This window comes from Chlorocebus sabaeus, chromosome 18, assembly GCF_047675955.1.
Source record: "Chlorocebus sabaeus isolate Y175 chromosome 18, mChlSab1.0.hap1, whole genome shotgun sequence".
In the NCBI taxonomy this organism is placed as follows: Eukaryota; Metazoa; Chordata; class Mammalia; order Primates; family Cercopithecidae; genus Chlorocebus; species Chlorocebus sabaeus.
In genome coordinates this window covers 16,827,703-16,899,791 of record NC_132921.1, presented here as the reverse complement: position 1 = coordinate 16,899,791, position 72,089 = coordinate 16,827,703, and the positions used below count along the sequence as shown (strand labels likewise).

The following is a 72,089-nucleotide window of genomic DNA, read 5'->3' as shown; positions in this document are numbered from 1 at the left end:
CATCCCTTACCAATCTCTAGTGTCCTCTGTACAAATTTTTAAGTTATGTATGGAATAATTACAGGTTTTTTGTGAAGTCTTCATCAGTTGGATTTTAGAAGTGTTAGAATCTTTGAAAAACTATATTATGAATCAAGTCATGTCCCATCTTAGTATTAAAGTTTTGTTGTTGCTTTTAGTAAACAAATAATTTACCTTTTCATTGCATTTCCCCTGCAAAATCAGTTAGAAGTGTCTACACAAAGCATTTATAAAACAGAGCATAAGAAAACCTCAGCTTTTGCTGCTTTTAGCTAATTAAAAGTATCAAAAACAAAATCTGCGGACATGATGCCATATAAATTAATTACCAAAAAAAGAAAGAGGGAGCTGAACAAATTTAAGAATAAGAGTTCGAATGTGTGTGATGTTCAATTTTGAAATTCTATAATTGCATTTTGGAATATTTCAACTCCTGGGAGGGATGTTTTGATAGGATTTGTACTTTTAATTAAACAACTTCATATTTTTTTTTTTTTACCAGTACAGAATGAAACCAAGGTCCTCAATTTTGTACTTTCCAAACTTGGTGAAATGTTCAAAATAATCATAAATAGATAACTTATTTGACAAGTTCTGGCTTGTTGAAAACATTTTCTCTGAATAGAGGCAAAGAAACTGTGGCTGTGACAATATTGGAGCTGTATTATTTAAGAATTGAATTACGGAAAAGTTTCAACCAAGAACATCCCCCATGTAGAATTTGCTCTGAGCTTAGCAGGTATTTCAGCATCTACAGAAAGACTATCTTCTAACAACCCCAATTTCATTAATCATAAAATGCACTTTGAAGAAGATTTCTGGCAATTTTATGAAGGAACTAAAAATAATACAGCCCATTGAAAAACCAAATTCTTTGGAAAAATAGTAGTAACAGCTTTAGAGAGCAGGATTTCTAAAATACCTGAGATTATACAAGAATAATGATTTTGTTTATGTTTGTGTTCTTTTAACACTGAGACAACAAACTTAAAAAGTTTTTTTCACATTTTGTTTAGTGTGTACAGATACATGCTATTTTATTTTGTTTTTAATTTATTTATTATTATTGTTTTTTGAGATGGGGCTGGAGTGCCATGGGCGATCTCGGCTCACTGCAACCTTCTTCTCCCGGGTTCAGATGATTCTCCTATCTCAGCCTGCCGAGTAGCTGGGATTACAGGTGCACGCCACCATGCCCGGCTAATTTTTGTATTTTTAGTAGAGACAGGAGTTTACCATGTTGGCCAGGCTGGTCTCGAACTGCTGACCTCAGATGATCCACCTGCCTCAGGCTCCCAAAGTGCTGGGATTACAGGCGTGAATCAGCGCGCCTGGCCAGACACATGCTATTTTAAAAGAGAATTTTATTAGGGCCAGACGCTGTGGCTCACGCCTGTAATCCCAGTACTTTGGGAGGCCTAGGTGGGCAGATAACCTGAGGTCAGGAGTCTGAGACCAGCCTGGCCAACATGGAGAAACCGCGTCTCTACTAAAAATACAAAAAGTAGCCAGGCATTGTGGCGCACACCCGTAACCCCAGCTACTTGAGAGGCCGAGGCAGGAGAATTGCTTAAACCCAGGAGGTGAAGGTTGAAGTGAGCTGAGATTGCACCACTGCACTCCAGCCTGGGCAACAGAGTGAGACTCTTAAAAAAAAAAAAAAAAAAGAGAGAGAGAGAGATTTTTATTTTTGAAAACAATTTTTTTTTTGTATAGAATGATTTTAAAGGTCTGCCAGTAAAATAAAACCAAGTGTCAATTAAGATTTCATCTATCTATGTAGCTTTATCTGTATCTCTATCTCTATAACTATTTTTGATGCCCTTTTCACTTTCAGAATTGTCCTGGTGTGGAAGACTCATTATATGGTCGCGCTCTCTATGTACCAGAGCGGAATAGTAAAAATGCTCTCCAGAAAGGAGCTTTTCAGGTTTCCTTCATCTCCATTGGCCCCAGGCGAGGTGTTAATTTTGCTAGGTGTGAGGTTGTTTCCGGTTGTTGTCTGGATCCTGACATCATAGTTTGCTTCCATGTCTGGGTGAATGTCAGGGCTGAGAAAGAAAAAGCTCTGTAACTTGCGAACTGGCTTAACCTGTGGGGAAATCAAACTTAGATTTTTATGTCTCCTCTGTAAAATAGTAACTGTTAAGATGCATTCCAACTCAAATAATGTTATTATCAACCATTAAGAGAATCGGTCACTTCGTTCATTTTTTCTTCCACTAGATGGCGCTGTCCGTCACATTATAACAGTGCTGCCCAGTGTCTGGAACCGTCAGTTGCTACAGCTTTTCTTTAAGATCTGTGAGCTCCCGCCCTGCCTTAGACCTCCTGCCCCCGGCCACTATGGGGACGTTGTTGAAGTGCTTTCTTCTTCCTGCCGCCAAGACACTCTGCAACATTCCTTAACGTGTCATTCTAGGCTACCTCCCCGAGCTTAAAAAATTTGTTTATGGTAAGAACGCTTAATATGAGATGTAACTTCTTAACTAATTTTCAGTGTAAAGCAGTATATTATTATCAGCTATAGGTACAGTGTTGTATAGCAGATCTCTAGAATCTATTCATCTTGCTTAATTGAAACTTTACTTTCAGTCTTTCTAGAACTCGTGTTGCACCCTGTGTGACTGTGATTTACCATGCACAGTTCAGGGTGGGAACACTGAAATACATAGCTCATAGAGGCTGGTGGTACTGGGTCTGGATGAGTAGGAACAAACAAGGCACTGCCCAAGGGCACTCCTACCTGCTTGAGCCTCCGTCCACAGGTGAGACCCGGGGACTCAGCCCCGACTTTGCTGATATGGCTTTGTGAGCACCAGGTGTGTGGGGCTGGGAGACAGGGCCCATTCTAGTTTAGCTTCCTTAAAACCTTCAACAACGGCTCCACAAAGTGCATATAAAAGGAAAAATCAGTGGAATGAATCCCAGGGCAGTTGAGATCTGTTGTGGATCTACTCTGTACCAGCCATGTGCTAGATGCTTGATATACACAACCACGTTTATGTGTAGCACAAAAACCCTGTGAGGCAGGGACTGGTACTTTGATCCTCACTTAGTTTCTTGAGTGTTTGCTAATTGTTCTTTGCTTCTGCCTCAACTCCACCCCTTCTGTCCCTTTCAGTCTGACATACCAGTGGACTGCCCTCCTAGCTTGGTTTCCTAGATTCCAGTACCATTTGGTGCATTATTGCAATTAACTGATGAAAATCATGAGCCTCTTTCCTGTTAGGGAACTAGGTCTTCTGGGTGGAATCCAGCCCTGAAGGCTGGGAGTTGATGACTTTGCTTTGTGTTTCTTCTTGTCAGGAGATGCCTCATCCCTCATTGTAGGAGTCCTAAAAGTTTCATATGTCTCAGCATCTCCTGAGAATTTTGTTAAAATGCAGATTCCAAGGTCCCATCTCTACAGGTTCTGACTTATTATCTAAGGTAGGCCTAAGAATGAATATTTTGAAATAAGCATCACGGTGATTCTGAGGCAGTTTCCAAGGATCCCGTGTTGGGAAACTCACCCCATGGGTCTGGCTTATTGTCATGGATGCCCCATCTGGGTGCCTGCTTCTTAGCTCCCTATCTCTAGAACAGGTACCCCGTGTGAAATGTGCTCATCAGGGATCCGTCCCTTCGCCCCTGGGAACCTTCTGTAGTCCAAACCAATGCCTTCACCCTCAGCTCTGTTTTCAAGTGTGAGGCTCTTGCTCTTCCTCAGAGACAGGTTCCATGAGTAACCTTTTCCTTTCGGTTGGGCCTACTCCCTATAAGCAGGGCGCGGCCTCACACCCAGTGCGGGCTTGGAAATCCCTTAATTGTGGAGCACGCAGAGAACAAGCGTTACCGGGATAGGACAATGGTGGCAGGAGCCATGCTTCTGCCCAGCCTGTTGGGCAGGATGATGATGATTTCTCAGGCAGGATGAGGGTGGGGTGGAAGCTATTTCTAGAAAAAGAAAAGCAAGAACAGTGAAAGGGCCAGGTGTGTTTGGGAGCCTAGAAGAGGCTGTGTGACTGAAATGCACGTGTTTGGGAAAAGTGGAGAATGAGTCACAGATGCAGGGTGTGGAAAGGCTGGACATCCACCCTCAGGAGATTGTCCTTCATGCTGGCTAGGGAGTGAGCAGGTGTCCTTTTGCAAGGGGGAGACAGATTGAATGAAATAGGGGGACTCAGTGGGAGAAAGAAAAGTTGATCAGAGGCGGTTGACTCTGATACAGAATAAAAGTAATGAAGGCATAAACCAGGGCAGTGGTAGAAAAACCAGACCACAGAGGAGAAAATGTAGAGAAGTTTGATAGGTAGAAGCTAAGCACCTTGAAGCCCAATTGAGGGTAGGGGTGGGTAAAACAGGAGAAATCAACAACTAACATTTTAAGCTGAAGTGAATAAACAGATGGTGAAGCCATTCTACAAGACAAATAGAAGGTGTCAAACTAAGTAACACACAGGGAAACTCTCTAAAAGAAAATGATATTTATTGGGAGTAGCACTGCAATGGGAATATGTGTATCATAGTAAACTAACTATGTGTGTATTCAAAGAGGTTGAGGCAAGGAGAAATTTTTAAAGGTAAAATAAGGAGGATTACATAAGTTGTTTTGAATTAATTATCCTTGGCTGCAAGAATCAATAACAAGGGTGGCATCAGTCCAATGTTAAACAGGCAGTTGGTGGACAGATGTCCTTGTATAAGGAATTTTTTTGTGTGAGGTTGTGCTGCCCTTTGTGCAAATTTATGACTTTTGCAGAGTCTTTTATGATAGTTCTGGTTATCAGGCATATGCATATGAAAAAAAATCCCCTCTTGCCTTCTCTGGCTCCATTTTGTCAGGGCTTGACGTAAATGACTCCATTTGATTCTGACAATGTTCACATTTCCCCCTATTGATCAAGATTTTTCTTTGAAAGCATCGGTGATCAGTCATCTTGATAAGTTTTGGTTATCCCTCAATATTGGTGTGGCCCTGTCCCAGGTTGCTAATCTGATCCCCTGTTGGAGAGAAGTGACTGGTGACTAGGAGTCCGGGTCAAAATCCTTTAGCAACATTTGAGCAACAAGGGAGGTTTGGAAGGAGTGGCTCTTGACTAAGTCTACCTGGAGTCCATTGTCAAGTTCAGTTTTTGTCTATTCTGTAGGTCTTGGCTATCATCTCAAAGCTAGAATTGTACTTACTATTATCTTGTCGAAGAAAAAGGTAGGCACAAGCAAGGGAAAATGAAGAGGGGCAAGAATCTCATTATGATGAGCAGTTTTGTTCTGTCACTGTGAGAAAAACTGTCCACAGCGGTCACCTACCTATCCCTCGTTCTGGTTTGGAGTCTGAACACCTCCAGTAATGGAATTAGGTGGTTTAGTGAACTTTTCGTGTGACCCATATATCAGGCATGAGACTTGTCCCTTAAAATTCATTTAGTTTCAGCTGTAGGGCTTCAGGAACAGAACAGTTATTGTTCTTATTTGGAGCATTGTAGTTAGATATTGGAGGAAAGTAAGATAATTCAGAACCTAGTTCAGTCTACAGGTAGATAACCAGAACTCAAAAACAATGTATAGGGCTATAATCTAATGAAAAATGTATTATAGCTATAGAGAAACATAGTTTTGTCTCTATAATAATCCTGATTTTTATCAGAGATATTCAAAGTAAGACTAATTTGTTTGTAAAATAAGTTTAGTTTTCACCAAATTTTACTTGATCATTTACATAGTGTGACAAGAACAATGACTGACCATGTGGTAATTTTAGATTTAAAAACCTCTTAAGGCTAGAAAGACGAACCAAGCCATACTTCAGACTTTGTCTGCAGGATGTATAAACAACTTAGAACTAAAATCTAAGTCAAAACTTTGGTAATATAACCAGTACTTGCAATTGTATCCTGTTATAAAAAGAGCAGATTCTTATTGCTAGAAAAAGAATATTCACAAATAGTTTCCAAATTTTGGAGAGATCAATCAGCAAAAGAAAAGTAAATGTTTCTACTTTTGTTCACAAGAGTATATTTTACCAAATTGCAAGCTGTAGATAAAGAGAAAAATGATAAAGAGAACATTTCTTTAAATCTGGGAAACAAAACGTTTAAATAAAGAACCAATAGTTTTCAAATAAAAGCTATAAAACATAATCTTTATCAGTTATTCAATTTCTTGTAATTAAGTTTTTGTTTTGCTTGATCTTGATTAGCAGTTTCACAGATTTAACAGTTTCTCCTTTAAAGTTAAGGAAACTTCTTATTTAGTCCATTGTCTAAACATTATTAGAAATCTACATTCAAGAGTACTGGTTAGAATCTTTGCCACGAATCTGATGGCAGATGCCTTTAGAGAAGAATGAAAACAGTAACTGTGGATGACAAAAACTTAAAATAACCATGGTTAAAATTCTGGAAATTGATAAGAAAATTTGTTTTTTTTTGGTGGCATACAACAAGATAGCCAGAATTATAACTGATGACAGATTAGATTTTAAGGAATTTTGTATCACTTAGAACATTCATATCAATAACATAGTCATAAATATAACTGAGACAAAAATCTAGATATGATTTGATAATGTTTCTCATATAATTCAACATATTAATTAATCCTGATTTAGTTTAATATGTCATTTTCATAAAACTTTGAGATGTTCCAGGGTCCTCTGGAACATCTCAAAGTTAGTTTGAGATAAAAAAAAGATTTAATCTAGAACTTGATTGTGGAGAAGCCTGCCAAAAATGTCAAAAGGTTCAAAACACTTTATCAAAATAGGATAACGTGTCACTGTGAAATAATAGTCATTCATTTAAACAAAGTGATATTCAAAAGACTTTCGAAGCAAATATAGACAGTCACATGGTTGTAAGAAGAAAATCCTTAACCCTTTCAAAGTTCAGTTTTTCCTAAGTATTTTTTACTAAACAAATGAAGACAACGTGAAGCACAAGAAATGACAAAATATTTGTTTCCTAGGCCAATTACTAAAAGGTAAAGATAAAAACCTCCTTTGGTGTGATTGCTTCTGCCTATGGGAAGCTTGTTTAGATAATCTGGAAGTCAAACCTGATGAAAATGTCCTTGAATTCAGTCAAGCACAGGATGAGCCTGTGCCCAAGTTGTGAATGTACACCATATGACAGAAGAAATAAACGAGTAAAAAGCCGGTACCTCAAACAGGGGAATGTATGGCTTTTAGAAAAACTAAAGGCACCTGAAATTGCCTGGATGCAAGCACAATTCAGACAGATCAAGAAAGCCAAGAGTACAGAATCAAGTTATACTGGAAGAAAACATTGCTTTTCTAAGCCTTCAGGACAAACATTTCAGCATCAGGTCACAACAGCAGATTAATAAATGGAAAAAAAAAGTTAAAGGAACTGATGAGAAGGTTGAAGGAGAGAATTACCGTCCAGCCAAGCAAAAAGCTGTACTTTCTCAAGGACGCAAAGAGCAGGAGGCAATGATGCATGACTTGCAAATCACGAGCTGTGGACATAGCAGAAGTCGAACTTCAGAGATATCGAATCTGAAAAGCTTCAAGAGGAAAATTCTACCTTGAGAAATAAAATTGCCATTCTAAGTGAAGAAGACAGCATTCTCAACTTTAAATGGGGAAATTACATGGATCTCAGGAAGAAATATAGCAGAAATAAAAACTGTAAAATAAGAAGTTGCAGTTCAGAAAATGGTTGAAAAAATTCAGAATTAGAAAAACTTTTTTTTTGCTAGAAAAGATCAACACTTTAAGTAAATTTTGTTATTCCAACATACGGGGACCAACATATTCTAGTTTTGTATTAGTATATTATTGCTCGATTTTTGGAAAAACTTCTGAATAATTCCCTTTTAATTATAGCCAAATTGATTATACACACATTTTCTCTTTCTTTTTTTCTTTCTTTCTTTCTTCCTTCCTTCCTTCCTTCCTTCCTTCCTTCCTTCCTTCCTTCCTTCCTTCCTTCCTCTCTTTCTTTCTTTCTTTCTTTCTTTCTTTCTTTCTTTCTTTCTTCTTCTTTCTTTCTTTCTTTCTTTCTTTCTTTCTTTCTTTCTTTCTTCTTTCTCTCCTTCCTTCCTTCCTTCCTTCCTTCCTTCCTTCCTTCCTTCCTTCCTTCCTTCCTTCCTTCCTTCCTTCCCTCTCTCTTTCCTTCCTTCCTTCCTCCTTCCTTCCTTCCTTCTTTCTTTCTTCTTTCTTTCTTTCTTTCTTTCTTTCTTTCTTTCTGTCTGTCTTTCCTTTTTTGAGACAGTTTCGCTCTGTTGCCCAGGCTGGAGTGCAGTGGCATGATCTTGGTTCACTGCAACTTCTGCCTCCTGGATTCAAGTTTCTCCTGCCTCAGCTTCCTGAGTAGCTGGGATTACAGGTGCACACCATCATGCCTGGCTATCTTTGATTTTTCATAGACATGGGGTTTCACCACATTGGCCAGGCTGATCTTGAACTCCTGACCTCAAGTGATCTACCTGCTTTGGCCTCCTAAAATTGCTGGAATTACTGGCATGAGCCACTGTGCCTGGCCAAAATTTCTTTTATAAATTTATTATTTATAAAAACGTTTACAACATGCTCAGAACTTCTACAACATGCTTGGACCTTTAGTTTTGTAGTTTTGTGCTATACTTCCTTTTACCAGTCATTTTATTTTAGGACTAAAAATTTACTTTCTTTTTTTCCCTTTCCATTTTTGTTTTTTGAGATGGAGTCTTGCTCTGTCACCCAGGCTGGAGTGCAGTGGCATGATCTTGGCTCACTGCACCCTCAGCCTTCTGGATTCAAGTGATTCTCCTGTCTCAGCCACCCCAGTAGCTGGGACTACAGGCATGTGCCACCATGCCTAGCTGATTTTTGTATTTTTAGTAGAGACAGGGTTTTGCCATGTTGGCCAGGCTGGTCTTGAACTCCTGACCTCAGGTGATCCACCAGCCTTGGCCTCCCAAAGTGCTGGATTACAGGCATGAGCTACTGTGCCTCGCCCCCTTCCCATTTTGAAAAGTTCTTTGGTTTTTAACCTTCCTTACCAAAAATGTATTTTCATACCTATAATTCTTTTTAATTTCTTTCTCACATGCTTACTGGTTTCATTCTATGTTGTTTCTATTTCCTTTCTAAGTCTGTATTTCAAAACAATCATTAAATGACCTCCGACTTAGACAATAAAGAACTCATTTTCTATGCCTTTCTTATAATTTTTTCCATCAAAAATACATCTTAGTTTTCTGATATACTTTGAGTACAGATTTATATATACTAATTAGGAATTTTACTCATAGTAATCTTAATTTCTAGTGAAACCTTAGAAGTGAGCAGTTTTGAATTCTTATTCTTATACCAACAGCTTATAAATACCTATTTTATAATTTTTAGAAACATAGCTTCTCATAGAACAATTTTTAATAGTTAACAATTTTATTAATAGAGTCAAATATATTTAGTTGTTCTATAAAATTTAAGAAGTCAAGAACAAACTTATACTTGTGTTTAGCAATTTATTTTTCATAGTGGAAATGACCCAGACACTTAACAAGTATTTATTACTTAATTCAGCATAATATTACTCTAACATTTCAAATTACATGAAAAGTTCATTTATAAATATTTATCCAACTTATATTTACCAAATTTATTTATTTTTTAAACAATTATACCTAGATTACTTATGAAAACTGCAATATTCAACAGGTCTAGTCATTATTTCAAGTGATTTCTTTGTTAACTGCTTTTATAGCCTGTAAATATTACACATTTATTGCCCAAGTAAGAACTTTAAAGTAAATATGTATTTTGCTAATAATTCAGAAGGTATAGCTATTTTCATTAAATTAACAATATTAAACTAGTCTTATTCATCAAAGACTTACACAAAGATCATTTTATTTTTAAGCTAGATTTATACTGTCATGACTTTAAAACATCTAGGGAAGACAAATATAATCCTGTCTGACCAATAAACCCAGGCAAAATGTATGCTGATAATTCTGAAGACATTTCTATTTTTATATTATCAATAATTTAAAAATCATGGGAACTTAAAAACGATTGAGTTAGTTGCTATATTTTTGATAACGTATTTGATTTAAACACTTATTTTTTTCCTTTAAGTTAGTTAATTAACTAGTGCTCTTTCATGAATTTTGGTTGAAAGGTTTTACATACACACAACATGAAAACATACAAACAACGTAAATACAGAAGCAGATTCCCTAGCTTCAATTTTATTTATTTATTTACTAATACTTGTTTACTTATTTTTAGAGATGGGGTCTTGCTCTGTTGCCCAGGCTGGAGTGCAGTGGTGTGATCACAGTTGACTGCAGCCTTGAATTACTGGACTCTACGACTCTACTGATCCTCCCACCTCAGCAGCCTGAGCAGTTGGAATTACAGATGTGAGTCATGGTGCCCACCTTCCCTAGCTTTCATTTTAGGATTTTAGTTGTGAAACAGTGAAATATAGTAAAACAAACTCATGACATTAACTGTTTTATATTTTTATCCAAATTGTGTTTCTGACAAAATGGGACAAATCTATCCTGTTTGATAGCTTAGCTTTATGATTTTTGTTTGCCTGATAATCTTATGAAGACTGTGGAATACACTTGGGATAAAACAGTTTGGTGTAAAAAAGTATTTTACCATGTTTTCCCCTCTCTTTTCAATTTTAAGTGAGTTGAGGGATTATTTCAATGTTTACATTTTACAGTCATGTGTTGTTTAATGATGGAGATACATTCTGACAAATATGTCATTAGATGACTTCCTCATTGTGGGAACATCACAGAGTGTACTTACATGAACCTAGATGGAATAGCCTACTACACACCTAGGCCATATCATATCGCCTATTGCTACAAACCTGTGCCACATGTAACTGTACTGAACATTGTAGGCAACTGTAACACAATGGCATATTTTTGTGTATCTAACATATCTAAGCATAGAAAAAGTACAGTAAAAATACAGTATTATAATCATATGAGACCTCAGTCCTGTATGTGGTCAGTTGTTGACTGAAATGTTGTTATGGAGTATATGAATATAGCTAGAATTGGCTGAATTGTGCAAGACCATCTCCAAGTGGTCTTACATTTTAGTAACAAATTTTCCTTTGTTTGCTGATCTGGTTTGCTTGACTAGTCAATGCAAGCAGGGAAGCATTTTAGAAAAATTTATTCGCAGTTTTTTCTTTTTTTTTATGGCAGACCCAGTAAGTTTTATGCTGGACAGAGATATATTATAGCTCTGAGCTCAAGATATTGACCTGTTTGACCCGGAAGCCTTTTATAAGAACATTTATCTAGTTCTTTCCTTTCAGACTATCAATCCTTCAAGTAACAGTTCCATTACTCTAAGTGATTATTAGACAGTCAAATCCAAATTTACATTAAAAGGGATGACTCCTTAAGAGGCTGTCATTGAGAATAGTCTTCTGGTGGGGGAAGTGGAAATTGAGAGAAAGATTGCATGGACCTTTTTCTTTTGTGGCAATATTTTTTTTCCAGTCAGCTGCTTTTTTATACTAGTTTTTATACAGGGAACTTCTATCTGTTATAATTGAAGTTTAAGGGTTTTAGTGGTTTTCTTTGTAGTAGCATCCTCAAGAGTGTAGGCAAGTTGGTTTGCTAAATTAATTATAGAGAGTGGGCATAGTTTCCCATTCTGTGTGAACTCCTTTAACAAACTGGGAAAGTTTTTAAGAAAGGCAATTCACAAACATAGAATTAAAATTACTCAAATAGAATCAACATCAATAGGTAATTGATATGGTTTGGCTGTGTCTCCACTCGAATCTCATCTTGAATTCCCATGTGTTGTAGGAGGGATCTGGTGAGAGATAATTGAATCATGGGGGCAGGTCTTTCCCATGCTGTTCTCATGATAGTGAATAAGTCTCACAAGATCTGATGGTTTTATAAGGGGGAGTTTCCCTGCACAAGCTCTCTCTTTGCCTGTTGCCATGTGAGACGTGACTTGCTCCTTCTTGCCTTCCACCATGATTGTGAGGCCTCCCCAGCCACCTGGAACTTTAAGTTTATTAAACCTCTTTTTCTTTATAAATTACCCAGTCTTGGATATATCTTTATGAGCACCATGAAAATGTACTAATACAGTAATCAAGAATTAGCTAGGAAACTTCTAAGAAAAATAAGTTTAGGGAGTTTGAAAGATCTGTTTAATAGCCACAAATTATCCTTGGTGTAATTTTTCCATTGATTAAAAATGTATACAAGAATGGACCATAAATTTTGAATAGATAGCTGGCTGGAGTCACAGAAAATTTGGCATGCCTCAAGATTTGAGAATCCCATTTCATTTCTTAGTCTTTGAGAGCAAAAATTAATAAATAAATACAGTCTATAAATCCTATCAGGCCATGTCAGGGGTTTGGACTAATGTTTTAGATGGTGGATACTGCCCTAGGTCTTTTGATTTTGGCCATCTTGTGCCTACCATATGGAATGTTCATTTTTAGTCTTGGGAGATGTTCAGAAATGAGGTAAGGGGAAAAAAGTAAAATAGCCAGATAATTTACAAAAATGTGTAGCCAAACCAAGATGAAATTAAGGAGTGCTCACAAAAATTTTAGACCAGGCATGCAGACCAAACAAAAAAAACTTAAATTCCAAAAGGACACTCGTCTATATCAGAAAGGGCTTGCCAAAAAACACTTTATAGTCTCAAGAGGGATGCAGGGTCCTTCATTTAAGGCAATCTCATACCAAAAGAGAAGATCCCAAATAAAGTCAAAAGAACTCGTGAAAAGGAGGGAGTACAAGAATCAGAGAGGAGATTCACCAGGGTAGAAAAGGCGACTACTGGAAGCAGATAGTACAAAGAGCTCTGCTGGGACCACACTCAGTTCCAGGGACCATTGATCCATCTGAGCTGAGCTCACTCTATCCTGCTTCTGGACACTATTTTGTCAAACTAAATAACAAGCAGAGAGGAACATTCTCTAAATAAAAAGTATTTATTCAGGAGTAGCATTGCAGTGGGAATACATGTGCCTTACTAAATCATATGTGTATTCAAAGAGGTTCAGGCAAGGGGAAGTTTTTGAAGGCAAAACAAGGAGGATTATGTAAGTTGCTTTGAATTCATTATCTTTGGCTACAAGAATCAATAGCAAGGATGGCATCAGTCCAAGGTTGGTCAGGAGGTTGCTGGACAGATGCCCTCAATGAAGTATTTTCTAAGGTTTTGATGGCCTGTATGCACAGTTGCAGCTTTGCAGAGTCTTTGGTGATAGTTCTTGTTATCAGGCATATGTGTGTGAGAACCTCCCTTCATGACTTTCCCAGGCTGCATTTTGTCAGGGATTGGTACAGGTGACTCGATTTTGATTCTGACAGCTTTCACAGATGACAAGCAGTTTGGAGGAAACAGATTGAATTTAGTTTGGATTTGCTAGGTTTGATGTGTTGACAGTTTTCTACTGGCCCAGATGTCAGCACTTCATTTAAAATTGTGTATTGGAATATTCTTTCATAACTTTACTGCATAAACTGGCGGAATGCTGTGTGTGTGTGTGTGTGTGTGTGTGTGTACCTGTGTGTATAGTTTGGGGTGGGAAGAGGTGTTTAAACCAGTGAAACATAATTATGCCAATTAACAAATAAAATAAAATAATGATTTGTTTATTGATTGGGGCACAAGATTAGGTTCCTTTTTTCCCCTCTGTTCAAGTTAAAGAACTCTTATCAGTCATCTCACTTGTTATATAATGTTTTTCTTCCCTTTTTCAGGAACTCCTTCCCATAACAATTAAAAAACCTACAGGATGCACACTTGCTCCCAGGAATCATTGCGATTACTAGAATACTATAATATTGAGGAAAAAAAGTTATCTAAGTCTGTGAAGGGGTCTCATTCTATTGCTGTGGTCACTGTCCCTGTTCAAACACAGGCACAAAGTACATGACTTCATTCATTGCTAAATAATCTGGGTGACCTGGGTATGTAATGTCCTAGCCAGGGTGCTTTTCAGTGGTAGGGCATTCCTGTTCAATGAAGCAAAGCTCTTTGGTGACCTAAGGCTGAAGCCAGTATTATTGTCACAAGGATGGTATTTGCCTTGATTAGTGTTCTCAGTTACAAAAAGACCACACCACCATAGGCCTGGACTCTCTACAGTTACACTGCCATTTTGGTGCTGATGTTTGTTTATTAATGTATACACACTTACAGCCATTTTTCTAAGGAATGCCACAGGATCCCCAGGTCTAGACCCACCTTCCGCCCAAACTTCCATATCTCAACTTTTGAAGCAGAGGAAGAACTTCCTTCCGTTGGATTCAGGGCTTGCTTCTACTTCTTGTCCTAGAATGACACTTCTTTAAACAACTTGTTAGAATCAATCAAACAATAGATGAAAGTCAGGTGACTGTCCCACTGCTGCCTTCGAGAGATATCTTACTTTCAGAGTTGCCTCAATGCCAGGTGTCAAGTTGTACTAGACAACATAATCAGGTCGTGAGTACTTATCAGATGCCCACAGGTGGTGTAATACATGGTGCTCGCACACTCAGGCCCTCCTTCAAGGATTTATAGGTGATAAGTGCATAATTAAGTGAAGTATGTCACAGAAAGGCAGTAATTACAACCGTATCCTTAAATGGGAGGGGAAAGTTAGAGAGGGGGAGAACAAATTGGGAAAACCTAACCAAGGTGGCCGACTTTGAACCATTCAGAAACTCAGTTTCATATTCAATAAACACTTACTGATCAGCTACTAAGTGCCAGGCACTTCCACGTAATTATTTTTGCTCTAAGAAATAGAATTCATCCTCAAGTCTATGCTGCATGGCTCGAAAAAAACAACAATTCTTTAAAATCATAGAGTTCTGCAAGACTGAATAGACCTAAATCTTTCATTACAACGTTGTAGCCTAAAGAGTGTAGCCTACTTGCTCAAATGTACAGGAGTTTGCCAAACCCCAGATGCTCAAGAGAGTTCAATGAGCAATTGTTGATAATTATGAATCCATGCACAAAAATGGATGAAGAGTTTCCTTGGGTCATTAATTTTCTCTTTCTTTATAGATCCTGAGACTGTTAAGCTTGAGTTGCTGTAGCCTTTCTCAAATGGTAGTCAACATTTGGATTACTAATTTGTTCCAACTTCACAGGGAGAGACAAGAAATGTCAAAGACCTGGACCACGTCTGTGTTTCTCAAACATTCAGGGATGGACCGCTGAGCAATTGTTACTATCAAACTCAAATAACATTGTTCTTTGGATGTAAATACAGGCAAATAGTTTTTGAGGCAGTAAAGATTTAAGAGTAGGAAAGATATAGGTTTGAGTTCCCTATTTAGAGTTCAGAGACCTCAGCAAGTCACTTCACCTCTCTGAGCTTCCATTTCCTAATCTGTAAAATTGAGATAATATTCCCTGTCTCCTACTGAGGGTTAAGTGACATGAACTAATAAAATACCCAGTTTAGTGCCTGGCAATAGTCAATATTGAACAAGTATTTGTTACTTCTTTTTCCGTTCTCCTAAGTTAAATATCATCTTACACCTGGTCCTAATATAGATAACTTGCAACAAATGCCAAAGCTTTAAGACATTCTTTCAGTGAAATATAATAGTATTTATTAACTTTTCATTTCTGTGATTCGGGGAAATGCTGTTATTTAAATATGGTTGAGGAAAATTGTAATCCAAACTGTGGCACCCAGGGCATTGTGAGATCACAGCTTGAGACCCTCTAGCCAGTGTGGTTTAGGGATGACTGTTGCTTTCCATAATAAGGTAACCGTGTAATCACATAATTCCCACTGATTTAAATAGTTATTTCCAAGATCTTGGGAAATAGGATCATTGTGAATTTTCAAGATCTTTGGAGTAGTATCTTTGTATTAATACAAACCCATCAGATGGATTTCAAGGCCACTTGGACTCTAGCTCACACTTTTGCCTCCTTGTACCTTATGTTCTACTGGGAAAGACAGAAGACATCCTTTCAGTGGTAGACACCCTACACAGATATAGGACACAGTCATACATCTTCGTTCAAGAGACTCAGGGGTTGCTTATCTCCAGCCTTCTGCTTACAGTTGCTAAGACCCTGACGTCCTCTTTCACATGGTTGAAAATACTCCCCATCGATATTTTAATGGTTGTCCATAAAAAACAGGGACATCTAGAGAAGGCCACATAGGTTATAGTAAGTTTTCACTTAGCCCTAGTTTGTCACGCCAGCTAGTTGACATCTTCCACTTCCATGGGAGTCATGCAGAGGTCAGTTTCTGGCTTGGGGCCTGAATATTGGGGGTTTGGGGTACAGCAAGAGAATGCTGATTAAGGAAGTGGGTACTATGTGGTGTAGCCCTGGGCTGTATGTCTATAGGAGCGGTGGGGATTTAGGAGGAGGAGACGAAAGTTTTGGACAGATTTTACCTACTCTGTGGTTTTGTCTTTTACTTGCTCTGGCTCATCTTCAAGAGCAGGTTGTTTGAGATTAAAGAGATTGTCTCTATGGTAGATGCAAATGATTCTTGAAGTTCAGTAGGAGCTTGCTGAAGGGTTGCTAACCTCTCAGGGTGTGTCTACAAATCAGGTGGTACTAATTCTGGCTTCTGAGTGATGTTTAATGAATATAATTGAAAAGTAAGGAAAACAACAACAGTAGCAGAAGCAAACCCCATCCCCATTCTTATTTTTAGAACAGAATATGTTTGTAGTGTGCCCCTATGCCTTTCTGGGCCTGAAAAAGTTGACTTAGCAGGTAATAGAAGCTTTTTATTATGTAAACCTTTGGTACCTAGTAACTACTCAGCGCATGCTTTTTTTTTTTTTTTTTTTTTGAGACAGAGTCTCGCTCTGTTGCCCAGGCTGGAGTGCAGTGGTGCGATCTCAGCTCACAGCAACTCTGCCTCCCGGATCCAAGCGATTCTCCTGCCTCATCCTGCTGAATAGCTGGCATTACAGGCGCCCACCACCATGCCTGGCTAATTCTTGTATTTTTAGTAGAGACGGGGTTTCGCCATGTTGACCAGGCTGGTCTGGAACCCCTGACCTCCTGATTTGCCCACCTCGGTCTCCCAAAATGCTGGGATTAAGGCATGAGCCACCGTGCCTGGCCTCATGTTTCTTAATGAATGAATCAAACTTAAGTTCTGGTGGTAGGGAATGTGTAAGAAGGTTGAATCCTGAGTATGATATTTAATCAGATATTTCAACCTTGACAGCTTGATAAGATTACCAGTTAGTCCACTGTCCTCCCATACAATTCTCTTGTAAACAAATATGGCACCCAATTACACCTAATGCCGAGTCTGAAAATTATAGAACAGCAGAGCTGAGAGCAGTCTTAGAGTTTCATTTATGCAACCCCTTAATTTTGCAGATAATGAAACAGAGGCATAGTTTTAATCCTTTTGAAAACACGTTAATCCAGATTACCTCCTGGCTGTAATGAGTAGGTGCTGATCTCTTTCACTGCTGACCCAGAGCTGGGATTTTAGAGATTAGTTTGCCCAACACTATCTATAATAGAATATTTGTAACTCTGGCATTTTCCCACCTCCCTTTACGTATACCCTCCCACCCCTTGAACTTTCATCGCCAAAGGAATACATCTACAAGCTTAGAATTATAGAAATCCACATGTGCATGTGGGAAATAAGCATATTTGGAGAGGGGGAGATTTTTTTCCCTCCCTCACATTTTCCTAGATGTAAACTTTTAGGGCCTTTTGAAATTTTGGGGCAGGGATATAGGCATAGATAAAGAGAATAACTGATGAAATGGGACTAGGTTATATTCTTCAAGAATGTATATCATCTCCAGAGAACAAATCTGTTCTGTGAGGTAGTTTTGGGATGCACAGACACTGCTCTGGGCAGAGTTTGAAATCACAATGACACATCCTACTGCTTCCAGTCTTACTTGTCCTAGACTTGATTCTGGCTTTGCTTTATGGCGTGATTTAAAAAATTGATCCCTGTCACTCAACTCACAGGCCTTGTTGGAAAATTCCTCACCAATATTTTTAAATTAATGTGGCTTCACTGACAGTCTTAGAATCTAAAAATAAAGAACACACTCATCAAAAGCAATTGTAAGACTGGTAGCGATTGATACTCTGTTTTTTAAGGAGACAACTCATTGAAAACAAAAACAAAACCAAAACAAAACAATAAAACCACCTAACAATTATCTGTGGATACCTGTGGGAAGCTACCAAAGTTAGAGGGCCCTGAATTTGTCAACTATGTCCTTGCTGCCTTATTGTATTATTTATCACACAAAAGGACCAGATTTTCTAAATCTGAATTACTCAGTACTCATGAAATTGTTTTATGAACTTTTCATGAATAGGTATTATATTGGCCAGCACAGAAAAGGTAGACTCTGCTGATACAGATAGTAGACTTGATTTCTGAGATTTTAATCTAGTGGAACTTGGAAATAACCTGAAATTCACAAACTTTTGTTTTCTTTTTTCCTGGTAGAAAGAATAGATGTTTAGGAGAAACCGGATCAAGCAGAATCCCTGGTAATTTGTACTCATTTCCATTCTAATATGGTTTCTCTGTAGTCGTCAGTACTTGTCTTATGAGTTGCTTTTCCAGAAGTGTTGACACTTTGCAATAACACTTTTGTCTTTGTGGCTTCTGATATAATGATTGGGTGCTGAAGGAAGCTGTTTGCTTGTGATCGAACCTATTTGGAAATTGAAACTGCAGAACATGGTCGCATTCACAACACATTATGATCAACAAACGAGTGCAGAGCACAGTCACATATGCATGTGAAACACCCCTAGATTTATCATGAGCAGAGTAAATGTCGCAAATAAAGAATATTTTTCTTGAAACATTTTAGATGAGAGATGGAAAGCAAAATATAGACAAACTATGCTTAGTCTAAATGTTGCTAATGGTTTATGGATTTTTCAGAACAGTTATCCAGGTTGCCAACTAATAAATATAGAGAGAATACTGGTTAGAAAATAACTTTTAAAACATTATAGTAGTCATTGATTCAAGCAAAAATCATTAGTGGATGCTAAAATTTGAAAATGTTTGATGAGGGCAAGCATACTTACAGTCTCAAAATAGCTCCCTCCTTTATATTTATCCAATAAAAGGGGCAGTAATAACTTTACAATGGAGAAATCTACAGGACATCACCCAACCAAATGATCAAAAGTAGAGTGCTCAAAGGTAGAATGGGGAAAAGGAACATGATGCGCCTCCCGAGGTGATGCCCCGAGATAGCTTAGGCATTGTGCTTGCCAAAAGTGCGTAAGTCGAATCTAATCATAAAGAAACTTAAAAATAATACCCTAAACTGAGGGAAATTTTATAAAATAACTGGCCCTTACCCATCAAAATGTTAATTCCATGAAAGTCAAAGAAAGGCAGAGAAACTTTCCTACATTAGAAGACAAAAAAGAGATGACAACTAAATGCAATGTGCAGTCCTGGCTTGGATCCTGGGCTGAGAAATCTGGACATAAAAGACATTTTTGGGATAACTGGTGACATTGGAATATGAACTATGGACTGTGGATTATGTTACATTTCCAGATTTCAGTACTTGTGCTATGGTTAGGTAAGAGCATTCTATTTTCCTTAGGAAATGCATGACAAAATATTTAGAGCTAATAGGACATGATGTATGCAACTTATTCATATATAAATATACACACACACATATATACACACATACACACGTGTATATATATATATTCAGAACTATTAATAAGTTACATAGATGTGTGTGTATATATATGTATTCAGAACTATTGATGAATAAGTTGCTATACATGTGTGTGTATATATGTATTCAGAACTATTTTCTCTCTATGTATAATATTTATGTGTATTCAGAACGTATAAATATCGTATATGTAGAGAGAATTGTAAAACAAATGAGACAAAGTGTTAATAATTGGTAAATCTAGATAAATGATATATATAGTTCTTTTAAGTATTCCCACAACATTCTATACATTTGAAATTGATTACAAACAAAATAGAAAAAGACAGACTTGATTTAATAAAAATTAAAACCGTACGTTTTGAAAGAAATAACCATATTTAAATGTCAAATGACAAAAGTGGAAGAACATTCACAGTAGGTAGAGTTAATATTTATCACAACAAAAGAGGAGATATGAATCAATGAGAAAATATAAATTACTCAATTTTAAAAATTATTGATGGATACAAAGACACAGAAAAAGAAATAACCTACAAATGCCAATTAACATGATTAGATGCTTAACTTATAACTAATAAAAAAATGCAACATAAAGCAAGGTGATTCCACTTTTTGCCATTTTTGGAAAGTTTATAGAAATTAATCTTAGAAGAAATTGTCTTTCTTATAGAGAGAAGAGGACTTCCTTTTTTTCTATTCTCGTGAAAGAAGCACATATTGACTAATAGTTCCTCTCTTTCTACTCCCCATCCATTTCACCCAATGAGGATTGGTTAGATTGGACAGAACCTGATCTCTATTGGTCTAAAACAACTAATCTCTTTTGTTGAGAACATTTGTGTGCTAGGTACTACATGGTGTATTTTATATACATAAATTATTTCATTCACCTATCACAATAATTTGTTTTACAAATAATAACAGTCTTATTTTACAAATGTTTTAACTTTATCATATATATAAACTAACTAGATGGGAAGAGAAGCAATGCCAATCAAAGGAGGAGTTGGTAATTCATATAGTGCTGGGAACATTGGCTGGGTATTTAGGGGAAACAATTTATTTAAATCCCTACCTCACATCATAGAACAAAATAAATTTTTGGTATACTAAAAATAAAAAGTTAAAAATAAAACCTAGAAGAAACTGAAGATGAATAAGTATCTGCTCTCTGGAAGTGGAACAGCTTTGTAAATATCAAATAATTAAATAAGTTATCAAGAAAAGATTAAATTTATCACATGAAAACCTATGTTGATCAGAATCAACTAATACATCATGGACTACATGGCCAAACATATCTACATCATGGACTGATTGCCAGCAATGGTTTGTTTGGAGACAGCTAGGGCCCTGTGAAAGAAGTGGCCTGCAGAGATTGCAGGTTGGCACCAGGTGCACTCTGTGTCTCTCCTATAAAGCTACATGTTCCTCCAGGGAAGCTACTGTGTTCTTCTGACCTGTGTGTTCCTAGTTTCTTGCACTGCACCTAGTACACCTTGTGCATTGTGTTTTCTGTTTTGGTAAATCGAGTAAATGAAAGAATGTATTCAGGTGTGGTCAAAGGAGAATGATAGAAAAGCACAAAGCCATGTTCCTAGACTGATGGCATACCAGGGGTAATGATAGAGTTGGAACAGTTTTATGCTTGAAAGATATTTGATTTAATTCTACACCCATATTTCTAAATTTGTTAGGAGTGTGGATAAATTATGTGAATATTCTTTCGTGCCCAATAAATTGTTATTGGAAGCTTGGGAGATGAAAACAAATCAGCGGAACTTTGACTTTCTAGGGAGGCAACTACAAACAATCAAGCCCAAGTTTTAACACTATCTGAATGAAATCTTACCATATGGAATCCTTCTTGTGCATGGTTTGAAAAAACTCATAAAGGTTGTCACATTTATTAATTTACACTTAATGACTAATCTTCAGAAACCATTTAATTACTGTTATTCAAAAATAGCATTAAGTCTTTGCACTTAGAGATGAGGTTTAGAGCCTGAGGGAGCACATTTGGGTCAGTTGAGAGTAGGTGGGACAGGTATGAGGCTGTGGTGGGATGAAGGCTATGGTTGAGGCTTTTCTGATATATAGGAGAAATTCCACCAGATGCTAATTTTGGATCTGTCTTATTCACTTCTAGATGCATCCACCGTAGTATTTAATAGATACTCAATGATTATTTGTTGAATGATAACTGAGTGTAAAAATAACATGGAAATAAGATATGGAAGAACTTCAGGCACCAGGACTGGGTGACAGAGTCACAGAGTCTGCTGGAAGCCTTGATCTGTTGAAAGCAACATGTCTAGCACTTTTCTTAGAAAACTACTTTAGTAAAATATAATTCACATGCAATAAAATTCACCCTTTTAAAGTGTATAACTCAGTGATTTTAAATAAATTTACAGAGTTGTACGGCCATAACCACAATAAATTTTAGAAGATTTTCATCATCCCGAAACAAAACTCTGTGTATTAGCAGCCCTCATTACCCTTCCCTCTAATCCTGGCAACCACAATAATCTACTTTCTCTGTCTGTAGATTTGCCTATTCTGGATATTCATGTAAATGAGATTGTAAAACATGTGGTCTTTTGTGACTTGCTTCTTTCACTTAGCGTAATGTTTTCAAGGTTCATCTATGTTGTAGCATGTATTAGTACTTCATATTTTTAAAGGCCAAATAATATTCCATTGTGTGAATACATTACATTTTGTTTATCCATTTGACAGTTGATGGACATTTGAATTGTTTTTTCTTTTTGGCTATTATGATTAATATTGATATGAGTATTTGTGTACAGGCTTTTGTGTGGACGTAGGTTTTCATTTCTCTTAGGTTTATACCTATGAGTGGAATTGCTGGATCATATAGTAACTCAATGTTTAGCATTTTCAGGAACTGCCAGACTGTTTTCCAAAGTGGCTGCATCATTTTGTTTTCTAAAGTGTCTGCATCATTTTACATTTCCACCAGCTATATATGATGGTTCCAATTTTTCCACATCTTTACCAAGACTTGTTATTGTCTGTTTTTCAATTATAACCATCCCATGTGTATAAAGTGGTATCTCATGGTAGTTTTATTTTGCATTTCCCTAACAACGAATAATGTTAGGCATTTAAAAATGGTGGCCGGGAGTGGTGGCTCATGCCTGTAGTGAATTCTCCTTGAAAATTTCCCCTTTGTTTCTGACCAGTATATAAATGATGGGGATCCACCTGGGATGGCTGAGACCACCAACCTTTCTCTCTATGAGAAGAGAATGAAGGTTGCTCCCTGACCAGGGTTATTTCCTCTCTCCTAGCACTGTTTTCTCTCTATGACCATGACTCTTCTCGAGGTCTCCAGGAGCTATCATCGGCAACCATAGCCAAAGCCCTCCCATAGGCTCAGTCAGAATGGATAGAGGGTTTGGAAAAAGAAAGCACGGTCTCTATGTGCCTGTCCAACTTTTCAGTAATTCTAAAAGTGCGCTAAAGAAAATAAAGTCTATTCCACTTCCCCATGTCCCCTGAAAAAATAGAAACAAAATGCACAAAATTTCCATACTTTTTCCGGCAAAGCTGAATGAGCACCAGGAGGTACTGCATGCCCCAGTGGTTTTATCCCCATTTCTCCAGAAGTAGGAAGAGAAGGGTTCTATATACATGAGATAGGGGGCAGCAGAAGGGATGTGGGAGGATTGTTTCCTGGGCCTCGGTCAAGGAACTAATGTCTATTCCCTCAATTTATCAGTCTATTCCCTCCACTCATCAGGCGCCCCCCACCCCACCCTGCCCGCTTTCAAAACAACACAAAACAAAAATAACAGCAAAATCTTGTCATTCTTTGTGGGCATGCACACCAGTGTCTGGCATGGTGGGGTTTGTCTAAAATGAGTTATATTCCTCAAGCACACTGGGAGGCATGGTATAGGGTCATCACTCTCCAAGAAACCCTCCTGATAGAAGGGAGAACCGACTGGGCATTATTTCCATGTATGTTATTTCTTTTAGCTTCCATTTTGTGCACAACTTTTACCAAATAAATTCAGTTTTTGAGGGTGATCTTTCTGTTTTTCAATGGTGTGTCCTATAGAAGTCATTGCTGGGTGCCACTGGAGACAGTACATGGACATAGAGAATTGCAATTGGGTGATAGAGTCACAGGGAAAATAATATAAGAAAGGTAGGCTCCAACTTGTCTTTGGTGTTCCCCTAAGAATACTCAGAAAATTAGGTGGTTACACCCTGTTTCCACTCCGTGGTGAGAGACTAGTTCGAAGGATGCTTAAAACCTCGTAGAATGTCTAAATAGTCACTTGTCTGATTGTGCAAAAGAGTGATTTATGTTAGAGGAGTTGTACAAAATGCTGATCTTTTTCTTTCCTCTCCTGAAGAGAGTGGAGGTTGGTTACTAGGTTTTAGGAGAGGAAAATGGGATGAAAAACAAAATAGTGCAAAGGCAGTACATTCCAAGCATTGCTGATAGGATCTCCCTGGAGTACAATTCAACGCGACGTATTCAGGCTTAAAAATGTTTGTGCATTTTTATCCCGTAATTCAACACCTAGATATTCTATGCTAAGGAAATCATCTGAGATTCAGATAGACTGTTAAAATCCCACTGCTGATGGGATCTCTCTGAAGTACAATTCAACACAATATGTTTCAGCTTAAAAATGCTCACGCATTTTCTCCAGTAATTCAGGACCTAGATAATCTATGCTAAGGAAATAATCTGAGATTCAGACAAACTGTTAAAATCCCACTGCTGGTGGGATTTCTCTGGAGTAAAATTCAACATGATGCATTCAAACTTAAAAATGTTCATGCATTTTTATCCGGTAATTTAACACCTTGATATACTATGCTCAGGAGATCATCTGATATTCAGATAAACATATTAAAACCAGATATTTTAAAAATAAAACTGTGTATATAAATTAGAAATCACTTAAATGTTTAATTAATAGGAGAATAGATGTCATTAACATAGTCACTAAAATAATTCTTATGATCGGAATTTTAAAATATGAAGAAATATTTAGGTTTAAGTATTAAATGTTAAAAGGACACAAAATTACAAATTAGTATGAGCTCAGATATGTATAAAGTGTGTATAGAGAAAAGGAAATTGCAGATTTTGATGGGCTTACAAATTACCTTTTCTTTATGTTTTCAGTATTTTTCATATTGAAATATTTTCTCAAATGACATGTATTATTTAAAATTCATTTGCACTCGACTACCCCAAATTTTCTACCATCTCCTTAATTCAAAACTTTTATTGCTTTGATAATTGTATTCTCAGTTATATGATTATTCTGTGGGTTAAATCTGGTTCATGGGAACCTAATTTCATGTTTGCAAGTTACATGCCACTCATTCCCTCAGATTCTCTTACTACCTGGTTTATAGGTTAGGCGTTCACAACTTTAACACCCACAGCACCGTGGGGCTTTCTCATGTAGTGGGGTAGGGTCTTCATTTTTAATACAATTGCAGACAGTGCATGCTCCTCAAGTTATGATCCTCACTCAATCATGATGCACGATGGGTTTTTGTAGATCTTGAGTGTACTATCCTAAAGTTACACTTCATGACAGGCGCCTCAAGAGGAGGAAACTTTTTGTGGAAATCCAAGGGCATGGCTTTGCTTTAAGACTGCAAATTGAACTAAATGTCCTCAAAATATCTCAAAAAACCTCCAAGGATGTGTTATTTTTCTTAACCAAATATGAACCACATTTTGAAAAAGAGCTGATGTTGTTCTATGATGATAGGTAATATTTAGTGAGTTTTGCAGGTGAATGAAGTCTTCTGAGGTGTTTGTACTGAGCTAAGGAGAAGTCTTCTGAGGTGTTTGTACTGAGCTAAGGAGAGGAAGAGGGAGAGGGAGAAGGAGAAAGAGACAAGCAAATGGGATGGGGTGGGACAGAGGCGAATGGGGATGGAGGAGATGAGGAAGACAGAGATGAAGAGAAGGAACAGAGACAGAAGGGAAGAGGGGAGAGACGCCTTTTGTTCATTTGCTAGGTACAGTCTGAGATACCAGAAGAAAAAACAGTAACTGGTGAGGATGCTCAGGGAATTATCCTAGACAGCTGTGGAGTGGCAGTCATGATAGAGTAGCTAATAACAGTTGATAGTACCTGAAAAGTCTAGCTTCACACTTCACTGAGAACCTCACAGTTCAGTCACTACTCAATTCCTTTGATGGTGTGCATTGGGATAGGCTAAGAAAAATATTCCGCCTGGATTTTGTGTATTCTGTTATAAATTATGAACTCATGTGTTACACAGTGACTGCAGGGCTCTGTAAGTTGTTTAGGGAGAATAAGGGACAGAGATATGACGCTTCCTCTTTACTGAAGGCTCTAACCGCTAACTTGTGTTTTTCCCACTGTTCCCCTCGAAAGGAGAGGCCCTTGTGGTGGAATGGTTTGTTCTAAAGGAGTGATAATGTAGAGATAATCACTTTAACTTAAAATTCATTGAATTGATGGCCATAAATGCCTGTCTTGTTTTCCCCCTCATATGTTAATTGTCCTGATTCACAACCAGTATTTAAAGTGACAGAATAGCTTGCTCAATGCCTCTCCTTATAAGTTTTCACAGGCTGTAGGACTTGCCTGGTTCCTTCTCTGATTGATTTTTGAATTGACTTCATCAGAGCACAGACCTTAGCTGGGGACGGTCCTCGCTGGCTTCCAGGTAGGTGCTGGAAAGTGGACAAGCTATTGTTTGTAGAGATGCCTCTGGGGGCTAGTTGTCCTGGTAGTGAAGCTATATGTGTTGCAGGTCTCCATTCTTGGGATCAGAGAGTCAGAGAGGTGCTAAAGTTATTCTGCTACTTTCTTCTTTTTTTTAACTTTTATTTTAGGTCTGGGGATACGTGTGCAGGTTTGTTATATAAGTAAATTGCATGCCAGTGGGGTTTGGTGTACAGATTACTTTGTCACCCAGGTCATAAGCACAGTACCCAATAGGTAGTTTTTCGATTCTTACCCTTCTTCCGTCCTTCACCCTCAAGTAGGTCCCAGTGTCTGTTATTCCTTCTTTGTGTCCATATGTTCTCAATGTTTAGCCCCTACTTGTAAGTGAGAACATGTGGTGTTTGTTTTTCTGTTCCTGTGTCAGTTCCCTTAGGATAATGGCTTCCAGCTCCATCCATGTTGCTGCAAGGACATGATTTTGTTCTTTTTAATGGCTGCATAGTATTCCATGCTGTGTATGTGCCACATTTTCTTTATTTAAATCATTCTGCTACTTTCTAGCATTATGATTATGAGCAACTTAAGGCCTTCTCTGAGTCCTTGTTTTCTTATTCGTCATATTGGGATAATAATGTCTCTCTTCCTAACTTATCAGGAATGAATGAGCTAATGGGCATGGAAGGGCCTGTTACATAGTAGGTCCTTGAAAAATGTTTATTGTATCTAAATGCAAGTCATCTAGTTGGACTGTAAGCTCCTACTGCATGAGGCATCATGAGTGCAGGGACAATGGCAGTCCCCTCTACTAAAGGCTCTAACCTTAACCTGTGCCTTTCCCACTGATCCCCTTGAAAGGACACCCTCATGGTGGAATGCTTCATTCTAAAGGAGTGATAATGTAGAGATAATCACTTTAATTTAAAGTTCATTGAATTGATGTATACTCAGTGCCTGACACGTTGTAGACACCTGATAAATAATTGTTCAACAAATGAATGTCTAGGCTGTTATTTTACTATAATACTGAAGGGCATTAAGGTTTTGCTTGGGGTTAAGATCTAATCAAAACATACATTTTATTTATTTGTGTATTTATTTTTATTTATTTATTTTTATTGAGACAGAGTCGCCCTCTGTTGCCCAGGCTGGAGTGCGGTGGCGTGATCTTGGCTTAGTGCAACCTTTGTCTCCCTGGTTCAAGTGATTCTCCTGCCTCAGCCTCCTGAGGCAGGGATTACAGCCTCCCGTAGCTGGGATTACAGGCATGCGCCATGACACCGGGCTAATTTTTGTATTTTTAGTAGAGATGAGAGTTTGCCATGTTGACCAGGCTGGTCTTGAACTCCTGACCTCAAGTGATCCACTGGTGTCAGTCTCTTAATGTACTGGGATTACAGGTGTGAGCCACTGAGCCCGGGCAAAATGTGTATTTTAGATTTAAGAAAATAGGTTTCTTGTTAGCATATTACAATATTTATTCTATGTAAATAGAGGTTATATATCTAAGGATATAAAAACTTCACAGGTTTTAAAAACCATGGCATTTCATCATTTAAAGCAGGGATCAGCAAACTTTTCAGAAAAGGGATAGATAGTAAATATTTGTAGCTTTGCAGGCCATGTGATTTCTTCTCCACTACTGCTGTTCAACTCTGTCATTGTAGAACAAAAGCAGCCATAGACAGTAATAAATGAATGGATGTGTTTTGTTCCAATAAAACTTTATTTACAAAAACAGGCAGAGGGCTGGATTTGGCCTGTAGGCTGTAATTTGTAAGCCATGATATGAAGGATGAAGTCTTCATTTACAGTTTTGGAAGAAATAGATAATGTTATAAAGATTTGGCTAAAAAATAAAAAAAAGCTTTGTGCAATACTAATTCTATGTAATTATATTAAAAACATGAATAGTTGTAAACACATAAGAGCTTGGAAAACCATATTATTATTCTTATTTTTTTATGGGTGAGAAAATTGAAGTTTTCATGATGTAGTTGCCTGAGGTCTCAGGCTAGTATTTCTGCTTCTTCTGATTATAAGTTTACTGCTTTTTCTATGTGTTCTTTGCTGTCTCATGGCTTTGCCTGTCTTTGGTCTCTGTGTCTCTGTCATATTGGGGTGGACAGTTGACATTTTTTCAATCCTGGAGACATCAGTTTTGAAGCTGAAAGAACTAAGGGCTTTTATGAGAGGGGTAATTGATATCTTAAGGGTGACTGCAAGTTTTGAAATGAGTTTGTGTTTTAGTCTTTATTGTTGTTTTAATAGATTTTTTCCTCTTTTTATGTGTTATAAGACTCTTCAGTTTGGAGGATACAAGATGAACATCAGGAAAACTGTCTGCTTTAGATAAAAGATGCATTTTTTCATTAGGTTGAAAGTGTCTATGCTGATATTTTTCCTATAAACGTGTTTTCTTTTCTCAATATTGGGTTGTAAAATTAAATGTCAAAGAGCCTCTTTATAATACTTCAAAAATACTTCCTTTATCATTAGAGAAATATTAATCATATCATTTTGCATCATAAACTGGCAAAGACTTTGATTGTTGAATCATTCTGGCATCCTCACATTTTTAATTCCAGGCAGAAAAAGCCTAATTGCTGAAAGATTGATTGGCTTATAATTCATGCTGAGTTGTAACATACCTAGGAGGAATCATCTAACTCTATACTTGATGAAGTAAACATTATTTTTACAGCTTGTTGACATAGAAACGTAGAACTTTTTTTTTTTTTTTTAGCTTGCCTTGAATAGCACTGTCAGGCTAGTTGACCTCCAAAATTCTTTCAAACCCTAGTGTAATTCTCTGGCACTTGAAGTCACTGATACTAGAGAGGCTCGCTTTCTTCAGTCATTCAATGATAAATTACATGTGTAATGTGCCAAATGCAGCTGGGCATTTATTAAGTGCTCAAGAAATTCTCATCCCTTTGTTAGTGATTTATCAAACTACCTTAATGTTTAGCTACATTTAGTGTCAGATTTCATCATCGCTCATTGAGCAATTGCACCACACCAAATTTTTAGGCTTGTAGGGCACAATTATCTGTAGTTAGATCTTTGTTGAATGATTTGAGAGGATAAACAGATGCAACCCCAGATGAAAGATATTCAAACAAGTTTATACTCTTCTCAGGTACCCAGAAGCCCAGTGAAATTTGAATATTATCCCCCAACAGTAACAGATGTGACACCTACTTCCAGGAAGCCAAGGAAGAACTCATCCTGTTCTGAATGTGAATGGTATATACTTTTGGAAAGGCTATCATGAGCAACATGAAGTAGTAATCAAAGACATAAGATACGTGAATTAAATAATTCACATGTTAGAATTTTCCAAACTCTTAAAAATCATAACCAATGACTAGACTCGTTTTTAGAATTTTGTGGAAGAATTTAGAAAAAATAACCATAATTATTTTCAAATGATCATGGAGTAAAGAAAACTAACAGCACCTTTCTTTTCTATGCTTACTATTGAGAATTCAGAAAAACTCTGGATGCTTACTAATTTCCACTGGTCAATATCTTATAAAATGCTTTTTACTTGTTTTATTTATACACTAGCTACATAAGTAGCTTATATTTTCCATAAAGGCCATCTCTCTATTTTAAAAAGTTTTCTTTTGAATTTCCCTACGCCTAATATATTTGTAGGGTCATGGTTCAGATAATATTGTTGTCTGACAACAAGTTAGAAAAGGAAGATAAAGGGCTCAGTAGGAGAACCAGGTCAGAGAGGAGCCCTCATTTGTCCTTAAGTCAGGTCAGTTCCTGGAGTTTGACTCTTCCTAGCTTTCTCCTAGTTGCTCCATACTTTTTGCCCTATCCACTGACCCTCATGTTTACAGTCAGTAATATAACAGGATTGTAGAGTGCTAGAACCAAAAGTAACATCAGAACATGCTTTGACTAAGTTTAAAAAGTTTTGTGTTTTCAGTTGTAAAATACGTGTGTCAATAATCAAATAAGAATTCTCATCCTACCACACACCTACTGCAGGGAAACAAAAACATTGAAGTAGCTTAGAGCACATTTTGCAAATCCTATGTAATAACTTACAAAGATTTTAGAACAATGCAAAAATTCAAATGTAAGAGGTCATCCAAGACAATGCGTATTTGAAGTAAAATACATTTCTGCTTCATGGTCTTCTGGTATAGAAATTTTAATTGAAAAGTGTGAGCCAAGTGTTGTTTTGAGGGCTCTATAAATTGGAAAGAGCAAAGAAAATATAAGCATATTAAGATAAATATTCAATTACTTGAAAGCATAGCATTTGTTTTAAAAAGTGTATGCCACTCTTTTCCCTTTAATCTACCAATGATGATTTTACTGTGGGTTCCAAAATGGCATTGGAAAAGTGCCACAGAGGGAGGGGCAAAGTTGATATATTTTCATTCCTGACAGGGTGTGTCTGGAAGCTTACCTGACCAGCTGTTAGCAGCAACTCTGAAGGCAAGAAGGTAAATGCTTGAATTGCCTGATATTATTTTTAACAATGAACACTGCATTGGAAAACCATTTTAAAGAATAGAAACCCAAAGGAGATGTGATTGAAATAGAAGGATACACTTTTTTAAAAATTAAGTCAAATCCTTAAAAAAAGAGAGTTAGTTTTATGATATTTTGGATTTTCTGCAGATGTGGCAGTCCTCACTGGGAGATATTAATAACACTTGTCGCCTCGGTCAGCCCCAACCACCTGGTCAGATGCCTGATGTATATGATGGATTTTTTAAAAATGTAGATGCTTGAATAACTTTTTAAACTTTCACAGACTTGACATATTGTATTTTATCTTTTAATGAATTATTTCTGAAACAGAAAATGGTATAATATTTAGAATACCTATATTTTAAACAATGTGAGTTTAGATTTTTTTTTGCACCATAAGTTGGAAAGCACTTTCGATGGTATCTTTCACAAGTATTTCTTTGTTTTTAGATATTGGTTATTATTTAGTTTGCTATAACCTGGTTTGAATATTTGTTCCAGCAGAATAGCATCTATTTGTGTAAAGTTTGAATTTCATTCTTGAGTTGCTAGCAGTTTCATGGGAATTACAGAAATTATAAGACATGAAATATTTTTGGAGTATAAATATTTTTCTTCCTACTATGTATAGAAAAAAACAGTTTTACTCAGAATATTTTGGGTTGTTAGAACGTCTATCTTGTCTAAACCTTTACATTTTTACTATAAGTGAAAATTGTAATAAATGAGCTTTTTCTTATATAGTAAATGAACGTTTTCTTATATTGTAGTAAATGAACTTTTTCTAATATAGTAAAAATTAATAAAAAGTTGAATCTCTTATGCAGAATCTGTTAATTACAGCTGCCTGCAGAATGTATAAAGTTAATATGAAATGCTAAATAATCTTCTAGCATATCAAACATTAGGATTACCTACAATGAAAAATGGGCAGATGATAGCAAATCAATTCATAAATATTATGAAGGGCTCTCATGTGCTGCCATTGTGTTCTTCACTGATGGATAAAAAGATGAATTAAAAACACTGAACGTACCTTCAAGACAATTATGATTTGGAAGTAAAGACAGCAGTATAAAAAATAATTACCTTACAGTGTGATAGAGGAGTTAAGGGAAACAAATGCTGTGTGGTTATCGTATACAGTGGTGACTAATTAACTCTTTAGAGGGAGAGGTTGGAGGAAAGTGAAAGAAGGTTTTACATGTGTAATAAAGCCAGAAGGAAAGAAAACAAGCAAAATAGATCATTTGTTGATACCTCAGACACCGTAAAAACGGAAAAAAAATCTTTAAAAAATTAAAAATGCTACACTTTCCAGATAATTAATATTTAAAAATGTATCTTCAAAGCTAACAACATAAGTTAAAATCTTACAGGAAAGATTTTTTTTTCTTGTAAAAAATTGAAAGTAGATGAAGCTTTAAAATTAAATTGAAAATACATTACTTTCAAGGTTTTGAAGTGATAGAAGAGAGCGCCAGAAAATATTGACAATTTTAAGTAAATAAGAGTAAAAACAATTCTATAACAACAATAAAGAAAATAAATAAAGGAGGGTATGACAGCTAGGGGAATTTTTTTTTTTTTTTTTAAAGAACAAGTTTGAAAAACATAAAATGTTTATATAATATGAAGAGTTCATAATGATCAATAAATAAATGATCAAGACCTCAATAGATAATTGACAAATGAATAAGAGACAGTTAATATGTGAGAATTAATAAAGAGAAAAGAACGCGTGGAGAAACATTCAAATGTTAGCAAGTATCAATGCCATGTAAATTTAAAAATAATACAATTTTCTTTTTATTTTTTAAGTTATTAAGAATGACAACAATATCTGAAAAAGGTGATTATGATATAGCTGTTTCATCTCTAACTTTTGGTTGACGGTATGAAAGTTAAAAATCTTTATAATATTTGACCTAGAAATCCCATGTTGAAGAAGATACTCTGAAGAAATAATATGAAGGGAGATAAAAGCTCAATTTATGACAATGTTTATTGTAGAATTATTCATATTAATAAAAACTGGGAAGCTAATTTAAATATCTAGCAATATGATATTAGTTTAAACGTTTAGATATGTCAATATAATGAGATATCATAAGGCCATTAAAAGAACATGTATGAAGACAGCGTTAGTGAGGATAAACACTTAGGATGCAATTTGAAGTGAAGACAAGTGAACATAAAATGTTCATATAAACAAACAGACACACACACACACACACACATGAGTGCAGTGATTGAGAGATTGGAAAGCACATGGAAAAATAAAGGCAATTTATTTGTCAATATTATGAGGGCAAAATTCCTCATTACTATTATTCTGCCATCTGTATAACAAATTAGACTTTGAGAATAAAATACCTTCTGCTTCATCAGAGGTTAAATCGTGAATCACTTACCTGGAAAACATTATAGGCAAAAATATGATAGTATTTGTATCGATATAAAATGAATTTTTTTCTTTTTCTTCTGACTAGCAACGGCTTATCATCTCCTTCCTATATAGCTATGGTCAGAAGGAGGTGACGTTGGGGATAGTACATGGGAGATACCATGTAAGTCAGTCCCAATTAGGCTAAGATTGTTTGCAATCTTGAAATCTAAATCTATATTTATGACACATTTGCACAGATTTCACCGCAATTTGAGAAGGATTTTTTGAGTAAATTTTCAGTCTAGAGAAGCAACCCCCATAAAGATTGTAGGAATCTTTGGAGGACAAACTGGAGCTTGAGAGGTGCCTTCCAGAGAGGGAGTTCGAGACCATCCTGAGATGGACTCTCAGTGCTAGGGGGTCCTTTCTATAACCAGTGGCCTTGGTAAGAGACACAAACAAGACATGGACCTGCTGGTGGCATCTGCATCCCATAGAGCCACATGGTGGTCCCTCAGGACATGGCCTTTGTGAGCACAGGTGTTATCTGCTCCAGAGGGTGGCCTGGTATAGGAGGAAAGAGGGTGGCTTTGAAATCAGACTGACAGAACTGATTTGCACACCACCCGTGCCACGTAGTGGTTGGATGTAAAATGAAAATTATTTCTCACTTACAGGATGTTTTGAAAAATAGAGACAGTATTTGTGAATTGCCAGACATATCACAAGCTCAAATTAAACAGTAGCTATTAGGACTATAATGTCATTGCGGGTGGAGTTAGCACCAATTACGTAAGCTGAATGAATTTTCGAGGACCTTACTATTTTAAAAGGTTATTTCAAGTCTGTTTGAAAATAATGATGACTGAAGTAAGTTGCATACAAGTTTTTCAAGTTGTAGCTTACTAAGAGGCAGCCTGTGTGAGCAATTGCCTTTAGACTCAATCAAACAGTAACTTCTTTGTGTGGTGGATATTTTCCAGAGTAAACACCAAGTACGGCCTGTGAGTGCTTGGGGAGCATTTCCTAAATGCATCTGGAGCCAAAATTTCATTGTGAAAAATTTATCTTCCATTTTCCGTATACAGTATTCTTAGCTGTTGGGTTAGGTACTAACTTGCAATGTCTTAAAATTAACTGCCATGTTTAGTAATATATCTACAATACATTTTAAAATTAAACTTTATACATATATGCCTACATGAACATCCCCCCACACATTAATACATAAATGCATAAGAAATAAGTGTAACTTTAATGTGTAACCAACACTCCAATTGAAAAAGGAACCAGTACCAGCTTCCTAGAAGTCTCCTTCATGCCTAGTTTACTTCTGTGCATCTTTTCCCAACTCTGGATACAATGGTGTCTTGTTGGCAGTTTGAAATTAACCTTAATGGGGTATTTACACCATAGAAATCAGCAAACATTGTGAATCATGGATTTTTGTTGACTTTTGTGTTTTGAGAGACAGTTTACTAGTCTGCTGCTGCCCCTACTTGTGGCTAACCACAGTTCTCCCCACCCATTCCTAAGGGTAGCCACTCTCTTGACCTCTAAAACTGCACATTAGTTTTGCCAGTTTTGGAACTTTATGTAAATGGAATCATACAGTTGAAAGTTTTCATGTATGATTTCTTTTTCTTTTTCTTTTTCTTTTTTGAGATGGAATTTCACTCATTGCCCAGGCTGGAGTGCAATGGCATGATTTTGGCTCATTGCAACCTTTGCCTCCCAGGTTCAAGCGATTCTCCTGCCTCAGCCTCCCAAGTAGCTGGGATTACAGGCATGCGCCACCATGCCCGGCTAATTTTGTATTTTTAGTAGAAACAGGGTTTCACCATGTTGGCCAGGCTGCATGTATGATTTCTTTTACTCAACATTATGTTATGATGTGATGTGAGATCCATGATATGTGTTTATTCTGCTGATGATGGACATTTGCGTTGTTCCTGAGTTTTGGCTATTATGAAAGTGTTGCTATGAACATATTTGTACATATTTTAAAAAAATTCTCAAGGTGATTTTGCTATATACCTTTGAGAAATCTCTATTACAATTACATTTTAGTATTATAATATTTAGATCTCTGCCTTTTCTATTTCTTGCTAAATTGGTCCTATTTTGAATCCAATTGATTCAGAATTTGTGATTTAGTCATTACTGTTTTCACATTAGTGTCCATGTAAAAGGCATTATTGAAATGCCAGGGGTTTGGTCTATGTCCTATTGCTCACCGCACAGACAGGCAATCACTGAGACAAGTGTTGCCAGGGAAGAAGGCTTTAATCAGATGATGTCAGCCAAAGGGATGGGGGATAAATCTCAAATCATTCTCCCTCAACTTACTAAAATGGGAAGTTTATGTAGTGGGGAAGAAACGTAGCTACATATGGGAAAATAAGAATTGGGGAGCGGAAAGAAAGCAATCAAGATGAGTGAGGGTTCTGCCATCTCTCTGCATGGCATGATGTAAATTTCAGTTGCTTGATACTCTCTGGGAGGCCTGACGATGGGTTTCCTGAGGAAGGAATTCAGATAAGACAAATGTGAGTTTCAAGCTTTAAGACCAGGAGGGTCAATTTCTATGTTTATTCATAAAGACCATAAACTCACTTCCATGGAACAATTATGCTGATTTCAAAGGGATTTTTGATGAGGACAAAACAACTAACCTTAAATTTCTTTTTCTTTTATTTTTAATTGCAACAACATAGCATAACATAATTTTTACTAAGAGTCTAAGCTTATTTTTAATAAATAAAAGCAATGTTAAAAGCTTAAAACTATTTTTAAAGTGTCATATTTTAAAATTGCCTATTTGAATCTGTGTTATTAGAATAATCAAATCTTAATGAGTGCTTCCTACAAAATACTCATTTTCCTTTTCTATTTCATTTCATAAATTAATATCTTACTCTTCTGTGCTTCTTAAACTCTACTCCTGAACCTGTGAATGCATTATCTGCTCTGTTAGGTCATAGATTTCTTGAAGGCAGAGATTGTGTCTTGTTCAGTTCATCCTTTTATTTAGAGTGACTAACCCAGTGGGAGAACTTCATAATTAGGTTGGTGTCAGATTTCGGCAGTTTCTAATTTAAAAAACTGACTCCTCCCAACGCCCCCCAAAACCAAACAACCCTTCAGAAGGTGGTTAGCAGATGACATTTTAATCAAGTCGTTAAATGTTCATTATTTGCTATGTTTCAGACTTGTACGTAAAACCAGGAAAGATCTTCCTATTATAAGTGCTTATATATAGTCATTAAGCTTTAACAGCAACTGTCCAGCTGTTTCTTCTTCTTTTTTTTTTTTTGGTTGTTTTCTGTTACTGTTGTTCTCTCAACTCCCTTGGAAGGTGAGGCAGCATTAAAGCTGCACACAACTGTAATGAAAGCTTAGAACCAGGTAACACTCAGAAAAGGGAATTGTTGCTGGGGTGAGAGCATCACTGTACTCCTGGAAAGTAGTTCACAAAGTTTATAGAAGTTTGATGCAGAAACGGGCAGAGAGAGTTTTGGAGCGTTCTGTAACCCACAGAGTGAGTCAGTGTAGTGCCAGAATTAGAATGGAATGGAATGTGAAAAACTGTGTGATCTAGGAGCAAGCAGCCCGAGGCATGAGGAGGTCTTAGCCTTGCTTTGCTTTTGGACAGCTGCGTGATTGTTGCAAGTCACTTCACCTCATTTGACCTCAGTTTTTTTTAATCTTGAGAAGTAGGGAGTTGGCCTGCATGAGTAGTCATGTCCTTTCTAACGCAGGCAAGACTCTGATCATTCAGTTCTGGGAGTGCTCATGTTAGAAGACAGCAGGAGTGAAGCTAAGTGATTAACTGGAACATTTGAAGAGCCAGGTTGGTATCATTCAGTCTTTCTATCCAATCGCTTCTTTTCCTTCAATATAGTCAGGCTCTAGTCTTCTTTTAATAGTGGTGACCAAATGGCCAAGAATGCCCTTTACCTTCTCCTCCTTTGATGCTGAAGATTTTGATCAAATATCCTAAGTCATACAACAAAGGTTTTAAAAAATATTAGACTATGTTTCACACAAAATTTTATCATTAATCAAAAGCCTGTGAAATCCCCCCAACTCAGACCACCTTTAGTTTGTTGGTTTTCTTTTCTTTGTTAGTAGACTTGTTACTATATGGGTAATGTGAGCCATGTGTAGAGAAAATATGCTGGACATCAAGATGTTTACCAACATATGCAAGGGTAGCTTTCTGAGATGTGAGGCATTATTGAATTTTCAGACACATCCAGGACATCCATTACTCAAAAAACACCCACCAATTAAGGCATAATGCTCCTGAAAGCACTCTGGTAGTCTCTGATTACCCTGAAATTCATTTGAAAATACAAAGTATGTCTCAAACCCAGTTCACAGATGCAAGATGAGAACTGTGAGTCAGGTACAAACTTGGCAGAAATAAAATGTAAGAATAAAATGGACTATAAGCTGAATAACGTGGGAAAGTACCCACATAGCAGGCATGCATTTGATCATCTATCATCAGTTGAGGGGCAAGTTAGAAATGGTAGATACAGTAGAAAGAGCACAAGTTAGTTTTGGGCCAAATATATGTGCTGTTTGAGTCTGTAGTTTTCTTTTCTAAAAAAGAGGGAATGATCACATTTACCTTGCAGATTGTAGGATTAAAGCTAACATATGTCAGATATTTAGCATACATTAGACACATTTTTTTAAAAGTTACATAATGTTATCTTTTTGAATTAGGTTTTATAGGCTAAAAAAGTCTATTTTAACTGGCTGGGAAAGTGTTAAAACAAATTACACCATTCCATTCAATGCAGCAATATTTCTTCATGCTTATGGTGTGCTGTATCTGATGATAAAAGCACGAATAAGAGGATTTGCATTTCTATCTTGGAAATACACAATATCCATAGGCAAAGAGACAAAAGAAAAGGCATTTCATTTGAGAGGCATAGGTCAGTGGTGAGATCTACATATTCTCTTGATACTCTGGAATAGATTGGGTGGGGAAGGCAAGATACCTGTTCTTAGGAAGTAACTGTCTTACTTTGGTTCTATATTATATGTGGTTCTACACTGTCAAAGAGGACATTGAAGCTGGTGATACGGTTTGGCTCTGTGTTCTGACTCAAATCTCATGTCACATTGTAATCCCCATAATCCCCACGTGTTGAGGGAGGGATCTGGTGGGAGGTGATTGGATCATGGGGGCAGTTTCCCCCATGCTGCTCTCATGATAGTGAGTGAATTCTCACGAGATCTGATGGTTTTATGAGTGTGTGGCAGTTTTTCCTTTTCTCTTTCTCTCTCCTGCCGCCTAATGAAGAAGGCACTTGCTTCTCCTTCTCCTTACGCCATGATTGTAAGTTTCCTGAGGTTTCCCCAGTCATGCGGAACTGTGAGTGAATTAAAATTCTTTCCTTTATAAATGACCCAGTCTCTGGTATTTCTTTATAGTAGTGTGAAAATGGACTAGTACACTTGGTGACATCAAAACTCCCAGCATCATTCAAGATTTATTGTTTCTTGAACAAGATGAATGATTGACTGAAGTGCCTCAAGTTCTGTAGTTTGCATGTGGGATGAGTCAAAAGGGGGTGAGAATGTTAACAAGGGGCATGACCCATGGGAATTTGCTGGGCATATCCTCAGTCACAGAGCAACGAGGGGAAAGTACAGGCAAAAGGTGTAAGCTGAACCAGCCACAACCTGTGGAGAAGAATGAGATGGGATGATGTTTGCTTGACTGCTAACTTGATAATAAATAATGTTAGCCTTTGGCTTCATTTTGCCTGAATAAAGGGAGTTCTACCACAAAGTGGGTAGGATTGTGTCCCCTCAAAATATAGTTTAAGTCCTAATCCCTCTACCTGTGAATATGACCTTGTTTGGAAATAGGATCTTTGCAGATGTAGTCAAATTAAGATGAGGTTGTACTGGCTTAGGATGGGCCCTAATTCAGTGACTGCTCTCTTTAAAAGAAGAGGGAAATTTGGATACATACATGGATGATAAAGAGAAGAATGTGAAGATGGAGGCAGAGAGTTGAGTGATTTGTCTACAAGTCGAGGAATGTCAAAGTTTGCTGGCAACCACCAGAAGCTGAGAGAGAGGCGTGAAACAGATTTTCCCTGAGAGTCCCGAAATGAACCAAATCTGCTGACATCTTGATTTTGGACGTCTGTCCCCCAGAACCATGGGAGAATAAACTCCTGCTATTTAAACCACTCAGTCTGTGCTAATTTCTTATGGCAGCCCCAGGAAACAAATTCACACCACTAAATGAAAATAGATCCCTGTCTATCAATATCAATATCAATCAATAAATATCAATATCAACACCAATATTTATATACAGGGATGATAATGACCTTAGTTTTCCAGTTCTTAATAGCATACTGAATAATTGTGCATGATTGCATTTCAGGTATGTAAAATAATAATTGTTTGTTCACTTATTTTCTTCCAATCACCATTTTCTCCTTCTCCTTTTTTTTTTTTTTGGTTTTAGATCATTATAGGTTTTACAATGGACTCTCTTGTTGCAGCAAACACCAAATTTTGCTTTGATCTTTTTCAAGAGATAAGCAAAGATGATCATCATAAAAACGTATTTTTCTCTCCCCTGAGCCTCTCAGCTGCCCTTGGTATGGTCCGCTTGGGGGCTAGAAATGACAGTGCACATCAGATTGATGAGGTACGTGTCTACTGGGGTGCTACACAGGGTCCTAAACTCTGGGTCCACACTCAAAGTCAGATGCTAATCCCACTCAGGCAAGCCAAGGTGCTTATTGCACCCTGGGCTTGGTTGGAACCCATCCCGGTCTCTGAGTCTTTATTTGTATTTTCCCCACCTTACTTCCTCTTCGATCCTACCATTCTTAAAATCTCACTTAAACTTCTACCTTCTTTAGGGTGCTCCCCAACCTCATGTCTGGCAGCTTTTCTCATTCATCTCTATCTTTATCTCTGTATGCATGTCTGTCACTCTTTTACTCTATAATTACTAATACCAATATTGCCAGCAATTTTCAGTATGTGTATATGTCTTCTCTCTCACTCATTTCATTAAATAAATATTTATTAAGCACCATAAATGGTTTAATTGGCTAGACGGCTTGGTGTCCTCCTGGACTCTTTCTCTCTCACTTTATACCACCTTTGTTAGCAAATTCTGTTGGCTTTTCTTTTGAAATATATCCATAATCCAGGCACTTCTCCAAGTCTCCTTGAGGTCTGAACCACACCATCTTTTCTCACCTGGATACTGCAACAACTTCCGGATGGGTTTTCCTGCTCCCACTGGCAATCTATCCTTTGCACAGCAGCCCAAGAGACCCTTTTAAAACCTGAGCCAGATAATATTTCTCATCTGTTCCAAAACCTGGATTTCTCATTTCACTTATGATAGAAGTTCAAGTCTTTACTTGAACTTAACTTAATGGAATAAGAAAGTAGTACATCAAATCTAAGTAGATGAATAAAGCAGAATGACCCCAGAAACACATTCTGTCTTAATCCATAAATTCTCCTGCTCCATGTTCAGGGGAAACAGCCTGATTTGTGCTCACAAGGACTTGTGCCACAAGGATCTGGAGATCTGAATCCCAGATAAGCCCTGTGACTCCATCTCTCACTTTCATCCCTCCTCACTGTACCTGTCACACTGGCCTCCTGGCTTCCTTGGGTAAGCCATGCCCATCCTCTCTTGGGGCTTTTCTCTGGGTCCCTTTGCCTGATGGCTCTTTCCCCTGGTAACTGACCTCAGCTCGCTTTCTTCTTCAAGACTTTGGTCAGTGTTTATCTCCTCTACGGGGCTTACTTCGACCTCCTAATCTAGTGCTGTATCCTGACCTCCAACCCCTAAGGGATACTTTTTTCATGTGGCATTTTCTACTGTCTAACATACTGCATACAGTAATTAATTACTATGTGTCTTGATTTTTGTATGCCTCCTCCACTAGAATATAATCTCCTAGAGGGCAGGGATTTTTGTCCTATAACAGTACTTGGCTTAGAGTAGGCACCTAATAAACATTTCTAGAATAAATAAATGAAGGTGATAAGAACAAACCCCCAAATAAACTACAAGTTCCCGTGGTTGGCCTTATAATTCCTCGGATGTAGCACATAGTGCAGGGGTTATGCACAAATCAGGCTGTTTCCCCTGAACATGGAGCAGTAGAATTTATGGATTAAGACAGAATGTGTTTCTGGGGTCATTCTGCTTTATTTATCTGCTTAGATTTGATGTATTATTTTCTTATTCCATTAGCAAAACTTAGCTTCAGAGTGTGGTTTGCATCTTGCAGGGCAGAATTCAGATGTTCTTTCTTAGGCACTTGAGGGCACCTGCTGACCAACTGGGTCTGAGCAGTGCAGGATGTGACACCTGTCTCCTACCTTTCTACCAGACTCTGGATAACTTGTCTTTTGCTGTCCTCACTCCCTTGATTCATGTGAAACTCTAGATCAGCACTGTCCAACACAAACATAATGAGAACCACATACTAATTTAAAAATTCTTAGTAGCTACATTACAAAAGTAAAAAGAAACAGGTGGGACCAATTTTAATAATACTTTTTAAACCTAGTATATGCAAAACATCATATCCACATATAATCAATGTAAAAATTTTAATGAACTTTTTTTTATACTATATTCAAAATCTGGCATGTTAATTTGCACTTACAGTCAATTCAGATTGGGTATCTATGAAATGCTCCATAGCTACATTTAACTAGTGGATACCTCTATATTCTTTTAGTTTGGTTTTATTTATTCATAAATGTTCTCCCAGGGTAGCAGTTGGTACTTCTCCTCCATTCCACCTCCCAGCCAAAGGACAGAAGCACCCACTTTCCTTTAAACTGTTGTTGATTTTTTTGTTTGACTATGTAATCGTTGCCATTGTCTCACTATGAAAATGTTTCTGAAGTTATTCAGGCTTCCCTCTGTTCATACTGTCTGAAAGACCCCATCCCATTATCATGCAGGTACTACACTTCAACGAACTTTCCCAGGATGAAAGCAAAGAACCTGACCCCTGTCTGAAAAGCAACAAACAAAAAGTGCCGGCTGACAGCTCTCTGGAAGGGGAGAAGAAAACGACAGAGTCTCTGGATCAGCAGGTGAACCGCCACCATAGTAAACTCTTGCCCTTCTTATTTATAAACTGCTCATTCTGACTGTAGGATATTAGGTGATAGTTGCTTATCCCCAAACATTAGACTCTGGATACCATCAATAGCAATATCCTCATGTGGTCTGTGATTCCTTTCTGAGTATGGATCTCAGATGTCCTCGGCTATGAGCTAGTTTCCTAAAGAGTAGGATCTCGTATCTTCTGCTTATGATAAAGAAACCTAGATCATCACTGTGTCACTCATCTGCTTCTACAGGCCACAGGGCCCCAACATAGAGCATAGTCAAAAATAAAGGTGGTAAGGAGTAGGGTCAGCTGTGGAATTCTTACCGTCTCCCTCCACCTCTGCTTGTTCCATTTTGTGCTGAAATCTGCACTGACAGACAAAACTTTTATTGGGTGCCTCATGCCAGGAGGAGGAAACATATTCTCCAGGGTATGCATCCCCCTACCTTAGAAAGTTTAAAAGGAGGATAGAGAGATGATTGTCTTTCTTTTTTTTTTTTTTTCTGAGATGGAGTCTCGCTCTGTTGCCAGGCTGGAGTGCAGTGGCGCGATCTTGGCTCACTGCAACCTCTGCCTCCTGGGTTCAAACGCTTCTCCTGCCTCAGCCTCCAGAGTAGCTGGGATTACAGGCATGAGCCACCGTGTCTGGCCTCTTTTAAATATAAAGAAAATCCGGGTGTGTCAGTCCGAAATATAGTGAGCATTGCTGAGTTCCCCAGATGTGTTTTTCCTGGATGATCTTGATAAAGATGTGGGAGCCATAATCTTCCACTGGGCCCGCTTCTCACCCTCCATTCCTCTGCTCTTCCCAGCTCACTTCCCCTGCATGGTAACAGAGACAACTGACATCTTACTAAGAAGCTCTATCTTGCTTCTGTACAAAACACGCATCCTTTAGTTGTGTTTAGCTCTTCTGATAGACACAGTGAAGGTCACATTTTGTTTCTGCTTTCCTTAGGCTGAGTCCTTAAACAATGAGAGTGGACTCGTCAGCTGCTACTTTGGGCAGCTTCTCTCCAAATTAGACAGGATCAAGACTGATTACACACTGAGTGTTGCCAACAGGCTTTATGGAGAGCAGGAATTCCCAATCTGTCAGGTGAGTTGCACACAAATGGTGACAAAAGCTACCATGTAGCATATTATTTAAAAATCAGGGAGTAGCTGGGTTACTCACCTGCCATCTAGAACACAACCTCTTTGATAGGATGATGCGCTGTGGACTGGTGAGGTGTCCAGGACCTCCTTCTTTCAGTCCCACACTTTTGTTCTCTTCCCAGTGTTCAACGTGAGCATTGTGGGTGGAATAGAGTGGGTGAAAAAGGGTTGTGTGAGTAATGGAGACTTAGGAGCATGTGTGGGCTTGGTAATGGCATCCTCTCCTACTGTCTTCCCCAGTCAAGGTGCCTGGTTGCTGCGCTTTTCTCTCCCTTATCTGTTGGGTGCCCCCAAGACGTTTCTGTGGAATCTCCTTTTGTGCCAGGATCATGCTACCCCTGCAATCGTGTTCACTATGCTCTTTCGAGAGTGGGGTAGTGGGGGAGTGGAGAAGATTGCATTTTGGCATTTGGAGCTGAAAGGCACAAGACTTGTCTCTGTGGCTAAACAGCTTTGTACCTAGAGCAAGCTGTGTCTCCATCTGGGCTTCAGTTTCCTCTCGAATTACTAGAAGGAGCCATGTACTAAACAATAAATGTGGGGGATATGACCAATGGTCAAGACGTGACATGGCTAGTTAGTGAGGGATTAGCCAGGGGTCCGGTGGCCTCCTTTGGCCAAAATAAGTGTGCTCTCTTGCAATGAAAGTAAGATTTTTTCATGCTAGATTTTTAAAAACTAGCTTTTTTTTTTAATGACCTGTAAATTCACATATTAAACAATTCACCATTAAAAGTATACAAACCAATGGGTTTGGTATATTACATTACTGATTTTTTTAAATTATGGTAAAATACATATAAAATTTACCATTTTAACCATGTTTATGTGTACATTTCAGTAGCATTACTTACATTCACAATGTTGTGTAACCATCACCTTATCTATTTCTAAAACTTTGTTTTTCATCACTCTAAACAGAAACTCTGCAACCATTAAGCGGGGGTTTAATTCTTATAAACAGAAGCATTTTCCAGCCAAGTCTCTCAAGTTACTTGATATTTACCTTGTGATGGGTTGTTGAAATAAAACAACACAGATGGGTTGTTGAAATAAAACGATATCCAGTAGGAAAGCCTTGTCCTGTTGTAACTATAGACTGTTCATGAATAATGTTCAATATCCTCATTTGCAACTACAAAAACTGAAATGTCTCTGGCTAGTTTAAGACTGGGGATGACTAGAAACTGTCAGGCCTGTCCCTACAATGTGAAAATGACCAGGCTCATCTTTCTTGGAAGACTTCTCAGGAGAGCCTTACTCCTATGAGCATCGCTGCCTGATTTTATTGCACTATTTCCCTTTTATTCCAATTGAACAGGAATACTTAGATGGTGTGATTCAGTTTTACCACACGACAATTGAAAGTGTTGATTTCAGAAAAAACACTGAAAAATCCAGACAAGAGATTAACTTCTGGGTTGAATGTCAATCTCAAGGTAAGAAAGTCAAAAGCACGGGAGCTGGTATTGGTTTCCATTTAAAAGAAAATTGGTCTGCCTAGCTTTGCAGATTGCTGGTCTACTGGGGGCCAGAGGTTCACATATGTGGACTGTGTTCAAAGCATGGTTTGCAGAATGAGACACCATCTCACACCAGTCAGAATGACTATTATTAAAAACTTAAAAAACAACAGATTCTGTCAAGGCTTCAGATAAAGGGGAACACTTACACATTGTTGGTGGGAATGTAAATGAGCCATTGTGGAAAGCGTTTGGAAATTTCTCAAAGAAGTTAAAACAGAGCTATCATTCGACCCAGCAATCCCATTACTGGGTATATATCCAAAGAAATATATATCATTCTACCAAAAAGACATATGCACTCATATGTTCATCACCACAGTATTCATAATAGCAAAGACATGGAATTAACCTAAGTGTCCATCAGTAGTGGGTTGCGTAAAGACAATGTGGTACGTATATACCATGGAATACTGCACAGCCTTAAAAAAGAATGAAATCATGTCGTTTGCAGTAACGTGGATGGAAATGGAGGCCATAATCCTATGAATTAACACAGGAACAGAAAGGCAAACTGTGTGTTCTCACTTACAAGTGGGAGCTAAACATTGAGGACACACAGGCATAAATATGGGAAGGAACAATGGACCCTCCAGATACTAACTGGGGGCAGGGAGGGAGAGAGGAATGGGTTGAAAAACTACTTATTGGGTACTATGTCTACTGTCTGTGAACAACATGCCCATGTCACAAACCTGCACATGTACTCCCTGTATCTAAAATAAAAGTTGAAATTAAAAAACAAAACAAAACAAAACAAAAAAGCATGGTCTGAACAGCATCAAACAGTTAAACGGCTTGGATATTGCTGTTATTTATTATTGCAGTTTTGGTCTCTGGCCTCGCTGGCTCTGGGTGGGAAAGAGAGGAGGACACCAGCCTCATTAGGGCTGATCTTCTCGGTGAGGTTTACAGAATGCTGCCTTCTGCCGGTGCCTGTGTGAATTCGAAAAACAGAATAAATTCTTCCCTCCAGGCACAAAGTTAGTGACTTGAAGGGTCAGGTCAGGCTGCTGGACACAGATTAGACCCCTTTTTGATCACTGTTGTTGGGCTGGGGAAGATGTTTGTGTGCAGTGAAAAGTTTGGAGTGCATGAGAGAGCACAGGTAGTGCACTGCGTCTGCTGCCTTCAGTGAGACCATGACCCCAGGCATTTGCATGCATTTTGAGTGGCTGGAGGCTGGGAAATGATAGTTGACTTATTTTAGGCTGTCCTTGGTACTAGAGCGACACTTTCAGTTCCTCCTTTCCATGTGGTGGCTCTCTCTCCCTGTCTCCTCTTTTTCTCACACTGACTTAGGGATGGGATACCCCTGCCTGGCCTTTCCTTGAGAGAAGTCTGTAAATTCCAAAATTATGGCTTCTTCTTTCTTTCATATGCCACAAAAATGACCATTCTTTCAAGGCTCTACTGAGCTGTCAAAAGGAAAGCAATTCATTAACGAAGTTCATATTAAGGCCTGAATGTGTACTTTCCCCTTAGTGAGTTAACTCCTCCAGAGTATGTTAAATGTAGACGATGTCAACCTAATCTATTATTATGGGATTTAAGTGGAGCTCTTCTTGAGATGGAAGATCTTTTCTTCTTAAGTCATCTGCAGACATTCAAGTAACTGGCGATTTGGTTGTTTGAGGTAGAAAAGGGTGTGTCATGAAGATGGGCCATTGCCTGCTAGCCTGGGGCTTTTCAAGTTGGGCTTAGGGCCGTATTATTGTGGAAGGAGCCCCAGAGCTGAGCTTAAAGGTGGAACGCCTGAGGACTCATTCCCGCCAGTCTTACTGCTTCTTGGCTGTGTGACCAGCTCTCCCTGGATGCAATTGATTCTTCTATGAAGAAGGGATAACGATACCTCCTTATAGTGGTATGGATCAATTAATTGATTAATGTGGGATGGAATGAGAAAGAGCATGTAAAAGTATCTATAAAATAGGTTTCATATCATGGCCTAGCACATTTATGTGTATTTTTATTTATATGTAAGCGTATATCTTATGCTGTGTTGAGTGCTTGAGACAGGAAGTTTATATTGTCGTTCTTTGTTCTCAAGGGAGCTTATCATATTGTCAGATGACTAACTATATAATTTGAAAGATAAACCATAGTATAAGATGTCTACTGACAAGTTCCAAACACAAGCAATATAGGGACTCAAAGGAGATTCCTTCTGTTACAGTGCTGTGATTGGACCCCCTGCAAGGTCGAGTGGAGCGTTTCTCCCCTGCCCTATCACCGCCTCTCTTACCTCCAGCCAGGACTGTGAATTAATCTTCTTGGGTTAGTTCTTGAATGAGACACTCCCTAGTCTTGGGGGTGATAAGCTGCATTAAAAAAAATTATCGGCCGGGCACGGTGGCTCACGCCCGTAATCCCAGCACTTTGGGAGGCTGAGACGGGCAGATCACCTGACGACCGGAGTTCAAGACCAGCCTGGCCAACATGGCGAAACCCCATCTCTACTAAAAATAAAAAAATTAGCCAGGCATGGTAGCGTGTGCCTGTAATCCCAGCAACTCTGGAGGCTGAGGCAGGAGAATCGCTTGAGCTGAGAAGGCAGAGGTTGCAGTGAGCAGGGATCACGTCATTGCACTCCAACCTGGGAGACAAGAGTGAAACTCTGTCTCAAAAAAACGAAAATTATCTATACAAATACTTTTGATGTAATTCATACTCAGGATATTCTCTGGGATCTTTTCTTAGGTAAAATCAAGGAACTCTTCAGCAAGGACACTATTAATGCTGAGACTGTGCTGGTCCTGGTGAATGCTGTTTACTTCAAGGCCAAATGGGAAAATTATTTTGATCATGAAAACACAGTGGATGCACCTTTCTGTCTAAATGAGGTAGTGTATCAGAACTCATGGTTTTCTAGCTATCCAACTCATAATTTGCACTAGGAATGATTTGCAATATGTATACTCAAAAAGTTACAGCTTACATTTACAATAAGAACATTTTTCATTGATAAGAAGCAGTACCTGAATTTCACTGAGTGTTTTTGTGCCAAGTGCTTCCTGCACTGAGTAGTTTTCCATTTGTTATTTCATTTGTTCCCCCAAAGAGCATTATGAGATGGGTGCTATTATGATTTCCACTTAGGATTTGAGACAAAAAATGGAAAGGCTAAGTTAGTTAGCCAGATTCATGCATTAGGATTCAATCTGTGAGCGTTTGCCCCAGAAACCTGTGTCCTAAGCTAGTAGATTTAGAAACGAAGGGTTGGGTCCCAGCCACCCACTTGTCGGCCGGTTAGCTTATTACCAGAGATGCATTTTTCTCTCAGGCACCGAATATTCCCATCTGCAGGTTGACCATCCCTCACCCACCACCTTGAGGTTATTGTGAGATTTAAGGTGCGTGGGGTTGTGCCTTCCCTCTGAAGGAGCAGGTGTTGTTATTTAAGATGGAGATGATTCTCACTTAACGATGGCTGCCCTTGGTGCTGTGGTGGGGTCATCCAGGCCAGCTGGCGTGGGGTGGTGTGAGGCCAAGAGGCTGGGCTGGGGCAGGCCCTACAGTGGGATGGCTGGCAGGGCGTGTTTCTGCTGACTTAACAGTGGAGTTGCCTTGATAGTAAGTTTACCAATAGTCATCTTGGGAGCTGAAGAACTGATTAAAAAACATGGAAAAGGCCAGGTGAGGTGGCTCATGCACGTAATCCCAGCATTTTGGGAGGCTGAGGAGGGAGAATCACTTGAGACTAGGAGTTTGAGACTAACCTGGGCAACACAGGGAGACCCTGTCTCTAAAAAAAAAAAAAAAAAAAAAAAAAAAATAGCCAGGTATGGTGGTCTGTGCCTGTGGCCCCAGCTACTCAGGAAGCTGAGGTGGGAGGATTGCCTGAGCCTGGGAGGGCACCACTGCACTCTAGCCTAGGTGACAGAGCAAGACCCTGCCTCAAAAACAAACAAGCAAACACCGCCCCCCCCCCCCCCCCCCCGCCCCATCACTCCACAACAAAAAAAAGACACTGAAAGATAAAGTGTTGGCAAAGTAAGGGCCACTGATGAGTGGGCAGACTCTTTCAGTCTGGATCCCTGGTATGGCTCAGGACTTCTGTAGGACCTTCTCATCTTTAGGAACCCCTGTCCTCAGTGAAGCTGGGACCATATGAATTTGGGAGCTTCCTATAGCCATCCTGTGACTTCCTACCTTGACCTCTACAGAATGAAAACAAGAGTGTGAAGATGATGACGCAAAAAGGCCTCTACAGAATTGGCTTCATAGAGGAGGTGAAGGCACAGATCCTGGAAATGAGGTACACCAAGGGGAAGCTCAGCATGTTCGTCCTGCTGCCATCTCACTCTAAAGATAACCTGAAGGCTCTGGAAGAGGTAAATCTTCTTTTCCACATCTCTACAAAATATTTAATGATAGATCCTTAGAGAACAACACTGTCTACCATCTACCATCTTGAGGAAATACAGTACCTCAGCTGTCAGACATCAAGGAATGTATAAGAATCTGCATTAGATTAGATTATTTATCCTCATTTGTTTAGAATTAAACAACAAACGCCAGAAATATTGGGACTGGAGTTTCTTCTTTAATCTCATAGCTCTCTGCCACTGTTTTAGCAAACCGAGGAATCTGGGTTCTGAGTAACTTGAGAAGTTTTTAAGCTTTTCCTTTTCTCTGAATATCCTGACTTCTGGCCTCTTACTCATACCATTTTTCTATAGCTCAGTTAAAGAATTAACTGAATCCTGTTTTGGGGAATATGTACCTTGACAGAAGCGTAGAGAATGACACCAGAATTGATTGCTTGCGAGGCAGGAATTAATAAAGGCTGGAGAAGCTCAGCTACAGATTTTGTCCAAGGGGGTAAAGAGATAAAGATAGAAACGGAGAGAAAGTGAGAGAAATACCAATACAGCAGGCAGAGTAATTACAACATCAGTAACAACCATTATTCAGAATTTGCTATGCGCTATCACTGTGTTAAGTACTTTATACACATGATTTCGTTAATGCTTGCAAGAACTTAATCGTATTATCTCTGTTTTATGGAAGAGGAAATTTAACTTCAAAAAATTAGGGCTTGGCCACAGCACCCAACTAATCGACTGAGCTTTGCTGTGCTTTGAACATTTGTCTGTCAAACACCAAAGCACACTGGAACCTGAGTTGTCCCCTAACTCTTTGCAAAGAGGAAAGATATTTGCTTGAAGTTTTAAATGAAATCAGACTATTCTCTGGCTTAGAGAAAGGCCTTGAAGGTCGTCACCCACCACTGAAATGGACTCAGGCACCTTGAAGTAATTGGGGCATTCTTTGTGGTTGCATAATCTGACGCTAAATATTATTTCCTTCCTCTTGTAGCTTGAAAGGAAAATCACCTATGAAAAGATAGTGGCCTGGAGCAGCTCAGAAAACATGTCAGAAGAATCGGTGGTCCTGTCCTTCCCCCGGTTCACCCTGGAAGACAGCTATGATCTCAATTCCATTTTACAAGACATGGGCATTACAGATATCTTTGATGAAACGAGGGCTGATCTTACTGGAATCTCTCCAAGTCCCAATTTGTACTTGTCAAAAATCATCCACAAAACCTTTGTGGAGGTGGATGAAAACGGCACCCAGGCAGCTGCAGCCACTGGGGCTGTTGTCTCGGAAAGGTCACTACCATCTTGGGTGGAGTTTAATGCCAACCACCCTTTTCTCTTTTTCATTAGACACAACAAAACCCAAACCATTCTCTTTTATGGCAGGGTCTGCTCTCCTTAAAAGGGAAGTATTGTCTAGTACTTTGGAGCTGGAGGAAAATATCAATACAATTTTCCCCTGGCATAAGATGGGCATTTGAGTTTTTGGTAATATCTAAAGCATCCCCTTCATCCTCCAGCCATCAGCCTGTGCTTATCTTCATCTTTCCATCACCCTGTAGCTTATTTTCGTCTGAGTCTGTTAGTATTGAAGGGCTATTGTTCTCTACCCTAAACTTTCAAGCGTATACATTCACCCTCTGTGACCTGAAGGTCAACACAATTCAGTACAGTACCTACCTCCTTTTGAAGGAATCCTAAAAGTTCAGGTCGTTAGACCATTTCTAAGAGATAGCAAACTCAGAAGCCACTTTAACATGGGCAGCAAGAGAACATGTTTGACTGGAACGTGTTTGGAAACTCAGCTCTCTTTCTGGGGTAGTTATGATTGTGGTCATCACTGGGCAAGATGCCCTGTTTCTTCCTTTGACAGCTCCTGCATGGAAGATGTCCTGTGAGGTCTTTTCACCTAGGAGAAGGTAGGGCTTGGGTGTATTTAAGTGATAGCTCAAAGACGTATGAATGCCCCAACCAGCACTCCTTTTGCACAGAGCAGGGGAATGATATTTGTCTTGTGATTTTGATACTGACCCAGGAAAGTGGCTAGTGGATTTAGAGGAGGTTTATCTCAGTTTTCCTTGTTGGGTCCCCCAACATTATCATCAAACACTTCCCTCTGTCTCTCCTCCCGCTAGCTCCAAGAATTCCCACCTGTGGCTAGTTCCTCTTACGCACCCAGCACAGGCAGGTGTGGAGAGGAATGCTGCTGCCATTGTGGATGGCTGGCCTCCTTGTGCTCCTCTGTCTGCCTTCTGGCCATGTGGACTTTTGTGTCTTCCCAGAGGTCTCATTCCAGGCCACATGGTGAGAACAGGCTTGAGCCTGGGCATGGTGTCCATAGAAATGCTTGTTGGCTGGGCATGGTGGCTCATGCCTGTAATCCCAGCACTTCTTGGGAGGCCAAGTCAGGTGGATCACTTGAGTCCAGGAGTTCAAGACCAGCCTGGGCAACATATTGAGACCCTGACTCTACAAAAAATACAGAAATTAGCTGGGTGTGGTGGCGTGCACCTGTAGTCCCAGCTACTCGGGAGGCTGAGGTGGGAAGATCACTTGAGCCCAGGGCGTGGGCACTGCAGTAAGCTGAGATGGCACCACTGCACTCCAGCCTGGGTGACAGAGCGAGACCCTGCCTCAGAAAAACAAAAACAAAACAAAAAAAACCCAAAGCAAACAAAAAACCCAAAAAGCCAAAACAAAACCTGAAATCCTTGTCAAGAAGGCCATTGGGCTCATCTCAAGCTCTGGTCTACTGAAGGCCTGACCCCTAAGTGTTCCTACTCACGGACTCAGGGCCTCTGTTCTCTGGTGTGGTAATGTGAGTTCCTCATTTCTGTCTTAGCTGAATGTTCTGCCATAACCGCTGACATGTCTGACTCACATCTCTTTGCAGTCAGTCTCTTTCCTAGCGAGGTGGGTTTCAGGTCTTGCTTGTGGCTCAGTTTCCTTGGCCCACCTTGTGGCTGTTCTCTTCCCAGCTGCCACCAAGTCATTCAGCGTGGCCGCAGCAGTATTTCGTGGGAGAAGGCAGGTGAACCACACCTGCTCCCAGGCTAGCCTTTTCTCCCTTTTCTCACCTACCCCAGTGATTTCTTTGTGCTCTAAGAGACAAGTTCCACATTCTCCATACAACCTTCTCATTGGTGAAGCTCATGACCTAAAACAATTCGTTGTTGGTAACGTGAGGCAGTTTGAGTCAGTGCCTTTTCCAGAATCCATGTCCCATGGGTCACATTTATTTCAGATAACCAAAAACTTCATGTCCCCTGTAGTTCCTTTTGGGGTTGACATTTTGGGGTCTGTTTCCATGTCTGACTTGGCATCACTGCCATACACCGAGCTGGAAACCATGACCTGTATATAGGCCTGCATTGCCCGGCATTTCTTTTGTTCTTATTCTTTTACTTGGTAAACACTTTTTTTTTTTCATTTATATCGGGATTTCTCATATTTTAAAGCATGAGAGGGAGAATGTATCTATTTACAATAATGAGGAAAATTAAGAATCTTAAATTTTTATGTAAATCATAAACATTCTTTACTTTTGATGTATTAAAAAGTTTCTTCTGAATGAATAAAGCACTTTTATTATTAGTTAAAATATGTACGATGTGTTGCCAACTGATTTTTTCAGGGATATGAATCTAACTTCAAACTGTTTCATCCAAAAATATAAAAATACATAATCTATGAAACTAACAATTCATTTCAGTTACACAGGAAAATTACATTTTGCCCCAGTAATAGTTTCTCCCAGCTTTCCATCATAATTACCCTATGAAGGCATATAAAACAGATGAAAACTGACAATGCTAAAACTGGAGTGATAGCCAGCTGATGATCAGAATATAGAAGAAATTTCTGCTGACTACAAGTTTTTCCTTTTTTTTTCTTTGAGATGGAGTCTTGCACTGTTGCCCAGGCTGGAGTGCAATGGTGCAATCTTGGCTCACTACAACCTCTGCCTCCTGGGTTCAAGTGATTCTCAAGCCTCAGCCTCCTAGGTAGCTGGGATTACAGGCGCCTGCCACCACGCCCGGCTAATTTTTGTATTTTTATTAGAGAGGGGGTTTCATCATGTTGGCCAGGCTGGTCTTGAACTCCTGACCTCAAGTGATCCACCTGCCTTGGCCTCCCAAAGTGCTGGGATTACAGGCTTGAGCCACCACACCCGGTCCCTGCTGACTACAAGTTAACGAGTCTGGGCAGTAAGGCACTGTTGAGGGGTCATCAGCATCTCATTGCCAGTGAGTAGTCTGCCTGTTTCCTCCCATTGCTGCCTTCCTCTGAGTTCAGAAACATAAGCTCTCTCCCAACTTGAATTTTGGACGTCTATCTCTTTACTTTGTACTTGCTGCTGTCCTTCACCCTCTCTCTTTCTTATAAGTTAGTTTTTTTTTGTTTTTTTTTTTTTTCTGCAGCCGTTTGAAGACTGAATGACTTCCCAATTATGATTTGGAAGAAGGTGAGGACAGGCATTTGTTCCTTCCATCCTAGGCAGTTTAGTCATCAGAAATAAAATACTTTTGGTGACGCCAAGGACAGGAAGAGCCTTGGTGGGAGTGTTCTTGGATATTTTATCTACGCTGTCTGTTTAAAGTGTCCCAGACCCAGCCCATACAAGGAGGAGAAGATTTACCTGAGCCCAGCAGAACTACACTAGATGGAACCCTTTCAGACACTGGAAATTATGCTCCAAACAGGGAGATCTTGACTCATTTTTCTTGCACCAGCAAGATTGACCCAGCAATATGGTGCCCAGGGGTAGAAAGAACATACAAGTTGGTAGGCCGATATAATTGCTGGAAAGCCAACCAGAGAATGATTTTAAATCAACAAGAAAATGAGCTCCCCACTTCCTCAGTTTAAGGTTTCCTCCACATAGCAATGTTGACAGGTAGAACAGATGAGGTAATATAGATTCAAAACAATTGTTTCACTTATGCTGACTGTAAATATTCTGGTAAGAGACACATGGACATATAGTACTCCACAGACTCCCTAATACATCCAGAATCTGTATGTTCAACTGCATTTCAAGTCCTCCTTATAACTTCATACACTATCTAGTGCATACTTCTCAAACTCCTCTGTAGTTTTTTTCCTTGAGCTGGGACAAGCCAGAACATGTGTTGCTTCATTCCTAATTGCTGTTTACAGCTTTTGCATGCTGGTATTTTTAAAAATTACAGTGTCATTAACCCGAGGCGGAGGTCCAATTGGAGCAGCAGGGTGAGGAAGCTTGTGCAGTTGTCTCGGTGGATTTCTTTGCTCCACACTTGAATGCCAATTCCAGATGTGTTCTTCATCCACACCACTCATCTGGCATTCTTAGTTTCCCAAATCCGTTTTATTTTCTCCTTACTCAATTAAAAGAATCCAAATCCTTTTTTTACCCAATAAAAATAGAAAATATCCCCAAATGTGCATACTTAAGTATATTAAACATATTAATATATGTATTAAGCATATTAATACTCTATTCACAGTATTTATATGAAGCATAATATATCCTTAATATTTAATTTATAAATGCTCATATTCTAATGCAATAAATTTTCCATTTAAATAATGTTTTCTTTCATGTGCATCAACAAAGTTTTAGCTACAGATAGGTGAAAAGGATTTAAAAAGCAACCCAGTGCACAACAGTGGGGCTGAGAAATTCGCACACCCCTTGTTGACACACATAGGTTCTGAACAGATCATTCCGTGTTCAAGATTAAATAAGTGGAGACAAAAGTATAAGGTATGAAAAAAATAAGTGCCGAATAAGAAGAGATATATCATGTTATAAATGAGAGAGAGAGTGAGAGGGAGGGAGGGAGAGAGAGAGGCTGACTTCATAAAATGATATACAGCAAGAACTGGAAGAAACTTTTAAAAGCTTTTGGGCATAATTAATAGGATTTAAGAAGACACAAAATCTATGGAATAGGAGTGCAATGCTGCGAAGATAAACTCTGATAAGATGTGAAAAAGCTAAATGAGAAAAAAACAGATGACTAGGGAATGAAAAAATGCAATAGAAGAATTTAAATAGACTTTAAAGGCAATAAAGAAGCAAAACTGAGACACTGGAAACTTTAGTTAGTGATGAATAGGGGGTATTTGAGTGTGTCTCTTAGAATGTATAGGAAATAATAAGAGAGAAGTTGGTAGATATAAAGAGAGAATAGAAAGTAAACCCAACAACTATGGTGTTTCTCAGGAAAAAAAGACTAATTGGCATAAAGTCAACAATCCAAGACATGATGGAAGAAAATCTTTTTAACTTGGATAGTCACAGGATCATACTCAATGATTCCCTCTTCCCCTGCAGAGCAAAAATAGACATGCTAAAAAACTTTAAAAGATTGAGAAAGTAATCCTATCAGCATTTGGGCAAAAAAAGAAATAGTTACAATGTATAAAGGATTTTAAAAAAAACCAGATGAGCATCAAACTTTTGTACAAAATTTCTGAAGATAGTGAAACTTAGTGTGCAGGTCTGAGGGAAAATACATGATTAAAGAATTTCTTATCTAGGCAAGTCGGCTTTTTTGTATGCATGAAACAGAAAGCCATTCTCAGATCTATTTTGGTGTATGTGAGTGCAGATATACTTTATCTTTAGCTCCTGACATCATGATGTAAACATCACAGGAATTAAAATTAAATGCATGTTGTTTTGAGTGGTATCCAATGCAGTCAAAGACTCGGAAAGCTAGTGTATTAATCCGTTTCCTACTGCTAATAAAGACATGCCCAAGACTGGGTGATTTATAAAGAAAAAGAGGTTTAATGGACTCACAATTCCACATGGCTTGGGAGGCCTCGCAGTCATGGCAAAGGAGGTAGGAAGTCAAAGGAGGAGCAAACTCATGTCTTACATGGTGGTGGGCAAGAGAGCATAGGCAGGGAAACTCCCCTTTACAAAACCATCAGATCTCATGAGACTTGTTCACTATCACGAGAACAGCACAGGAAAGATCTGCCCCCACGATTCAATTACTTCCCACTGGGTCCCTCCCGTGACACCTGGGGATTATTATAATTCAGGGTGAAATTTGGGTGGGGACACAGAGCCAAACCATATCAGCCAGTAAAAAAATTCCTTCAGTAAAACTATGACCTCAATTGATAATCAATGGAAGAAGAGAAATTCCTCATTTAAAATTCTCACTATGCCCAATAATTGTTGGCAGCTGTGACTTTTCCCCTTAGCACTGGATTTTTTACAATGTTGGGTTCAGGCATGGAATGAGTTTCAATATCCAGAACAAGACTGCAATCATGAAATATCTGAACTGGGACAGTAATAATACTAACACTTTTTGTGCTTATTGTATGCCAGCTTTGGTTGAAGACCTTTATGTTCACTAGTCCATTTAACATTCTCAATCATCCCAAGAGGTGGGTTATTATTATTATCTGCCCATAACAAATGAGGAAACCAAGGCACAAAGGGATTAAGTAATTTGCCTAACATCCCTCAGATAGCAAATGATTGAACTAGCATTTTTAACTAGGCTGTCTGGCTGGATGTTATACAGAAGATGTATCACCACCACTCAATGAAAGTATCAAGAAGTAGAAGTTCCCAACAAGGTTTGTAACCACTAATACGCTTGCCCCAAAGCACATCCAGGCCATACCACCGTTAAACTGCCAAGGCAAGTTGTGGTAAACCCCAAAGCAGTATTCATAGATAGTTTAATGAGGAATCTCAAATACAAAGAGAAACGTACAACCCGGATCTCTCACATGATTGTAGAGAATAATCACATGAAAGAAGGGTATCAGCCTCAATGGGGTTAACGGGTTAAGCAAGAGATTTTAAAAATATATAAGTAATATACTTGATAGCATCCATATATCAAGAACAGAGTATTATTAAAAATATTCATTTAGAGTTTCTGGAAATAAATTTGATTATTACAATTAAGTAGATTGACTAGTAGAAAGAAAATAACTGGAGAGTTAGCTGGTAGATTGAGCTGTGAAATTGTACAAAATGTAGAATAAAAGGATAAAGGGATCAAAAGTACCTAAAAATGTTGGCCAGGTGTGGTGGTTCATGCCTGTAATCCCAGCACGTTGGGAGGCCGAGGCAGGCGGATCGCCTGAGGCCAGGAGTTTGAGGCCAGTCTGGGCAACATGGTGAAACCTTGTCTCTACTAAAAATACAAAAATTAGCTGGGTGTAGTGGCACACCTGTAATCCCAGTTACTTGGGAGGCTGAGGCATGAGAATCGCTTGAATCTGGGAGGTGGAGATTGCAATGAGCTGAGATTGCTCTACTGCACTCCAGCCTGGGTGACAGAGTGAGACTCTGTCTCACAAAACAAATGAAAAAACAAATGAAAAAACAAACAAACAAACAAAAACCTTAAACATGTTAAGAATCATGTAAGGTAGTTTAAAGGGTCTCAACATTCATTAAGGGGCATTTCAGGAAAGAAGAACAGAGAGATAACTGAGGAATAGGAATACTCAAAGAAATAAGAAAAACAATGTACAGAATTGAAAACAGTCATGCATTCTCATATTGAAAGGACCCATTCAGAACCCAGACTTCTACACTGTGGCAAAATTAAAGAAGATCAATGCAGAAATAACATATTCTAAAAGCTTTTTGTGTTAAAAGGTCAAATTTATAAACTGGAATGAGAATCATATAGAGTTTAGCTTTCTCTTTGTCCTACAAGAAGACACAGACCAATATTTTGAATTTCTGGCAGAAAACAATACTGTAAACTGAAATATTTACCCATAAAAACTTTTATTCAAGTGCGACGGCCAGATGCATGAGCAAGCACTCTAAGTTTACTATCTGAAAACTTTTACCTAAAGGAATGACTAGAAGTTCTGCTCCAAAAAATTTTAAAAAATGAATTGGCTAAAAAGTATGGAATATAAGTAGCAGTGATGCAAAAAAGAGAGTAAAACATGATTGAAGATTAAATTGGAATTAATAATTTAAGAATTAAAACTCAGATGATCTCACATTGAGAGGTAGAAGATAGTAGGCTTGAGGAGTACAAAGGGAATTATGGAGAGAGAATGGAAGGAAGGAAATAAAACCTCTGGGGTTCTTGTTCTTTTCAGGGCATGATGGGGAAAATAGTTTAACCCTGGACATTAATTTAAAAATTATGTACAATATTTGTGTTAAACTAAACTATAACCAGTTGAAGATTGAAGTGGAATGCATAATCTCCAAAACAGTAGAGGAAAAAAAAGAATGAAAAATACTTGAAAAAAAATCAAAGGAATATAAAAAAAAAAGAAAGTAAGAAAGCATAGCACATACAAAGCATAAAACAAGACAGCAAATAAGTACAAATATGACCAGTCTCAAGAAATGTGGATGTTTTAAATTGGCCAGTTGAAAGAAAGACTGCATTAAAAAGACAAAGATCTACTTATAGACAATTTATAGGACACAATTCTAAAACAGTAAAAACAAGAAGATTAAAATAATGATAGAGAAAAACAGACAATATAGAAGTATTAAAAAGAGAGAAGCAGAAATAACAAGAATAACACCAAAAAAATTCTACCCAAAGTCCAAAACAGTAATAAGAACAAATATAAATATTTCAGTTTGATAAAAGACGCCATGTGTTAAGGGTAAAAAATAATATCACCTAATAGCATAATTCGAAAATACAGGAGGTACAAATAAAAGAAGAAATGGAAACATTTACAAAAATAGTGAATAACTTTAACACAGCTTTTCTAGTGATCAATAATTTAAGTCGAAAAAATTACACAGAGAAAAAATTAAACTTTTATTTTATTTATTAGAAAACAGAAAATAATTAAAATGTGTAAATTGTTTTATCCCCCAGAATTTTGAAAAAAGAAGAACATGCTTCACAAACCCAAATAAAGATGAAAATAATAAAGACAAAAGCAGACATATAAAAAGTGAAAGACAAAAGCTTAAAAAAATTAGAGTTATGACAAAAAGAATAATGACACTAACCAACAATTTAGGAACAAGAAAGGGATATATGCTATTTTGTATTTATGGAGGTATACCTCTAGGGTAAATTTCTAGGAGTTGCATTGCTGAGCCAAAGTACAATTGCATATGTAATTTTCTTAGCTATTGCTAAATTCTGGTTATAAGGATTACACCATAGCACTCCTATTAGCAATACTATGTATCTGCCTATTTCTTCACAACCACACCCACAGAAAGTCATAAAGGGTTTGGGTGCCTGCCAAACTGATAGACAAAAAATACTATAGTAGTATGTATTTAATTTAAGTTTCTCTTGTTTTGAGTGAATTTATGAGCATGCAATCACATGCTCTGTCATTTATATATCTTTCCCTGTGTTATGTCTGTTCTTTTTTTTGACATTTATATAGGTGCATTTCTTCTTGATTTTTAAGAGATTTTTATGTGTTACGAAGATTAACCCTTTGTATTAGAATTAGCATAAACCTTTTCTCAGTTTGTCAGTTCTCTTTGACTTTGCTTATTAAATCTACTTTAAAGTTTTTTATAAGCTGAATATACCAATCTTTTCTTCTACTGCTTCTAAATTTTTAAAATCAGGTTTTCCCTAGTTCCAGGTTTTAAGGTATTTACCCATACTTTTTTCAATTACCTGTATATTTTCGTTTTTAAAATTTAGAGCTCAGATTCAATTGAAGCTTACTTGGCATGAGATAAATTTGAATGCTATTTTAATCTTTTTCCAAATGGCTATTCAGTTGTTCCAATACTACTTATTAAAACATCTGTCTTGGCCACGCACAGTGGCTCATGCCTGTAATCCCAGCACTTTGGGAGGCTGAGGCAGGCAGATTACTTGAGGTCAGGAGTTAGAGACCAGCCTGGCCAACATAGCGAAACCTCATCTCTACTAAAAATACAAAAATTAGCTAGGCATGGTGGCGGGTACCTGTTTCCCAGCTACTCGGGAGACTGAAACAGGAGAATCACTTGAACCCAGCGGGTGGAGCTTGCAGTGAGCCGAGATTGCATCATTGCACTCCTGCCTGGGTGACAAGAGTGAAACTCAATCTTAAACAACAACAATAACAACAGCAACAACAACAACAACATCTATCTTTCCCTTTGGGATTTGAATTGCCACATTTATCACGTACTCAATTTCCATATGTGGTTAGGTCTGTTGATGGATTTACTAGCCTCTTCCTTTGGTCTGTTTATTCATGTGCCAACATCAGTGTTTCAATTACGGAAGCTTTGTTGCTTTTCCTTTGCAGTGTTTACCTATTTATTCTTGTTTGTCTGTTTTTCCATATGAACTTTAGAATCCTATTGTCTTGCTATTTTACTATGTTTTCTCTCTTTAATTTTCCTTGTGATATTTAGGAAAGTTTGTATTTTTGTTCTAGACATTATTTTTATGCTGTATTATGACCTAATGGCCTCACGTTACTCTTTTATTTACTTAGGCTTTTATCATTTTTAAGTGATATCTTTTGACGCCCATCTGCTGCCTGAGTAATAATCAACAAATTTATATTCTACCTTCTAATTTTCTTGCTAGCATTTCCTCTCATGTTTTTTGTCATTTTTTTTAAACTTTGGCAGCACATATAAAACATAGTACATGTACATATTACTTTCCTACTCTTATTCATGTGTTTGCTTTAGTCTTAGAGCTATAATAAAATATATTTGTGCTATCAGTCTTTTGCTAAAGTTTCTTCAATTTTTTTTTTTTTTTTTTTTTTGTTACTGGATGAAGCTCATCCTCTGGTAGATTTCTCAAGAAGGGCTAACAAGTACAATATTCTCTAAGTTCTTGACTGTTTAACACAGTTTCTTTATGGTCATGAAAGACCATTCATGAAAGAATACTTTTTGATATATAAAATTCTTGGTTTAGATTGAATTGAATTGGTTTGAATATCTTTATTGCTCCACTGGTTTGTATGTTGTTCTCAAGAAGTCTGATGTTAACTTGCTTTCTTTACTTTATATTGACTTGATTCTCTCTCATTCTCTTTCTCTCTTATCTTTCCCTGTTTTTCTCTTCTCTGCAGATGTTAAGACTGATTTTCCACAATATGTCTTAGACTTCATCATTCAGGGTCAATTTTCCTAGGTACATTGTAGGCCATTTCAATGCACAGATTTGGGATTTATTTTATTTTTGAAATGTTTTCTTGGATTATAGCTTTATATATCATTTCTACTCCACTGTTTTATTTCTGTACTTCAGAGACTATGGTTACACATATTTAGATTTATTTGCCTGTCTTTATTTCGTTCTTTTATCCTTTTACTGTTCTTTATTTTGTTTTTGTTCTCTAGGCTATTTTTTATTTCTCTTCTCTATGTTCTTTATTGTACTTTCTCCTGTAGGCAACTGGTTGTCTAGGCCCATTTCTGAGATGATTTTGTTATTTTTATTATTTCTATTTAATTCAGACATATCTCATTACAGTACTTTCTTTCTGTGGTTGTTTTGTTATTCATATATATTCTGAGTTTTTAAAATTATGACTTGAAGCATTCTTCATGTTCACAATCTCTTTCCAAACAATATTTAGTTCATAAGGTAGTGTTACACTGCAGCTTTATTCTCCCTCATGATGATTTCTTGGGTAGTATCTCCATAAGCTAAAAGTTTTAATTTTCACTGTTTTCTTTGTATAGTAATTTCACATATTTGTTGGGTACTTTTTCTTGTTCATACTGAAATGTGCAGGATTTTTGGACTAAAAAGGACAGGCAACTTTATGAAGAATTGGGTGCCATACTCTGTTTTCTTGGTGCAAGAGTGCCCTCTTCTGTAGGTACAGTTAAGTGCAGTTTTAAAATGGTGCCCTACTGCTACGCTTGTTCATCTGTTTTGTGCAGAGAGATTTGAAAGTAGGTGTCCTCCATTATACTGAAGAATAGTTCCATCAGAGGAATAAATATTGCTAAAAAGAGGCCAAACCATTATTCAGAGATTTTATGATCATCTTTCTAGAAAATCAAAGCGAATAAGCTTATAATTTACCATAAAAGAATATTCTTCAAGATGGTTTGCTAGATATCCAAAATTTTTTTTTCTTATACACCAGTAATAATTATTCACCAACACAATGCCTTATTCAATTAATAGTACTTAATTCTATTTGAGATTATCTTGTTTTTGTTTATTTATGGTTTGTATCACCCCAATAGAATGTGCATTTAATGAGAGAATGGACCTTTTACACCTACATCTTATTCATTGCTTTACCTCAGTACCTAAAGCAGTATCTAGCAAAGAGTATATGCTCAGGAAATACTTGTTGACTGACTGACTGAATGAATGAATGGAAAACCCAAAGACTGTATTCACAATAATATAAAAATGATAAAATGTCTATAAATAGATTGAATAAATTTATTTTTCTTGTGATGAATAACACAAATATGGAAATATTAAAATGTATACATATAGCTCAATAAATTACCACAAAGTGAGCAACCAGGGAAACACCACCCAGATTTAAAAAATAGAACATCACCATTTCTCCAAAATTCCTCTTACATCTCTTTCTAATTATTACTTTCTTCATCCTCTTTGATACGTAACCAATATGCTAACTTGCAGCACTAGACAGTTGACCCTCAAACAACACGAGTTTGAGCTAAATAGATCCACTTGTACTTAGAGTTTTCTCAATAAATACACTGGAAAATATTTCTCAATAAATATACTGGAAAAATCTTGCAGATTTTTCAAATCACAGATTTTTCAAATTGCTGTGTAGTCTAGAAATATCAAAAATACTAAGAAAAAGGATGTCACGAATGCATAAAGTATGTGTAGGTACTAGTCTATTTTATCATTTACTCCCATAAAATATGTACAAATCTATTATAAAAAGTTAAAATGTATCAAAACTTATGCACAAGAATACTTACAGATGGTCATGCATGGTGCTATTTGCAGTTAAGAGAAATGTGAACAAAAGTAAAGACGCAGTGTTAAGTCATAACTGCATAAATTAACTACAGTACATAGTGTATTACTGTAATAATTTTGTAGCCAACTCCTATTGCTATTACAGTGAGCTCCAGTGTTGCAAGTATCTGCTCGAAAGAGTGTGAGGACAATGATCTCTGTGTGAGCAGCTCATCTGTCCAGTAAGTTGTGTATCACAATAAAAAGTGATCTCTCACAGTTCTTGTGTATTTTTCATCATGTTTAGTGCAATACTATACAACTTGAATAACATCATGGTACCTATACGAAGTGCCACCAGCGATGCTGAAAGTGTGCCCAAGAAACAGAGAAAAGTCATGATGTTGCAAGAAAAAGTTGAATTGCTTGATACTTCTTGTAGATTGAGGTCTGCAGTTGCATTTTCCTACCATTTCAAGATAAATGAACCCAGCATCAGGACCATTGTAGAAAAAGAAAAGGAAATGTGTGAAGCTGTCTCCGCAGCTATAGCAACAGATATGAAAACCTTGCACTTTTTGAGAAACACATTTTCATTTTATATTGAAAATGTGGCTGTTATATGGGGGCAGAATTACTATAAGAAAGGCATACCTATAGACTCTAATGTGATCAGAGAAAAACCGAAGTCATTGTATGACAAAGCAAGAGGAAGGTGCAGGATCTAAAGTTGGAGAATTTAATGCCAGTAAAGGATGGTTTGATTATTTTAGGAAAGATTTGGCTTAAAAAATGTCAAGATAACTTTTTTTTTTTTTTATGACCAAGAGGCAGCAAATTCGCAGATGCCATTAAGAAAATAGTTGAGGAGAAAGGATACCTATTTGACCATGTTTTTGAAGCAAATCACAGTGCCCTATTCTGGAGGAAAAAAAGGCCACAAATGACCTGTATTAGTAAGAAAGAGGAGCAGGCATCAGGACTTAATGCAGGAAGGGATAAGCTAATGCTACTGTTTTGTACAAATACAGTTGTGTTATATAATTAAAATTGTCTTTATTGATAGCACTAATCTTCAACCTTTGAAGAGAAAAGATAAATACCAACTGCCCGTCTTTCGGTTGCATGAATATGAGAATATGAGAGTCCTTTTTCTGGATTGATTAATCAATGGTTTGTCCCTGAAATCAGGAAGTGCTTTGCCAGAAAGGGACTGACTTTTACAATTCTTTTGCTATTGAACAATGCCCCTGGTCACCCAGAACCCCATTAGTTCAACATCGAAGACGTCGAAGTTGTCTCCTTGCCATGAAACACAGTATCTCTAATTCAGCCTCTAAATCAGGGGGCCATAAGGACCCCTGCTGACACACAGTACTCTATGGAAAGTATTGCCAACACTATAGAAGAGAACCCCAGTAGAAAGAACACCATGGAAATCTGGAAGGATTATACCACTGAAGATGACATCATTGTTATAGAAAAAGCCATGACAGCTGTTCGGCCTGAAACAGTAAATTCCTGCTGGAGAAAACTGCATCCAGATGTTGTGCATGACTTCAAAGGATTTATGACAGAACCGATCAAGGAAACTATGAAAAAGATTGTGGATGTGGCGCGCGCACACACACACACACACACACACACACACACACAGAGGTAGGGGATGAAGGATTTCAAGATCTGGATATTGGGGAAATTCAAGAGCAAATAGATTCCACACCTCAGGAATTAACAGAAGACAATTTTATGGAGATGAGTACTTCTGAACCAGCTCCAGATGGTGAGAAAGAAGACATAAAAGAAGCAGTGCCAGAAAACAAATTGACATTAGACAATCTGACAGAGCAGTTCTGATTACTCAAGGCTGCTTTTAAATTCTGTTTTGACATGGACCCTTTGACGACACAGGCATTGAAGCTAACGCAAATTATGGAAGCAGGATTGGTACCATGTGGAAACATCTTTAGGGAAATGAAAAAGAAAAAAAAGTCAGAAATGATGATGTAGTTCTATAAAGTTACAACAAGTCTATGCTGCCTCCCATTCCGCCTTCTCCACCTCTTCTGCCTCTGCCACTCTTGAAACAGCCAGGCCAACCACTCCTCTTTCTCCTCCGCCTCAGCCCACTCAATGTGAAGATGACGGGGATGGACTTTATTGATGATCCACTTCCACTTAATGAATAGTAAATATATTTTCTCTTTTTTAATCTTCTTAATAATTACCTTCTCTCTAGCTTACTTTATTATAAGAATATGGTATGTAATACATATAACATACAAAATGTGAGTTAATAGACTATGTTATCGGTAAGTTTTCTGGTCGACAGTACGCTATCAGCCGTTAAGTTTTTGTGGAGTGAAAAATTATACGTTGGTAATCTTTGTCTTTGGTTGTAAACTAGGGGTGACTTTTTTGCCTTCTTTATGCTTCCTTTGTTTTCTACAAGTTTTGTATATTATGAACATGTATTCCTGTAATCAAGGACAAACATTTAATAGCTTTATTAAAATATTATTGTGAAGGGTAAAAAATATATATATATATACACAAGCTGGGCACGGTGATACATGCATGTAGTCCCAGCTACTCAGGAGGCTGAGGTGGAAGGATTGCTGGAAGCCAGGTGCCCAAATCCAGAATCTAACCTGGACAACATAGTGAGACTCTATCTCTAAAAAGAAAATGATAAAAATAAAAAATTACACCTGGATTTTCAACTGTGAGGGGTGTTGGCATCGCTACCCCTGTGTTGTTCAGGGATCAACTGAAGTTTAGTTTTGTCTGCTTTTGTACTTTATATAAAAAGAATCATACAGTATGCATTCTTTTAGATTTGGCTTCTTTTGTTCAATATTGTTTGAGATATTTATCTGTTTTTTTTTTTTTTTTCCCCTATAGCTTTAGTTCATTCATCGTCATTGCTGTGTAGGATTTCATTGTGTGAACATATCATTATTTACATGTTATGCTGTTAATGTACATCAGTATTTGGCTATTATGAATGTTGCTATGGGCACATGTCTCTTGGTGCCCATGAGCACACATTTATATTAGGTAAATATCTGGGGTGAAATTATTAGGTCATGGGGTGTATCTGTGTATATCTAACTTTGGATATATATAGCTCTCCAACTTTGATAGTGTGTTTTGATTAATAAAGGCTTTTAAATTTTGTGTTGTCCAGTTTACTAATTTTTACTATTATTGTAAATGCTTTTGTGTGTTTCAATTAGCTCTGTGATCCATTTAGAATGGAAATCTGTATATGGTGTGACGTAGTAGTTAAGATTCCTTTCTCCCCCATGTGATTATCCAATGAACTCAACATAATTTATTGAAGAGACCATTCTTTCTCCACTGCTCTGCAACAAACTTGAAAAAAATCAAGGTGCATACATGCATCAGTATTTTTCTGGGCTTCTGTTCTGATCTATCGTTTGCCAAAAGCCAGGCTGACAATTAATAATAAATCTTGCTATCTGACAGAGCAGGTATTACCTCTTCCTCCTTCTCTTTCGACAGTGTCATGGCTGTTGTTAGCCCTTGGCTATTTCATATAAATTTGGAATCAGATGGCCAATTTTTTGAAAAATGAACTTCCTGAGATTTTGACTGAGATTGCAGTGATTAATTTTGAGAAAATTGACATTCTTAAAACATTGAGTCTTTCAAATGACAAATAAAATATACCCCTCCATTTACTCAGTCTTCTTAATTTCTCTAAGTTATGTTTAATCTTTTTCTATATGTAGTCTTAAACATCTTTCACATTTACTAGTTATGTGATGGTTTTTCATTATTTAAAAAAAAGGACATAAAATTATATGTATTTATTACATACAAGATGTTTTGAAGTATAGAACATTGCATAATGACCAAATCTAGCTAATTAACACAGTATTATCTCACATAGCTTATTATTATTATTATTTTTGAGATGGAGTCTGGCTCTGTTGCCCAGGCTGGAGTGCAGTGGTGTGATCTTGGCTCACTGCAACTTCCGCCTCCTTGGTTCATGCAATTCTCCTGTCTCAGCCTCCCGAGTAGCTGGGATTACAGGTGCCTGCCACCAAGCCAGCTAATATATTGTATTTTCAGTAGAGATGGAGTTTCACTATGTTGGTCAGACTGGTCTCTAACTCCTGACCTCAGGGGATCTGCCTGCCTCGGCCTCCCAAAGTACTGGATTACAGGTGTGAGCCACCATGCCCAGCCTCACATAGCTTTTTTATACTCTTTTACATTATATATATTCAAAACATTTCTAACTGTATGTTGCTAGTATATTAAAAACACATGAGTTTTTATATTGACCTTGTATTCAGCAATCTTGCTAAACTCACTTTTTAAATCTCATAACATTTGCCTCAATTCCTCTGTGAATGATTCTATTTTTCTTTTTAAATTATCTTACCTTTCAAATAATTATCTAATTAATCAGTTAATCAATTGCTTTGTTGCACTTGCCAGGGTCTCTGGTTCAATTCTGAGTGGAAGCAGTGACGGTGAGCATACTTGTTTTGTTTTTCATCACGAAGAGAAAACTGGTTCTCTCTCTCCTTCGTCTCTCTCCCCGTCCTTTCTTTCTATTAACTATTGAAGGACTTGTAAGATGATCATACCACTTGCTCATTATGTAAAGATGACAGTTTTTCCCATTTAACATATTAATTCTAAAGAGTCCCAGTCTAAACCCCAAAAGTGTTTTTCATAGGTCTTGATAAACTAATTAAAAATTTTATCTAAAGAGAATATATGCAAGATTGCAAATAAATTTTTAGACAGCAAAAATAATGAGGGCTTGGGCTAGATATCGAAACACTTTTGTCATAGGTTTGGCACCCTAGCAGCAGAGTCAAAGACAGGGACTTTTCAGGTAATTTTGCGGGGGAGCGTGATGAGGAGGGTGCTTGTTTGAGAGAAGCAGAACAAGGCAAGGGGAAATGTTAATTAATCATGTGATTTCTGCTAAAGACCGGCTTCAGTCTAATCTCGTGGGGGAGGTCTGGAGGAGAAGTGGCACTATAAGTTAGTCTTACCCAGGTGGCTGTCCTTTTTTTTTTTTTTTTTTTTTTTTTTGAGGTGGAGTTTCACTCTTGTTGCTCAGGCTGGAGTGCAATGGCGTGATCTCAGCTCACTCCAATCTCCACCTCCTGGGTTCAAGTGATTCTCTTGCCTCACCCTCCTGAGTAACTGGGGTTACAGACATGTCCCACCACGCCCGGCTAATTTTTGTACTTTTAGTAGAGACAGGATTTCACCATGTTGGTCAGGCTGGTCTCGAACTCTTGACCTTAGGTGATCCACCTGCCTTGGCCTCCTTAAGTGCGGGGATTACAGGCCTGAGCCACCGAGCCCAGCCAGGGGCTGTCTTTTTATGACCTTATGCCAGTGAGTCATGCCTGAAGTGTGCCCTGGTGAGGGAGATGGGGTGGTACCTGGCTTCCCAGGTAGGTAGCTCTCCTTTAGCCGACAGAAGGGCATCTGTGAATTATAAGGCAAAACGGCAACTGGGTAACAGGTGTGCTGGTAGGTTAAGGAAATCTGGTGGGAACATCGGCAGCATCCACTATGAGATTATATGCTTGGAGAAGAAAAATACTGCAAGTCAGTGTCAGTAATAGACACACACAGAGGTTGGAACAAAACTGTGAGCTATGGAACAGGGTTGGGAACCTATCAATACTCTGCTTCAGGGGATAACTATTTCTTCTCCTCACTTGTCAGCACAGAAATCATTTTTTAAATGGTTCTTGATCATCAACATATATTCTACCTCTGGGGCAGTTTTGATCCTAGAAAGGAGAGACAGATAAAACAGAACAGGGAGGAGTCCTGTGATAAGAGGTTTGGAAGGCATTGAAAATTAGGTTTAGAGAGAATAAGGATGAGAATCTGTCACCAGATGGAGGTAGTTGAGTGTTAAACAAGAGCAATTCCTGGTGTGAGTGGGCTACTATAAGAGAGGGAAGGTGAAGGTCCGAGAATGAGAGGGGCTGGCAACAGGAATGGTGAAGGCGTACAGGGTGGCAGTAGCAGCTGGGGTGGACAGGAAGACCATACTCAGAGTCCTGGAGGGGCCCGGGGTTGGGAACAGAGCAGCACGGCACGATGGTCTAAGTTTCCAAAGGGGAACATGGGAGGTGACTGAAGGAAGAAAGGCTTGGAAGAAGAGGGGATGGGAGGGAGAATAGGAATGGTGACTTTGCTTTCCCAAGATATGAGTGGCCGTTCCCAGAAAAGACTACGGGATGTAGTAGTCCTCAGGAAAAGCCAGGTTTCCTGGTGAAAGCAGGTGGTAGAAAAAAAGCTTTAGCAAAAAGCAGAAGGTCTGTGGAAATGACTGGGCAATAGAACAGGAAGTCTAGGGGCCACAGAAAAAGAAATGAGAAGATATAAACTGATAGGGATATTAAAACATAAAGCATTATGGCTGACTCAGAGATTTTATGCCATTTTAAAAAAATGAACATTTCCATTTCACTGGCATCCTGGGTTAACTAAGTGTTAATTCTTTCTAAACCTTACTCAATTTGCAAGATTCTCAGTGCTTATTAAAAAGCAAATCAATTAAATGTGGCTTTGAGTTTACTTAAAGAGTAGCAATTAAAATATTTTGAAAAAAGTAAATTGTGAGTATGGAGATTGGAACACACGTGACCCGTATGCCCTTCGAGCCTGCGTATCTAGGAGGTGTTCTTCTAGGCAGAAGGAAGAGCTAAGACGCCCTTCGAGGAGGTGCTGCCCAGCAATGATGGCAAATCTCCAAGCCCTTTACTGAAGATTAAAGCTGAGACTAATCCAAGCACAGTTTCTTTTAATGAACTGGTAGGGCCAGTAGAAATGCTGCAGGGTTGGCAGGAAAAACTGGAATCTGGGGGTGTAATTTCCTGTTGAGGTTTTTTTGGTAGTGTTGTTTTCCTGAAATCAGTGAGGGTATTGAGGGCTTATGAATTATTAGCGTTAGAGACAGTAGCTGGTACATAATAGACTTGGTAAATGTTTATCGAATGAATTAAAATGAGATATTTTATAATTAATGGATGGAATAATTGAGAATAAGAATAGGTGTGTGCGCGTGTGTGTGCGCCTGCGCGTGCATGTGAACTCTTGTTTGTGTGTGGCTGCCTACCCGAACTTTTCTTGTTCCTTTTTCTTGTTCTTTTCTAGCAAGATAGTTTTCTTTCATTTTCTTCCTGGCATCTGGCACTCCTAAACAATACAACTGCAAAAATAACTCTGTTACAGAGAATGACTTGTCAGGACACAGCTCTGTCCATCCGTGGTAAGTAAAGTATGCGTTTAATGTTTGTCTTCATCAGGCTATATACCTTTGGTTCCCAGCGTCGGTTGTACGCTGTAATCACCTGGGGTGATAAAAATTCTGATGTCTGGTTTCTACCCGAGAGATGCTGACTCAGTTCGTCTGGGGTGGGGCTTGAGCATAGATTTTTTTAAAGTTCCAAGGAGATTTTAAGGTGCACTCAAGGTGGAAAACCACTGCTGAAGCAGATGTGGAGAACTATAAATTAAGAATCCCAGCTACTTAATTGACATATGCTTCCTAGTTCCTTGCCCAGCCACCACTGTCTCTCCAAAAACCCGAGGTAAGTTCTTATTTTGGCTCCAATTTAAGACCTCTGTATTTTGAGAACAATGATGTTTGTTGTTTGAAAGGATTACTTGTATTGTGCATGGACTTTCTGGAGGTAGTTTTATTTAATTCAGTTCCTACATGGCCATGACAATGTATCATCTTTGACAGTAAATGAATCCATTTTATTTATTAGTTAACCTGTAAAGAATCCCTGCAAGGAAACCCGAGGTTGAAATGGAAGCTTTGATATGGATGTGGGATGCCTTAGCAGGGATGGGCCCTTGAGGGCAAAAGGCCCCAAAGTATGTGGGCTTTAAAAAACTTTAGTTTTCGTTAATCTTATTTTTGTTTTAGGATTTCTCCTAAAGCCTTTACTTACTAGTTATAAAGTAGCTGATAATAAAGCAAACACAAAAACAGTTCTACCTATTTATTTTTGGCAAACATTAATTGCTCTTTAAAAATTATTTTTGTGAAATGACAAAAGTAATGCAAGCTCATGTACAAGCCTAAAACAATACAGAACAGTATAAAAAAAGAAAACCCTTTCATCTCCACCTAATAATTCATGACCAGAGATATGTGGTTTCTGCTTCAGAAAAATTCAGCCCAGAGTCAAGTTTTTATGCAGTTAGGGAAAGGGGTTTAAGAGATTTAATCAATCCTGTCCCTCTCTGGGCTGAATTTTGAATCCATTGAGAAATAGTATCAGATAAGGATTCAAGTCTTGGCTTTATTATTGCTAAGGTTGGATCAGAGAGCGCTGCTTGAACTTGAGGGCCGTGGAGATTCTTGTGCCTACCCCCCTGCCTTATCATGGGCCCCACATCTGGACACACTGGTGTTGCCTGGACAAGGGCTGGGTCTACCTGGGGAAGCTTTCATGAAGAGGAGGTTGTGGGGAGGCAGAGGCAGGCAGGTTCAGACAGAGAACAAGAGAATAAAGTCATTAACACATGAACCCTGCTCCCCGGGGTAATAAGAACTGAGCACCACCAGAGGATGGAAGACTCCAACGGATTGATGGATGTCTCCCGGCCAGAGAAGGCCAAGAGAGGATGTGAGAAGCAGGCAGCAGCGACCTTTCACCAAGAGGGTGGAAATCCCTGTATTCTGTATCAATGCAAGAAGAGGGATGGAAGCAGGAAGGGTTCCCCTGACACTGAGTAATTCAAATGTTCAGTTTTGATTGTTGTTCTTGCTGTTCT

At 38.1% G+C, this 72,089-nt stretch overlaps 2 protein-coding genes across 3 annotated transcripts in view; both read left to right on the top strand.

The window, feature by feature from the left end:
* The first annotated feature begins 39,790 nt into the window (after positions 1-39,790).
* On the top strand, positions 39,791-51,213 carry SERPINB12 (serpin family B member 12). 2 transcript variants are annotated; one of them, XM_037988047.2, is made up of 7 exons: positions 39,791-39,958; positions 42,259-42,333; positions 43,372-43,512; positions 44,893-45,010; positions 47,795-47,937; positions 49,261-49,428; positions 50,417-51,213. In XM_037988047.2, exons 1-7 carry the CDS (start codon positions 39,791-39,793, stop codon positions 50,819-50,821), a joined length of 1,218 nt encoding a protein of 405 aa, XP_037843975.1. In that variant the 3' UTR covers positions 50,822-51,213. The 2 variants fall into 2 exon arrangements, with proteins under 2 accessions (XP_037843975.1, XP_008012051.2); XM_008013860.3 differs by having other exon boundaries at positions 42,259-42,393.
* A 20,266-nt stretch (positions 51,214-71,479) lies between these two features.
* Positions 71,480-72,089, top strand: part of SERPINB13 (serpin family B member 13) — a 9,367-nt gene continuing 8,757 nt past the window's right edge. The window contains exon 1 of the mRNA XM_008013855.3: positions 71,480-72,089. This exon is cut by the window's right edge and continues 183 nt beyond it. The gene's annotated coding sequence lies outside the window, so the exon portion shown is untranslated.

What these genes read in the sequence shown, in the direction of transcription:
- SERPINB12 (XM_008013860.3), top strand. Translation starts at nt 39,791, where the DNA reads ATGGACTCTCTTGTTGCAGCAAACACCAAATTTTGCTTTGATCTTTTT. An exon ending in GTGCACATCAGATTGATGAG is followed by an intron (nt 39,959 to 42,258) that starts GTACGTGTCTAC and finishes ATTATCATGCAG; the next exon opens with GTACTACACTTCAACGAACT. An exon ending in AGGAATTCCCAATCTGTCAG is followed by an intron (nt 43,513 to 44,892) that starts GTGAGTTGCACA and finishes CCAATTGAACAG; the next exon opens with GAATACTTAGATGGTGTGAT.